The sequence below is a fragment of the Drosophila miranda genome, assembly GCF_003369915.1.
Source record: "Drosophila miranda strain MSH22 chromosome Y unlocalized genomic scaffold, D.miranda_PacBio2.1 Contig_Y11_pilon, whole genome shotgun sequence".
NCBI lineage: Eukaryota > Metazoa > Arthropoda > Insecta > Diptera > Drosophilidae > Drosophila > Drosophila miranda.
The window spans coordinates 30,163-102,251 of record NW_022881594.1 but is presented as its reverse complement, the minus strand read 5'-3'; the positions used below and the strand labels follow the sequence as shown (position 1 = coordinate 102,251).

General features: G+C 46.8%; 4 pseudogenes; 2 read left to right on the top strand and 2 right to left on the bottom strand.

Moving 5' to 3' along the window:
- The first annotated feature begins 19,067 nt into the window (after positions 1 to 19,067).
- Positions 19,068 to 21,098, top strand: LOC117189269 (annotated as a pseudogene).
- On the bottom strand, positions 20,997 to 21,396 carry LOC117189276 (annotated as a pseudogene).
- A 43,185-nt stretch (positions 21,397 to 64,581) lies between these two features.
- Positions 64,582 to 66,634, top strand: LOC117189267 (annotated as a pseudogene).
- LOC117189264 lies at positions 66,533 to 66,932 on the bottom strand (annotated as a pseudogene).
- Between the last annotated feature and the right edge of the window lie 5,157 nt (positions 66,933 to 72,089).

The window sequence follows — 72,089 nt, the reverse complement described above, 5'->3', positions numbered from 1 at the left end:
GCTAAATGGACAAAAGGAGGAACGAAAAGCGTCACAAGAGATATAGCTATTATTACTAGGGAATATTTAGATAAATAAATACGATAAGTGTAAATAGTTATAGGTGCATATACGATATTTTATAGTGCGATATAAACTAATGATTTTTCCTTAGATAGAAAGATAATACTATAGCGCAATATAGGTACACATGTCCCAGCACATCGGCTTCAGGGAGTAGTTGGACATACTATTCGTTCTACCAAGCGTATTGTAAAGGCAGAAGGCCAATCAGCTGTGACTACTTTAAAAGTGTGAGGTCAACGACCGACAAACAGCTCTAGCAAAAAAGAACGAAGCTTTTGCCACGCTCGCGGAATTTTGGGAGGCAATAAAATTTAATGTTGTTGGTATATTATAAAGCTCACTCAGTTTTTGTTTGTGTTCCCGCAGCGAAAGATCTTTCGTAGCTGGGCGTGTGGCTGTGTGTGGGTGCATTAAACTTTTACCTGCAAACCAAAAACAAAATCGTACAGCGCGTGCTGCATGGCATAAGCTCGCGGAGGGGACCCGGACGAGCGGACGCTTTTAAGCTCAAACTTTTAAGCTTTTATCAAATGCATTTTCAAACTTTCCATGTGTTGGTGGGTTTTTTTTCTGGTTTTTTTTTCTGTTACAATTAACACTAAGTATATCCAACTACACAAAAACAGACAGTTATGTACACACGTGGTGCACTATTTTTTCCCGCCCGGTAGGAACATTTAAGCGGCTTCGGGCCTACGCTGACTGCAAACACCGGTTTCCGTTTCTTGGCCCGGTTTTGAATGCGAAACGGTTACGCCACTTCGCCGCACTAAGCCCGTTCAGACGGCTGTCCTCGTCTCGCGCAGCCAAAGTTCACTGCCCGCGACTTGGTGGATCAGCTGGTTCGTAGTGCGGGGGCTTAAAGCTCGGGCTGCAGCTTTTGGATAATTCCCAAACTAAGTGCCGATTCTAATGTGGAATTTGAAAATACTGATCAGGCTACTTTTTCTAACAGTTACTCCATGCACATATTTACCCGGTTGGAACTGGCACTGCGAAAATAGGGGGATGGGGTTGAGGTGCTAATTCCTTATTTCTCCAGGTGTTTTTTTTTTTTTTGTGTTGGGGCTGCTCACCTCCAAGCGGAAACTACAGAAAAAGTCGGAAAATCTAACTTCGAGGCTCCTAGCACTGTCGAAGGCCGGTACTCACGTTTTCGATTAGAGCCCAATCTGCTTTCTTGGGTTCTTTTTTCCCGATCGAGTGCACTTTGGTTTCACACCACGGTTATTTACGGCGGTTTAATTTTATTTTTATTATTTTTTTTTTCTCACCGCGCAACTGAATGCTTGTACGGCCACGAGGAGAAAGAAAGATTTGGGCGGATCTACTGACCAACAAAAATTTTGTTCTCCGGATCTGCCTTTGCACGATCCTTCGCCATTCACCTTGAATGGTTATGGAAATGGTGGGGAGATTTTTTGTTCGTTTTTAAGCATATTCTTAATGTCAACCCTAGATGGCGCTAGCCCTCACACGACCAGGAACATTTAACATGTAACACCACAACAAGAAATTAAGCCAACCTAACTATACACTAACTATGGGGACTAAACTCAATAATTAATAAGTATCTCGGTGAGGTGTGATATATACTTGTATAAATAATACAATATATATAAATATATTTATATATATATTATATACATAAATATATAAATTGTACAAATACCATCGGGCATACTTTCAGGCGAAGAACACAAATATGCTTTCCTATCCGCCCGACAAGCGACCACTACAAATCCCCCCGGCCAAGATCACACTTTGGTGTTAATCACATCAAAGGGTGATAGACGCTTGGAGGAAAACCGTTAACCTGTATTAGGATGGTCACTGCTTTATGTCTTTAGCGTGGTATTTTCCGATAAATCTACCTTGGGGATCTTCCAACTCGTAATAACTGTGACCAAGCCTACGTTTTATTCTAGCTTTTACAAAAGTAGGAGCTAGTTTTGCGCTGAAACCTTTAACGAAATTGCTCTGCTGAAAGTTGCGTCTGTAGACCTCCTGGCCAACTTTGAACGCCACTTCACGACTTCGAAGGTTGTACTGCTGTTCGTTTCGTTGGTGTTGTTTTTGTATTGTTCGTTGGGCTGTTTTTCGAATCACATCAAACGAATCTTCCCGGCCAAAACTCACGGTACGATCTTCTAAAATCTGCAAATTTCGTAAGAGCTGATAGGTGTCTCCATTGGTGATCATGTGCTGTCCAAATGCAACCCGATAGGGGCTGTCGTTTAGGGCTGAATGCAGACTAGATCGTAAGGCACAACTAATAGAACTAAGCTGCTCATCCCAATTAGTTTGATCTGGCTTGATGTAAGCTTTAATGGCGGCAATAACGGATCTGTTAACGCGTTCCGATGCGTTGGCTTGAGGTGCGTACAAAGCCGTATAAAAATGCTGCACATTGTACTTTTTCAACAGCGAATTGAAGTGATGGGACTTAAATTGTACTCCATTGTCGGACACAACCACTTCGGGTACCCCGAAGCAATGGAATAGGTCCTCTTCCATGAATCGAGTTATCGCCTCCGCTGTAAATTTCTTTACGGGTTTTAAAAACGGTTATTTTGTAAGATGGTCCAAAACAACGAAGATACCGATATTTCCGGATTTGCTTCGTGGATACGGACCCAGGAAATCCACAAACAACTTCTGAAACACTCGTTGAGTTTCCTTCACTGGAGCTAATGGGGGTCGTAACGAACGATTCGGGTACTTGGTGCACTTGCAGACCGAACAGCTGTTTATGAACGCTCTCACATCGGTTACTAAACTTGGCCAATAATAATAACGTCGAACTCTCTCCAACGTTTTATTAATGCCGCTATGAGCTGCTAGCGACTGTTCGTGGCTCTGTTTTAGAACATCGGACACCAGCTCCGTTGGAACCCACAGCTTCCAACACAGGTCGTCAGCGATCTGATCAGCAGCCGCGTGTTCTGCTCGCCGATATATGAGATTATCGATCACCTTAATGTCTGGCATCTGTGTCTGGTTGCCTTTAATTTTTCGAATTAGTTCCAAATATTCTGCCGACTTGAAGCAATCAGACTGCAGGTCTACCAATCCATCGCAGCTGAATGCCGATAGATCTTCGGTGTGCACCCGCGACAGAGCATCTGGGACAACATTTTGGCTACCTTTGCGGTGGAAAATTTTGAAGTTGAACCCCTGCAATTCGAGAGCCCATCTTGCCAATCTAGAACTTAGGTCCGATTGTGACATTAGCCACTTCAATGATGCATGGTCGGTATGGATGGAGAACTCGTGTCCTTCCACATAAGCTCGAAACTTCTTCACACACATTATGGCTGCCAAGCACTCTTTCTCCGTGACTGAATAGTTTCGCTGACACTGATTCAGCTTGCGAGACATGAGTGCGATTGGGATGTCATTACCATCGCTATCCGTTTGCATTAACACGCCACCAACTCCGGTGTGGCTGGCATCGCAATGAAAGGCAAATGGAATGGTAAAGTCGGGGCTATGTAGGACTGGTGCCTCGCACATTTGGTCTTTTAAACTTTCAAACGCCCTTTGCGCTTCGTTGGTCCATACAAACGATCGACGTTGCTTTAGTGTATCTGATATTGGGGCAGCAATTCCGGCATAGTTTTTAATAAATTTATGGTACCATCCAGTGGTTCCCAAAAATCGTCGCACTTGCTTCACCGATCGTGGCACTGGAAACTCCCGAATAGCAGCAACTTTTTCGGGATCCGTTTGTATCATCCCATACCCTATCACGTGGCCCAGGTATTTCACTTCCTTCAGGCAAAATTTGCTCTTCTCTACGTTTATCGTCAGTCCAGCTTGAGACAGTCGGTCGGCCAGCGCTTTCAACACGGACATGTGCTTCTCGAAGGGCTCCGAAGTCACCAATAAGTCGTCGAGATAAATGAAAATCTCATTTCGCAAAGATGGTGGGATAACTTTATCCATCAGTTTGGACATGGTCTGTGGGGCATTGCATAAACCAAACGGCATCACCGTGAATTGATATAGCGGCCTCCCAGGCACAGCAAAAGCCGTCTTCTCCCGAGCCCTTGGAGTAAGCGGAATCTGCCAGTAAGCATCTTTAAGATCGATGCTTGAAATGAACTGCTCTTTTGGAAGTCTACTTAAAATGCCATCAATGAGGGGCATAGGGTAAGCATTTTTGACTGTTACTCCGTTAACTTTCCGGCAAACTATCAACTATCAAGGCAAAGGCGAACCTTACCTGGCTTACGCACAATTACTACCGGGGAAGACCACGGGCTATCTGATTCTTCAATCACCCCAAGGCCTAACATTCGGTCCAACTCTTCGTATATACATTTTTCGACTGCAGGCGACACTGCGTAGTGGCGTTGTTTTATGGGCCGAGTCTTGGAAATTTCTATGTCATGTGTAAGCCAGTTTGTCTTTCCTAATCCTTTTTCGGCAAACGAAGGGAACATCTGTACTATCGCTACTAGTTCCTTCTGCTGTAATTCCGACAAAGGTATTTGCATCGGGTTGTCAAAGTTTATAGCCGCCAAACTATTGTTATTCGCTTTGCTCATTAAGAAGAACGGCAGTAGATTAAAGCTTCTCCAAAAGTCTATTCCTAGATATAACTCCTGCGATAACGATGGTACAAGATAAAGGCATATTCGTTTGGAATTTCCACGAAAGCAAATGAGTGTGGAGATCCTACCTAGAATAACTTGCTTTTTCCCATCTGCGGTTCGCACGGCTGACTTCATCGGCTTGACCTCAGGGTTTGTTCGAGATAACTCTTCTGCAAATTTACCCCCAAGGCAGCTGATTGAGGCGCCTGTGTCCATTAATCCACTTATCGTCTTGCCAAACAGAGTGACATTGGCGTAGGGTCGTAGGTCAGTGATATTACTAATAACAGAGGCTAATAATGCTCTGCGCGCATTTTTACTCTGCGTGCGGAACAGCTTCCTACGCTTACGGTCTCGAGTTTTGCTAGGCGCAGGGGTCGTTTCCTGATCGTCGTCCTGTACTGGTATCATAGTGGTCGTTATCATGTCAGGAGGTAGGGGGAGTGAGCTTGACGTAGCCCCGGTTACTCCGTATTCGTTGCCTTCGACACTAACTTGCGTGCACTCGATATCGGTGCACGAGCCAACTCGTTTTTTGACGAGCTACATTTTCGGCACGATGGTTTATATGTGTCCCGCTTACCACATCAATAACAGAATACTTTACGCTCTGCTTCGCACTCTTGATATCGGTGGCCTTGTTTATTGCAATTCCAGCAAGAAAGCGTCATCGCGTCGATATCAAAAGCGTCAGCTTCTTCCGAATCGGCTTCTACCAGACCTTCTGTCTGGATGGACATTTCGTTCACCTGATTGCGAGGAACAAATCGTCGAGTAGCCGGGATTGGCTTAGCAGTATTTTCGATGAACCTTTCACGCTTGCGGACCACTTGTCGCAACTGCACACTGTTCGGTATGGGCACATATAAAATCTCATGTTGTATCTCATTGAGCAGATTTGCTCGCAACACCTCTAACAAGGACTGCTCGGTCATCGGCTGCACGAGCTTGTCTGCAAGCGCCACTATGGCCTCATAAAAACTGTCAAACGGTTCGTTGACTTTCTGCTTCCTCTGGGTGATCGCGGTTCTGATTTCTAAATCTGTTCTGCCGTCCGAAAACTGCGATCTCAGAGCAATACAGAGATCAATCCAGCGCACTCTTGGTACGCTTTTATGATACCTCCAGTACCATTCACCCGCGCTTCCTTCGAACAGGTAGTTTGCGTAGCGAGATAACAATTCAAAATTGCTATCTAATGTCTGGCTGGTCAGAGCTTCGACGCGATACAAAAAATCATCTATTGACATAGAGGAGCGCCCTGAGAATCTCAACTTCCAGTTCGTGATTATCTGGCTAATCCGATCCGCGCGCAACTGATGTGATTGCTGCGACTCGGGTGGGGCTGACAAGTTAGTCGGTCGCTCGGACGCTGAGTTTGGCAATGCTGCGTTTTCCCTGGCGGATAACCTAAAGAGTTGCTCAAAGGATTGATTTGACCTAACGGGAGAGGACTGCCTATGGGCTGGGTGTACTCTTTCCGTTGGAACTGGAGCTGCATTCTGGAGCGACAATCTTTGAAACCCCGCTTCAATCGCGTTAGCTAGCATTTGAGTGTGCTGTGCTAGTGCGGCTGTCACTGCGTCCGCAATGGTCTGTTGCAAGCTACCATCCGTGGCTGGCAGACCCGTTCGAGCTGCTGAAGCTGACACCACTGCTGCCGCAGAATTTGGCGGTTGGCCTCTAGGACGATCTGGAGCGGCCATTGGACCGGACACACTAGGCCCTTCGGGTTGGCTAACACTTCGGACCCCACTCTGCATATTGGCAGCGGATAATTGGTTTTGCTGTGATTTAGGTGTTTTCGAACGGGATCTGGTCACTGCAACTGCCCCTGGTTGGCTGCCTGAGGCTTGAGCTGCTTCTAGTTCTTCTGCCAAATTAAGGGTCGATTTGCTCAGCGCAGTTCTGCACACTGGACAGACTTTCTTATTTCCTGAACGTGCACTAAAGCAGGTGTGATGGAAATAATGGTTACAGCTGGTAGCTAATAGTTGGCCTGGGTATTCGACTTCTTGCGTGCATACACAGCAAAAGGTTTCGCTCTCTTTTGGCTGAATCCTATAATCCGGGCTTCGGTCTACCGGCATTGTAAAGTTATCCTATATATTAACTAGCTTTAAGCACGTTCCTATAAATCTAGTTCAGACAAATATTAACAAAAAAAAAAAACAATAATATCGGGGAAAGCAAAAAAAACGATCTTTGATAGAGAGATTTTGGGGGAAACCATGCAACCCTTTCCCTCCGAAAGGTTGCCAATAACTATGCGTGGTAGAGCGAAAAAGGGGGAAATAAAGAAAAGGTATCTTCGGCAATCGTGACCCAAGTAGTAGCTCTAGGCCCCTTCCTGTCTGCGGCGAACGCCTAAACATAGGGACGGACGACGTTGTTGCCCGCGTGCCCATACCAGGATCACGACGGTGTTCGTCAGCCGCCCATCGAGGAAACATTACCGAAGCGGTAATTCGGCGCACGAATAGACCAATCACTAGAAAGTAGAGAGAGAAACAAAAGACGGAGGCACCCTAATAACCCCGATTCGAGTTGAGCGGCAACAAAAAATAATTTTGATTCTTCTAGCTGACTCCGGCGAGAACTGAACCAAAGCTACCCAAGGTACCTGTCAATTTCCAAGGGATACGGGCGAATGTATTCACTAATATGCTTCTGTATAGCGGCAGGTCGTAGATTTACTCCACTAATAACCCTGTGTCCAGCCAACTTCCACATACCAGTGAATCCATCTAGATTTCACTGCTATGGCATATACTGCTCGGCAATAAAGCTATGGTGAAGCTATTATCGATTCCAGAGCAGCTTACCATCGAGCAAGGGTTATGGATCATACTCCGATGCGGGCTAACCGTTATCGGAAACTAATAAGCATCCACCATCACAGGATCCAATTCCAGGACAAAAGGAAGGCTTTAAGGAAGGGGGGTGGGAAACAGGGAACAAAAGTCTTAAGCCAGTGCATGACTATGCACTGCTCGCAGGTGTTATGGACTTTCTCAACAATTTTTCTGCTTCGGGGTCAAGTTTGGCTGGGGTCACACACAACCATATACGTTGATGTAACTCCGCTTTGTAACGTTTACAATTACGTCAAACCTGACCTTCAGGCCTTTCGGGCCCCACGTTGGGCGCCAAATAAAATAATTATTACTGTAACGAGTAACGAAGAGAATCTTCGCACGATGAAGCTGGTGGTCGGCTAACTGAGAAGGAGTACGCGCTCGCTTCCACGGCTGATCTCTGGTCGGAAATGGGGATGGGTTCTTTGGGGTAACCCTCCAGTTAGGTTGCTTCGCTCCTGCTGGTATTATTTTATTAAAATTCGCGTACTCTTTTTGGGAATGGGAGGGGGACAGACAAGGAAAGGATCGTTAGGGGTACGGAAAGTATAGTGGGGCAAAGATAGTGCAGAGAAGGAGTAGGGATCTACCACCGCGGCGGACATCTCTGTTTTGCTGGCACGGAGTAGTGCCACGCCCACCCTACGCTGACTGCCAGCACCGGTTTCCGTTTCTTGGCCCGGTTTTGAATGCGAAACGGTTACGCCACTTCGCCGCACTAAGCCCGTTCAGACGGCTGTCCTCGTCTCGCGCAGCCAAAGTTCACTGCCCGCGACTTGGTGGATCAGCTGGTTCGTAGTGCGGGGGCTTAAAGCTCGGGCTGCAGCTTTTGGATAATTCCCAAACTAAGTGCCGATTCCGGTTGGAACTGGCACTGCGAAAATAGGGGGATGGGGTTGAGGTGCTAATTCCTTCTTTCTCCAGGTGTTTTTTTTTTTTTTTTTTGTGTTGGGGCTGCTCACCTCCAAGCGGAAAGTTTTCGATTAGAGCCCAATCTGCTTTCTTGGGTTCTTTTTTCCCGATCGAGTGCACTTTGGTTTCACACCACGGTTATTTACGGCGGTTTAATTTTATTTTTATTATTTTTTTTTTTCACCGCGCAACTGAATGCTTGTACGCCCACGAGGAGAAAGAAAGATTTGGGCGGATCTACTGACCAACAAAAATTTTGTTCTCCGGATCTGCCTTTGCACGATCCTTCGCCATTCACTTTGAATGGTTATGGACATGGTGGGGAGATTTTTGTTCGTTTTGAAGCATATTCTTAATGTCAACCCTAGATGGCGCTAGCCCTCACACGACCAGGAACATTTAACATGTAACACCACAACAAGAAATTAAGCCAACCTAACTATACACTAACTATGGGGACTAAACTTAATAATTAATAAGTATCTCGGTGAGGTGTGATATATACCTGTATAAATAATATAATATATATAAATATATTTATATATATATTATGTACATAAATATATAAATTGTACAAATACCATCGGGCATACTTTCAGGCGAAGAACACAAATATGCTTTCCTATCCGCCCGACAAGCGACCACTACAACTACTAAAGTGCCGACGCCAACGCCTCGGGAAGCTAGCCGCTTGGGGGACCGAGCGTTCCTCAAATGTCTTCTCCCTCTGCTTCCACGCTCGCTTCTCCGATGGCTGAGCGCTTTCCAGACAGTCCCAAAGGTTTTAACGCCACTTTGTTAGGCTTGCGGCTGCTGTTGTTTGCTGGCTGGCTTCCTTGGACGATCGAATCCGCACTGATTAACTCGATATACTAAGCGCCAAGACTACAAATGGGACAACTCTTTATTCTCCTTTAGCCCTTCTCTTCTCTTCCCGCAGCACTTACCCCAACTGGACTCAGCGCTATACGGCTTCTGACGACTGAATAGCCCACTCGCCTTCAACCAAGAATCTCGCAGTCGAATCTTGGATTTAGATATTTAGATTCCCTAGAGTTTTTCTCTTCACTAAATTCTTGGTTTTTCCTTTCCGTCGGACCGATACGCAACCGACTCAATTGACTTTCACGAGGGAATAGCCGATAGGGACGCCAACGTTCTGGCGGCAAATCCTCTAACAGGTCCCAGGATGCATTTTCAACAGAGATAGCCTGACGTTTTGACCTGTTACCGTCTTTTTGGTTTTCCCTTGACCTGTCGTTCGCCTGCCACTCTGAGCACTAGATGGCGCCACAAAAAAACTCAGCATTTCCTGCTACAAGCGCTACAAAAGCACCCCCGAAAGATCAGGCTTGGGGGTCACACTCCCATGAATGATAACAGGACAGCTTGAATCAGTTGGTTTACTGACGAAGATCTTTCGCGTGAAACCGTCCTACGTAACGATCCTGCAAATCCTCTAACTCATAGTAGGCCTGCCCTATCTTCTTTTTGACCCAACTTCGCGCTGTACCCTGACTGAAAATTGCTCTGCCTGAAATTTCTTCGGAACACCTCCTGGCCGACATTGTAGGATATGTCTCTCCACCGTAAGTTATACTGCCGTTCATTCTTATCGTTCTGTTTTTTCATGACTTCTAGAGCCTTGCCTCGAACCAAGGCTAATGAATCCTCCCGCGAGAAAACTGCTGACCTGTCGTCCATCACCCGCAATGCTCTCAGAAGCTTGTATGTTGCCCCGGACGTGATGAAATGCTGTCCGAACACCATATAATATGGAGTTGCATTCAGACTTGCATGCACCGCCGAACGCAATGCGCAGCAAATGCTGCTGAGGTGCTCGTCCCAGTCGGATTGTTGCAATCACCGAGCGATTTACACGTTCGGAAGCATTAGCTTGGGGTGCGTACAGGGCCGTGAGAATGTGCGAAACTTTATATTCCCGGAGTAGCTTTTGGAATGCCTCAGACTTAAATTGTGTGCCATTGTCGGATACTATTGTCTCCGGAACCCCGAAAGCATGAAAAAGATCTTGCTGCATGTATTTGACTACCACGTCCGCGGTCAACTTCTTCACTGCCTTAAGAAACACATATTTAGAATAGTGATCGAGGACGATAAAGATGCCTATATGTCCACTTCTTGAACGGGGATATGGCCCCAGGAAATCTACATATAATTTCTGGAAGAAACGTTGTGACTCGGGCGCAATTGCAATCTTCGGTCTCTGGATTGTATTGGGGCCTTGGTAGTCTTGCAGACATCACAAGCCTGGATATACTTCTTCACATCGGCAACCAAACCAGGCCAGTAATAATACCGCCGTATCCTTTCTAGGGTTTTGTGAATGGGAAGCCAGTGGATTGTCGTGCGCGTTACGCAAAACGTCAACCACTAACTCTTGAGGAATCCAGAGTTTCCAAATCATGTAGCACCTCTCCTGTTGCGTGATCTGACCTACGATACAACAAGTTATCTACAATTTTGAGATCTGGCAACTTATCAATATTGCCCCTAACCCTTTCTCCGATCTCCACGTAATCTTCTGCCTTGAATTCTGGCGATTCCAAATCCATCAACAACCCATTGCTCGCGTCTAGAGTCGCCACTTCCTCCACATTTACGCGAGAAAGAGCATCCGGAACCACATTAAGCGTGACGATACGATGCTCGATTTTAAACGAGAAACTCTGCAGCTTTAATGCCCATCGGGCTAGACGTGAGTGTAAGTCAGTTTGTGACATGAGCCACTTTAAAAAGGCGTGATCAGTGATTACAGTAAATTCATGCCCCTCGATGTAAGCTCTGAACCTATTTATGCAAACTATTGCGGCCAGACATTCTTGTTCGGTGACCGAATAATTCTTTTGGGCTTTGTTGAGTTTTTTCGATACAAACGCAATCGGATATTCGTCCCCCTCCGGCGTCTTCTGCACCAGCACTCCCCCAACGCCTGTCTTGCTAGCGTCACAGTGAACATAGAATGGTTTGCTTAAATCAGGACTACGCAAAACTGGTGCTGAGCAAAGCATCTCCTTCAACTTTTCAAAAGCCTCCTGACCCTCTGGAGTCATTGAAAATTTCTGTCTGGGTTTGAGCAAGTTCGTGAGAGGCGCGGCTACCGATGCGAAGTTGCTTATAAACTTCCTGTACCAGCCTACCATACCTAGGAAGCGACGCAGAGACTTTAGGGATTTTGGCAAAGGAAAATCGGACATAGCCGAAATCTTATCCGGATCTGTACGAATCACCCCTTCGCCTACTATATGCCCCAAATACCGCTCTGACTTCATGCAAAACTTGCTTTTCTCCACATTCAGCGTTAACCCTGCCGCTTTTATGTAACTTGCCACTTCACTCAACACCCTCCGATGTGACTCAAAACTGTCCGACACAATCAAAAGGTCGTCCAGGTACACAAAAACTTCATTTCTTAAACTGGCCGGAATTACCTTGTCCATCAGCCTTGTCATGGTCTGCGAAGCATTAGTGAGACCAAAAGGCATTACCTTATACTGGTAGAGAGGTTTCCCCGGAACCGTGAACGCTGTTTTATCGCGTGAGCTCGGCTCTAAGGGAACTTGCCAATAGGCATCCTTAAGATCCAGGCTCGAAATAAACAACGCCTTAGGAAGACGTCCTAGAATCCCATCAATTTGTGGTAACGGATACGCGTCTTTTTTGGTCACCGCGTTAACTTTCCTACTATCTAAACATAGCCTCACCTTTCCTGGCTTCTGCACCAATACTACTGGTGATGACCACGCACTATCGGATTCCTCTATCACCCCTAAGCTGATCATCCGATCTATCTCCGCATATAACAATTTCTCTACCGCAGGAGATACAGGGAAGTGTCTCTGCTTCACGGCTTTTGCATCACCTACATCAATTGAATGCGAAAGCAGAGCCGTCTTTCCTAGACCGGAAACGGAAAACGAAGGAAATAAATTGATGGTCGCTTGCAACTGGTCCATTTCCGCTCGGCTGAGGTTCTGCGGTTCATGAACTATCTCTGCCAGCGACATGCTGGGTGGTAATAAATCGAAACTTGACCAAAAATCGATCCCTAAATACAAGTCCTGGCTGAGCGTTGGAATAATGTGCAGCTCAAGGTCCTTCACTGCACCCTTATACTGCACCGGTGTCCGCAGTCGTCCCACTACCTCTTGCCTCCGTCCATCCGCAGTGGAAGCATTTACAACTCCTCTCTTAAAAGGACTTCTGCTAACTTTCCGCCAATAACACTCATAGCTGCTCCGGTGTCCAATAGACCAAGGACCGTTTGATCCAACAGGCGAACTTCCGCATATGGACGCTTGTCCTTCTGCTTGTAACGAATGCAATTAATCGCTTTCGCCGCCTGCCGGAACGCTCTCATCCTTCTTGCACTCCTTGTGAGGGACTTATTACTGGGTTGGTCGTTGGTGAAAAGCGAATGGGATCTGGCATGGACTAGTTGTGGCCAGACTAAAGCTTGGTGTATGTCGGATTCTGATTTCTCAGACGGAAGCTGGGCGGTAGTTTTAAGTATCCCTACTGGGATTTCGCCTCTGCACTCGACTGCTTGCGCTGAACACTGACCGGCTGGCGAGGCTGGGTGTTCACTTTGCCGTTTTTTTGGCATTTGCTACACGACGGCTTATATTTATTAGGTGCTCCGCACCCAAAGCAAAAAATTTTCCTTTTGCTATCGCAATCGTGGTAGCGATGCCCCTCCTTTCGGCAGTTCCAGCAAATCAGTGCCATGGCTGCCACCTCGTCCTCTTCTTCTACATCCGAGAATTCGGAGGCCTCCTCTAATTGGGCTTCCTCTACCAATTCCGCAACCTGTTTCCGGAAAGGAATCAATTTCTGGTACCCATGACTCCGCCCAATGTCGTCGAGAAAACCCTCCCTTCTACGACAGACTTCTCTCAAACGTTCTACGGAGTCGATTTGGGCATTCAGGAGCTCATGTCTAATTTCAGGTCGCAAATTGCGCCGTAAAGTTTCCACAATCGCTTTCTCTGACATGGGAGTTTCAAATCATCCATCAGCTGTACCAGAGCGTCGTGGAAGGAATCGAAATTTTCTTTTTCTTTTTGCTTCCTGTCCCTTATCGCTTCTCTGATATCCACATCGGTTCGAGAATCCCTAAACTGATTTCTTAGGGCTTGGCATAACCGGTCCCATCTCATCGATCTGGAAGTCTTGTGGTAACGCCAATAAAAATCTCTGGCCTTTCCGTCAAAAAGCAGACTGGCGTTACTGCACAGAACTGGAAAATTTCCCTCGAGAGTCTGATGCGTCAAAGCCTCTACCCTATAGAGAAAATTATCAATGCTCAATCCTTTTTGGGTCCCATTAAAACGTAATTTCCAACTATTGAGGATATGGGCGACTTTGTCCGGTCGCTGACTCAGATCTGAGACTGCACTGCTTGAAACTGTGCTGAATACTGACTATTCAGTCCCTGTCGGAATGTTTCCTCCACTTCTCTGTCCCTATTTTGTTGGACGGGTTATCCGCTTCCCCACGTCTATTCCCTTGAGGAATGCTATTGCCAGTCTCTTGGAAATGTGCTGCTATGCTGGACTGAATGATTTGAGCCATTTTGTCCGTGAGCTGGGCTACCACCTCGTTTTGCATCGTGCTGATGGCCTGTGTAACCAAGCTACTAACTCTTTCAGCGGTTATGGCTGCTCGTTTTGCTTGGCCTGGGACCTGGTATTATGAGGAGTACTTCTATCGACGCATAGCGTCTTGCATGTGGGACAGGTAGTATGGGTCTTGACATGTGACTCAATACAAGTTTTGTGAAACTCGTGGCTGCACTTTGTTTTCAATGTAGGAGCCGAAGCCAAAGTTTTCCCACACAACTGGCATTTTGGCGCCGGAGCCGGTTCAGGCTCGTTATCGGGGTTCTCCATTGTACAAAAAAATAAATCAAACTTAATTCCTAACTGTCCTGACAAAAATATATCCCACAAAAACTACACGACAAAACCTAAACACTTACTTATCAAACGCAGACAAAACCAAAGTTAAAAATGTATTAATAGTAAAACTAAATTAAGTATTCTAGTTAAAAGTCAGATAACTTATGCTAGCAAACCTAAGATGACCTAAAAATTCAAAAATAATAAGTAATTGTACGTAAACTCAAATTGCAAAGAGAACTGATTCCTCGTGTTATAATTCATAGCTTCCTACGTTGCCAACTTAGGGTCAATGGCCCAGCAATCGCCACAGCTGTTCTCAAGTCTCGCTTCCCTTGTACAGCGAGAGAGCTAGCAAATAAACAGCCCTACCAAATAACACACATGGAATGTAAACCACAAGAATAGAACGCAAAGAATATGATACGATAAAATAAAGTCATAAAAATTTTTGCCTTACGCATAGCTAATCCCCATGCGAAACGGACCCTATGCTAATTGAGACCCCAATTCCTAAGCACAAAAGAAAATGAAAAGAATGTGTACGCGCGCAGACGCCTTGCACTTGTCGCTGTCTAATCAAAACCAACAACAACTGCATGCGCGAGCCGTGGCCAGCTGCTGCTGTGATTCGCGCCGCTGTCGTCCAAAAATCTCGGCTCGGCACTCTATACTTGAAATGAGCATGCTGCTTCTGATTTCACTCGTGGCCAACGGAATTCTATAATCAAGATTAATCCGAGTATGTCCAACGCGCTAAAACTCATCAGCAGCAATGGCTAAGCCTTCCGCACAGTCCTTCAGCCGTGGGCAGGGTTCCGTAAGTAAACGAGATTCCCTCTGCAGTCCTATGCGCCCAAAAGACCATGTTTAAGACTCCTGCCTCAGAAAAAGTAGGGTATTATTAAGATCGATGCACTTTTCGAAACGCTCCTCAGACGTGGCCAGAAGACGCTCCAGAAGTCAAAACTTCTACTTCCGTTTTCCGAATCGTCTGACGGACCCTCTACTTGGTGTTGAGAAAAGAAGATATTCTTGAGCAATGACCACTTCCAGAGAAACAATTTTGGTCAATGCCGTCTATGCTGAATCGGGAAGTTTTAAAAACAACAAAAAGGATGTCACAGTGTTGATGGTGTCACACCTGAATAGGTGTGGCCCCACGTTGGGCGCCAATTTTTAGTTATAATACTATATCTATGATTCATAAATGTAACGTGTCACCTACGCACGTCTGTGTATATGAATCCTGCCAGGCTAGCTGTTATTCAGCGAAGGGAAGCACACGCTTTGGGTTTCCGGCCTCTGCTCGTCGGCTATTGGAGTGATGTTCTTGCCCCCCTCCTGCTGGTGGCCTATACGCATTATACCGCGAATGAAGTAGCGTGTCACGACGAAAATGCTTAACCGGGAGACACTGTTTATCCCTGAATAGAATGGTGGATGTGTGCTGGAAAGGTATCTCAACTCCGCCTCTGGTGTTGTCGAGGTCGTGTCGCGCACCCTACCATGGCCATTCCAAACCGTTCGATTTAATGACGGAATGGCCCCTTTGTCCGGGGCGTCCTACATGGGGAATTTGCCAGCGAAAGCAAAGCGCTAGATTAATACATTATAAAGTTTATTCACTTACTGGCTAAAACAATAACATTACCCGCAAATACCATAATATAATCACCCACATTAAAAGAATAGCTAAATGAAATATATGTATAAAAGTCCTACAAATACTTGGCTATGTGCCATACAAATGATATACAAAACACGTCCGAAATGGACAAACTAACTTGCTTGCTGATTCCGTAATGTTACGAAACCAATGCGAGTGGGCTCTTCTCCCTCTCACTCACCGACCGGCCCTAGTTTCCTTGTTTCAAGTTGTAATTTATTAATAACAGAATTTAAGTCCACTCATACCTTTTCTCCAGTTTATGGCTCCATCGGCGAAAGCGCTTTCCTCGATGAATACCTAAAACTGCTGTGGCGGAAGAACACTTAAATGGGCACAAGGTTGTGGGAAATCATATTTGCAGATCGGCGAGAGTCACGAGAAGTCACTACCGGAATCAAATCTAACTCTCTCCTAATTAACTCCGCACAGAAATCATAATTAATTACACATTTACAAACACGAATACAATTACTCCGTCAATCCGTTGCTTCCTCTTTTAAACCCGATACTCAAAATGAGTATTGGGGTATATTAGATTTGTGGTAAAAGTGGATGTGTGTAACGTCCAGAAGGAATCGTTTACGACCCCATAAAGTATATATATTCTTGATCAGCATCAATAGCCGAGTCGATTGGGCCCTGTCTGTCTGTCTGTCTGTCCGTCTGTCCGTCTGTCCGTCTGTCCGTCCGTCTGTCCGTCCCCTTCAGCGCCTAGTGCTCAAAGACTATAAGAGCTAGAGCAACGATGTTTTGGACCCAGACTTCTGTGATATGTCCACTTCCGCCCCCACAAAGGGCGAAAATCTGTGGCATCTACAATTTCGACGATACGAGAAAACTAAAAAGAAGAAGCGTAGAAGATGACTATATCTTCTAGAGTGCAAAATCTGAACCAGATCGTATAATTATTATAGCCAGCATCAAGAAAACAATTTAATTTTTTCTCGCCCTGTCCCTCTCTAACACACACGTAGCATAGGCGGCTTTGCTTAGAGTAAAACATTAGCGCCTAGATCTCAGAGACTACAAAAGCTAGAGCAACCAAATTTGGTATCCACACTCCTAATATATCGGACCGAGACGAGTTTGTTTCAAAATTTCGCCACACCCCCTTCCGCCCCCGCAAAGGACGAAAATCTGGGGATATTCAAAAATCTCAGAGACTATTAAGGCTAGAGTAACCAAATCTAGTATCCGCACTCCTGTTAGATCTTACTATAAAACGTGTATCTTAAAATTTCGCCCCACCCCCTTCCGCCCACACAAAGGACGAAAATCTGTTGCATCCACAATATTGCACATTCGAGAAAACTAAAAACGCAGAATCATAGATAATGACCATATCTATCAGATTGCTGAATCTGGATCAGATCAGATCATTTTTATAGCCAATAGGAACAAATCAATTTGCAGTGGCTACGCAGCGCCCGACGTCACGCTCAGACTGATTTTCTGTCTCTCTCGCACGCACTCTTTGTCGTGTCGTTCAATATTAGCGGCGTCTGCCGGAGGAGAGCCATACTGACTAAGTATCGGGTATTACTGTAGAGTTGCGGTGTCCGCAGCAACTCACAACGTTCCCCCTCGTGTTTTCTATTCTCTTTCTCCCGACTGTTATCTATGTTTCCTTTCCACCTCCTGAGCGAAAGGGAACAGCACAAATTCTTTTCCCCTGCTTCTGCAGGTGAAAGGTACGCGAAAGCAAAGAAAAGGCCAAACGGCCAATCTCCGACGGTGCTAGATCGACACTTTCTCTCCGCCGATCTGCTCGCGACCAAGGGACGGGCCCTCCTTATCTGCCGCGTCGCGCTCGACTACTAAAGTGCCGACGCCAACGCCTCGGGAAGCTAGCCGCTTGGGGGGACCAAGCGCTCCTCAAATGTCTTCTCCCTCTGCTTCCACGCTCGCTTCTCCGATGGCTGAGCGCTTTCCTGACAATCCCAAAGGTTTAAACGCCACTTTGTTAGGCTTGCGGCTGCTGTTGTTTGCTGGCTGGCTTCCTTGGACGATCGAATCCGCACTGCTTAACTCGATTTACTAAGCGCCAAGACTACAAATTCTCTTCTCTTCCCGCAGCACTTACCCCAACCGGACTCAGCGCTATACGGCTTCTGCCGACTGAATAGCCCACTCGCCTTCAACCAAGAATCTCGCAGTCGAATCTTGGATTTAGATATTTAGATTCCCTAGAGTTTTTCTCTTCACTAAATTCTTGGTTTTTCCTTTTCGTCGGACCGATACGCAACCGACGCAATGGACTTTCACGAGGGAATAGCCGATAGGGACGCCAACGTTCTGGCGGTAAATCGTCTAACAGGTCCCTGGATGCATTTTCAACAGAGATAGCCTGACGTTTTGACCTGTTACCGTCTTTTTGGTTTTCCCTTGACCTGTCGTTCGCCTGCCACTCTGAGCACTAGATGGCGCCACAAAAACTCAGCATTCCCTGCTACAAGCGCTACACCCCGTAGATGTTGTGCCGCTGCTGGCGAGGCTGTGCCGCAATCTGCTGCTGGCGGCGATTGCGTCCTCCACTGCTGCGGTAGCCAAACTCCCTATCATCGTAGCCGCCGCCGACGCCCCGCCCCATGATGCGCAGCTCCGGATCGGAATGGGCATGCCCCATGGAGGGACCGAACCCGGAGTCATTGCCCGATCGCTGTGTCATCTTCATGGATCGCCGGAACGAGGGTGGCGGCTGGGAGCGGGCATACCGCTGTCCCCTCACCGACCGCTACCTGGAGCGGGCATTCCTCGGCCGCTTGGCCGTCCGCGTGCACACATAGCAGCAGATGCGCCAGTAGAGAAAACTATGAAAGAGAGAAGTGGTGTGGAGTGGAGTCATTAGCGGCGGAGTCACGCAGCTGTGGAAATGTCAGCGCGCAGAGGCTCACCGGAATGACGTGGCCATCACATCCCCAATGTTGGACAGGCATCAGCGGGATGCCGACGATGGCATAGAAATCGTTGTCACCTTGCCCCAGTCGGATTTTAAGGTCTTTTAAGGCTTTATTTAGCTGTCACAAAGTTGAAAAGAGTAAACGTGTACATTTCCAAGTGCTGGAAACAAAAGTTTCACACCATATTTTGGGTGGCATCATTTTTACGCGCTAAAAAGTGAATTTTGAGTTTTGTGCTGTAAAATGGACACATCGAACAACGTACGCCTGCAACTTCAGCAGCAGCAGGCACGCAAATCGAATCAAAACATTCAGGTCTATGTGCGCGTTAGGTGAGTGCCCCATCTACGGGTAGTAGATCGCCCAATAAGTACGATTTCCATCCCTGCAGGCCGCTGAATGCACGCAAGCGATGCATACGCTCCGCAGAGGTTGTGGATGTGCTCAATCCACGCGAGATCCTCAGACGCCACACCCTCGACTCGAAGTTGACGAAGAAGTTTACGTTTGATCGGAGCTTCGGCCCCGAGTCCAAGCAATGCGATGTCTATGCGGTGGTGGTGTCGCCCCTGATCGAAGAGGTGCTAAGCGGCTACAATTGCACGGTGTTCGCGTACGGACAGACGGGTACTGGCAAGACGCACACGATGGTGGGGAATGAGACCGCGGAGTTGAAGTCCTCTTGGGAAGATGTGAGTAGAGGGGAACCAGTTTTCTAATTCCTAGAATCGGACGAGGGAGGCGGTTCAAACGTTAATTGCTGCTCTACCTGTCTTTTGTCTTTGGCCCTTTTGTAGGACTCTGATGTGGGCATCATACCGCGTGCCTTGAGTCACCTTTTCGACGAACTCCGCATGATCGAAGTTGAGTTTACGATGCGCATCTCCTACGTGGAGCTGTACAACGAGGAGCTGTGCGACCTCCTCTCCACCGATGACTCCACAAAGATACGCATCTTCGACGACAGCACAAAGAAGGGTTCGGTGATCATCCAGGGCCTCGAGGAGATCACTGTCCAGAGCAAGGACGCGACCACCCTGATGAACGCGCAGTCCTCGCGCAGCCACACCGTCTTCTCCATAGTGGTGCACATTCGTGAGAACGGCATCGATGGCGAGGATATGCTGAAGATCGGAAAACTCAATCTGGTGGATCTGGCGGGCAGCGAGAACGTCTCCAAGGCGGGCAACGAGAAGGGGTTCCGCGTGCGCGAGACGGTCAAAATCACCCAGAGCCTCCTGACGCTGGGCCGTGTGATTACCGCTCTGGTGGATCGGGCCCCCCATGTCCCGTACCGCGAATCGAAGCTGACGCGCCTGCTGCAGGAGTCGCTGGGCGGCCGGACAAAGACCTCGATCAATGCCACAATGCCTCGCCAGGGCACAAGGACATTGACGAGACACTCAGCACGCTGGAGTACGCGCATCGGGCGAAGAATATTCAGAATAAGCCAGAAGTCAATCAGAAGCTAACCAAGAAAACGGTCCTCAAGGAGTACACCGAGGAGATTGACAAACTGAAGCGAGATCTCCTCGCAGCGCGAGACAAGAATGGCATCTATCTGGCGGAGGAGACCTACGGGGAGATGACCATGAAAATGGACTCGCAGAATCGAGAGCTCAACGAGAAGATGTTGCTGCTGAAGGCCCTCAAAGATGAGCTGCAGTCGAAGGAGAAGACCTTCAACGAGGTGAGCCTGAGTCTCGTGGAGAAGACCCAGGAGCTGAAGAAAACGGAGCAGCACCTAACCGACACCAAGGGGAGTCTACTACAAGGAGAAGAAACAGCTGGTGGCCTCGCACATGAAAACGGAGGAGACGCTCACGACGCAGGCGCACAAAATCCTGACCGTGGCAGATTTGGCCACCAATGAAACGGAGCAGCTTCATGGCACCATCGAACGGCGAAGGGACACCGATGAAAAGATACGCAGTGCCTGCGATCAGTTCAAGGATCGCATGCAGGACAATCTGGAGCAGCAATCTCCAAGCAGCATCTGAGCCAGGAATTGGGTGAGCCACGACCAAAAGCTCTCCCTGTGCCAGTTTTAACCTTATATCTGTTCTGTTCTGTTCAGTACCCGTCTGTCCGTACGCGAACACCGTGCAATTGTAGCCGCTTAGCACCTCTTCGATCAGGGGCGACACCACCACCGCATAGACATCGCATTGCTTGGACTCGGGGCCGAAGCTCCGATCAAACGTAAACTTCTTCGTCAACTTCGAGTCGAGGGTGTGGCGTGTGAGGATCTCGCGTGGATTGAGCACATCCACAACCTCTGCGGAGCGTATGCATCGCTTGCGTGAAATCGTACTTATTGGGCGATCTACTACCCGTAGATGGGGCACTCACCTAACGCGCACATAGACCTGAATGTTTTGATTCGATTTGCGTGCCTGCTGCTGCTGAAGTTGCAGGCGTACGTTGTTCGATGTGTCCATTTTACAGCACAAAACTCAAAATTCACTTTTTAGCGCGTAAAAATGATGCCACCCAAAATATGGTGTGAAACTTTTGTTTCCAGCACTTGGAAATGTACACGTTTACTCTTTTCAACTTTGTGACAGCTAAATAAAGCCTTAAAAGACCTTAAAATCCGACTGGGGCAAGGTGACAACGATTTCTATGCCATCGTCGGCATCCCGCTGATGCCTGTCCAACATTGGGGATGTGAGGGCCACGTCATTCCGGTGAGCCTCTGCGCGCCGACATTTCCACAGCTGCGTGACTCCGCCGCTAATGACTCCACTCCACACCACTTCTCTCTTTCATAGTTTTCTCTACTGGCGCATCTGCTGCTATGTGTGCACGCGGACGGCCAAGCGGCCGAGGAATGCCCGCTCCAGGTAGCGGTCGGTGAGGGGACAGCGGTATGCCCGCTCCCAGCCGCCACCCTCGTTCCGGCGATCCATGAAGATGACACAGCGATCGGGCAATGACTCCGGGTTCGGTCCCTCCATGGGGCATGCCCATTCCGATCCGGAGCTGCGCATCATGGGGCGGGGCGTCGGCGGCGGCTACGATGATAGGGAGTTTGGCTACCGCAGCAGTGGAGGACGCAATCGCCGCCAGCAGCAGATTGCGGCACAGCCTCGCCAGCAGCGGCACAACATCTACGGGGTGTAGCGCTTGTAGCAGGGAATGCTGAGTTTTTGTGGCGCCATCTAGTGCTCAGAGTGGCAGGCGAACGACAGGTCAAGGGAAAACCAAAAAGACGGTAACAGGTCAAAACGTCAGGCTATCTCTGTTGAAAATGCATCCAGGGACCTGTTAGACGATTTACCGCCAGAACGTTGGCGTCCCTATCGGCTATTCCCTAGTGAAAGTCCATTGAGTCGGTTGCGTATCGGTCCGACGAAAAGGAAAAACCAAGAATTTAGTGAAGAGAAAAACTCTAGGGAATCTAAATATCTAAATCCAAGATTCGACTGCGAGATTCATGGTTGAAGGCGAGTGGGCTATTCAGTCGTCAGAAGCCGTATAGCGCTGAGTCCGGTTGGGGTAAGTGCTGCGGGAAGAGAAGAGAAGGGCTAAAGGAGAATAAAGAGTTGTCCCATTTGTAGTCTTGGCGCTTAGTAAATCGAGTTAAGCAGTGCGGATTCGATCGTCCAAGGAAGCCAGCCAGCAAACAACAGCAGCCGCAAGCCTAACAAAGTGGCGTTTAAACCTTTGGGATTGTCAGGAAAGCGCTCAGCCATCGGAGAAGCGAGCGTGGAAGCAGAGGGAGAAGACATTTGAGGAGCGCTTGGTCCCCCCAAGCGGCTAGCTTCCCGAGGCGTTGGCGTCGGCACTTTAGTAGTCGAGCGCGACGCGGCAGATAAGGAGGGCCCGTCCCTTGGTCGCGAGCAGATCGGCGGAGAGAAAGTGTCGATCTAGCACCGTCGGAGATTGGCCGTTTGGCCTTTTCTTTGCTTTCGCGTACCTTTCACCTGCAGAAGCAGGGGAAAAGAATTTGTGCTGTTCCCTTTCGCTCAGGAGGTGGAAAGGAAACATAGATAACAGTCGGGAGAAAGAGAATAGAAAAAACGAGGGGAACGCTGTGAGTGGCTGCGGACACCGCAACTCTACAGTAATACCCGATACTTAGTCAGTATGGCTCTCCTCCGGCAGACGCCGCTAATATTGAACGACACGACAAAGAGTGCGTGCGAGAGAGACAGAAAATCAGTCTGAGCGTGACGTCGGGCGCTGCGAAGCCACTGCAAATTGATTTCTTGCTTTTGGCTACAAAAATTATCCGATCTGATCCAGATTCAGCAATCTGATAGATATGGTCATTATCTATGATTCTGCGTTTTTTGTTTTCTCGAATGTGCAATATTGTGGATGCAACAGATTTTCGTCCTTTGTGTGGGCGGAAGGGGGTGGGGCGAAATTTTGAGATACACGTTTTATAGTGAGATCTAACAGAAGTGCGGATACCAAATTTGGTTACTCTAGCCTTAATAGTCTCTGAGATTTTTGAATATCCCCAGATTTTCGTCCTTTGCGGGGGCGGAAGGGGGTGTGGCGAAATTTTGAAACAAACTCGTCTCGGTCCGATATATTAGGAGTGTGGATACCAAATTTGGTTGCTCTAGCTTTTGTAGTCTCTGAGATCTAGGCGCTAATGTTTTACTCTAAGCAAGGCCGCCTATGCTACGTGTGTGTTAGAGAGAGACAGGGCGAGAAAAAATTAAATTGTTTTCTTGATGCTGGCTATAATAATTATACGATCTGGTTCAGATTTTGCTCTCTAGAAGATATAGTCATCTTCTACGATTCTGCGTTTTTAGTTTTCTCATATCGTCGAAATTGTGGATGCCACAGATTTTCGCCCTTTGTGGGGGAGGAAGTGGGCGGGGCAAAATTTTGAAATATTTTTGTAGCAGTGACATATCACAGAAGTCTGGGTCCCAAACATCGTTGCTCTAGCTCTTATAGTCTTTGAGCACTAGGCGCTGAAGGGGACGGACAGACGGACGGACAGACGGACAGACGGACAGACAGACAGACAGACAGGGCCCAATCGACTCGGCTATTGATGCTGGTCAAGAATATATATACTTTATGGGGTCGGAAACGATTCCTTCTGGACGTTACACACATCCACTTTTACCACAAATCTAATATACCCCAATACTCATTTTGAGTATCGGGTATAAAAAGAGGAAGCAACGGATTGACGGAGTAATTGTATTCGTGTTTGTAAATGTGTAATTAATTATGATTTCTGTGCGGAGTTAATTAGGAGAGAGTTAGATTTGATTCCGGTAGTGGCTTCTCGTGACTCTCGCCGATCTGCAAATATGATTTCCCACAACCTTGTGCCCATTTAAGTGTTCTTCCGCCACAGCAGCTTTAGGTATTCATCGAGGAAAGCGCTTTCGCCGATGGAGCCATAAACTGGAGAAAAGGTATGAGTGGACTTAAATTCTGTTATTGATAAATTACAACTTGAAACAAGGGAACTAGGGCCGGTCGGTGAGTGAGAGGGAGAAGTGCCCACTCGAATTGGTTTCGTAACATTACGGAGTCAGCAAGCAAGTTAGTTTGTCCATTTCGGACTTGTTTAGTGTATCGTTTGTATGACACATAGCCAAGTATTTGTAGGAATTTTATACATATATTTCATTTAGCTATTCTTTTAATGTGGGTGATTATATTATGGTATTTGCGGGTAATGTTATTGTTTTAGCCAGTAAGTGAATAAACTTTATAATGTATTAATCTAGCGCTTTGCTTTCGCTGGCAAATTCCCCATGTAGGACGCCCCGGACAAAGGGGCCATTCCGTCATTAAATCGAACGGTTTGGAATGGCCATGGTAGGGTGCGCGACACGACCTCGACAACACCAGAGGCGGAGTTGAGATACCTTTCCAGCACACATCCACCATTCTATTCAGGGATAAACAGTGTCTCCCGGTTAAGCATTTTCGTCGTGACACGCTACTTCATTCGCGGTATAATGCGTATAGACCACCAGCAGGAGGGGGGCAAGAACATCACTCCAATAGCCGACGAGCAGAGGGCGGAAACCCAAAGCGTGGTGCTTCCCTTCGCTGAATAACAGCTAGCCTGGCAGGATTTATATACACAGACGTGCATAGGTGACACGTTACATTTATGAATCATAGATATAGTATTATAACTAAAAATTGGCGCCCAACGTGGGGCCACACCTATTCAGGTGTGACACCATCAACACTGTGACATCCTTTTTGTTGTTTTTAAAACTTCCCGATTCAGCATAGACGGCATTGACCAAAATTGTTTCTCTGGAAGTGGTCATTGCTCAAGAATATCTTCTTTTCTCAACACCAAGTAGAGGGTCCGTCAGACGATTCGGAAAACGGAAGTAGAAGTTTTGACTTCTGGAGCGTCTTCTGGCCACGTCTGAGGAGCGTTTCGAAAAGTGCATCGATCTTAATAATACCCTACTTTTTCTGAGGCAGGAGTCTTAAACATGGTCTTTTGGGCGCATAGGACTGCAGAGGGAATCTCGTTTACTTACGGAACCCTGCCCACGGCTGAAGGACTGTGCGGAAGGCTTAGCCATTGCTGCTGATGAGTTTTAGCGCGTTGGACATACTCGGATTAATCTTGATTATAGAATTCCGTTGGCCACGAGTGAAATCAGAAGCAGCATGCTCATTTCAAGTATAGAGTCCCGAGCCGAGATTTTTGGACGACAGCGGCGCGAATCACAGCAGCAGCTGGCCACGGCTCGCGCATGCAGTTGTTGTTGGTTTTGATTAGACAGCGACAAGTGCAAGGCGTCTGCGCGCGTACACATTCTTTTCATTTTCTTTTGTGCTTAGGAATTGGGGTCTCAATTAGCATAGGGTCCGTTTCGCATGGGGATTAGCTATGCGTAAGGCAAAAATTTTTATGACTTTATTTTATCGTATCATATTCTTTGCGTTCTATTCTTGTGGTTTACATTCCATGTGTGTTATTTGGTAGGGCTGTTGATTTGCTAGCTCTCTCGCTGTACAAGGGAAGCGAGACTTGAGAACAGCTGTGGCGGTTGCTGGGCCACTGACCCTAAGTTGGCAACGTAGGAAGCTATGAATTATAACACGAGGAATCAGTTCTCTTTGCAATTTGAGTTTACGTACAATTACTTATTATTTTTGAATTTTTAGGTCATCTTAGGTTTGCTAGCATAAGTTATCTGACTTTTAACTAGAATACTTAATTTAGTTTTACTATTAATACATTTTTAACTTTGGTTTTGTCTGCGTTTGATAAGTAAGTGTTTAGGTTTTGTCGTGTAGTTTTTGTGGGATATATTTTTGTCAGGACAGTTAGGAATTAAGTTTGATTTATTTTTTTGTACAATGGAGAACCCCGATAACGAGCCTGAACCGGCTCCGGCGCCAAAATGCCAGTTGTGTGGGAAAACTTTGGCTTCGGCTCCTACATTGAAAACAAAGTGCAGCCACGAGTTTCACAAAACTTGTATGTCAAGACCCATACTACCTGTCCCACATGCAAGACGCTATGCGTCGATAGAAGTACTCCTCATAATACCAGGTCCCAGGCCAAGCAAAACGAGCAGCCATAACCGCTGAAAGAGTTAGTAGCATGGTTACACAGGCCATCAGCACGATGCAAAACGAGGTGGTAGCCCAGCTCACGGACAAAATGGCTCAAATCATTCAGTCCAGCATAGCAGCACATTTCCAAGAGACTGGCAATAGCATTCCTCAAGGGAATAGACGTGGGGAAGCGGATAACCCGTCCAACAAAATAGGGACAGAGAAGTGGAGGAAACATTCCGACAGGGACTGAATAGTCAGTATTCAGCACAGTTTCCGAGCTACGACCGTCCAAGCAGTGCAGTCTCAGATCTGAGTCAGCGACCGGACAAAGTCGCCCATATCCTCAATAGTTGGAAATTACGTTTCAATGGGACCCAAGAAGGATTGAGCATTGATAATTTTCTCTATAGGGTAGAGGCTTTGACGCATCAGACTCTCGAGGGAAATTTTCCAGTTCTGTGCAGTAACGCCAGTCTGCTTTTTGACGGAAAGGCCAGAGATTTTTATTGGCGTTACCACAAGACTTCCGGATCGATGAGATGGGACCGGTTATGCCAAGCCCTAAGAAAGCAGTTTAGGGATTCTCGAACCGATGTGGATATCAGAGAAGCGATAAGGGACAGGAAGCAAAAAGAAAAAGAAAATTTCGATTCCTTCCACGACGCCCTGGTACAGCTGATGGATGATTTGAAACTCCCATGTCAGAGAAAGCGATTGTGGAAACTTTACGGCGCAATTTGCGACCTGAAATTAGACATGAGCTCCTGAATGCCCAAATCGACTCCGTAGAACGTTTGAGAGAAGTCTGTCGTAGAAGGGAGGGTTTTCTCGACGACATTGGGCGGAGTCATGGGTACCAGAAATTGATTCCTTTCCGGAAACAGGTTGCGGAATTGGTAGAGGAAGCCCAATTAGAGGAGGCCTCCGAATTCTCGGATGTAGAAGAAGAGGACGAGGTGGCAGCCATGGCACTGATTTGCTGGAACTGCCGAAAGGAGGGGCATCGCTACCACGATTGCGATAGCAAAAGGAAAATTTTTTGCTTTGGGTGCGGAGCACCTAATAAATATAAGCCGTCGTGTAGCAAATGCCAAAAAAACGGCAAAGTGAACACCCAGCCTCGCCAGCCGGTCAGTGTTCAGCGCAAGCAGTCGAGTGCAGAGGCGAAATCCCAGTAGGGATACTTAAAACTACCGCCCAGCTTCCGTCTGAGAAATCAGAATCCGACATACACCAAGCTTTAGTCTGGCCACAACTAGTCCATGCCAGATCCCATTCGCTTTTCACCAACGACCAACCCAGTAATAAGTCCCTCACAAGGAGTGCAAGAAGGATGAGAGCGTTCCGGCAGGCGGCGAAAGCGATTAATTGCATTCGTTACAAGCAGAAGGACAAGCGTCCATATGCGGAAGTTCGCCTGTTGGATCAAACGGTCCTTGGTCTATTGGACACCGGAGCAGCTATGAGTGTTATTGGCGGAAAGTTAGCAGAACGCGTAATCCAAAGCCGAATTCCTTTTAAGAGAGGAGTTGTAAATGCTTCCACTGCGGATGGACGGAGGCAAGAGGTAGTGGGACGACTGCGGATACCGGTGCAGTATAAGGGTGCAGTGAAGGACCTTGAGCTGCACATTATTCCAACGCTCAGCCAGGACTTGTATTTAGGGATCGATTTTTGGTCAAGTTTCGATTTATTACCACCCAGCATGTCGCTGGCAGAGATAGTTCATGAACCGCAGAACCTCAGCCGAGCGGAAATGGACCAGTTGCAAGCGACCATCAATTTATTTCCTTCGTTTTCCGTTTCCGGTCTAGGAAAGACGGCTCTGCTTTCGCATTCAATTGATGTAGGTGATGCAAAAGCCGTGAAGCAGAGACACTTCCCTGTATCTCCTGCGGTAGAGAAATTGTTATATGCGGAGATAGATCGGATGCTCAGCTTAGGGGTGATAGAGGAATCCGATAGTGCGTGGTCATCACCAGTAGTATTGGTGCAGAAGCCAGGAAAGGTGAGGCTATGTTTAGATAGTAGGAAAGTTAACGCGGTGACCAAAAAAGACGCGTATCCGTTACCACAAATTGATGGGATTCTAGGACGTCTTCCTAAGGCGTTGTTTCTGTCGAGCCTGGATCTTAAGGATGCCTATTGGCAAATTCCCTTAGAGCCGAGCTCACGCGATAAAACAGCGTTCACGGTTCCGGGGAAACCTCTCTACCAGTATAAGGTAATGCCTTTTGGCCTCACTAATGCTTCGCAGACCATGACAAGGCTGATGGACAAGGTAATTCCGGCCAGTTTAAGAAATGAAGTTTTTGTGTACCTGGACGACCTTTTGATTGTGTCGGACAGTTTTGAGTCACATCGGAGGGTGTTGAGTGAAGTGGCAAGTTACATAAAAGCGGCAGGGTTAACGCTGAATGTGGAGAAAAGCAAGTTTTGCATGAAGTCAGAGCGGTATTTGGGGCATATAGTAGGCGAAGGGGTGATTCGTACAGATCCGGATAAGATTTCGGCTATGTCCGATTTTCCTTTGCCAAAATCCCTAAAGTCTCTGCGTCGCTTCCTAGGTATGGTAGGCTGGTACAGGAAGTTTATAAGCAACTTCGCATCGGTAGCCGCGCCTCTCACGAACTTGCTCAAACCCAGACAGAAATTTTCAATGACTCCAGAGGGTCAGGAGGCTTTTGAAAAGTTGAAGGAGATGCTTTGCTCAGCACCAGTTTTGCGTAGTCCTGATTTTAGCAAACCATTCTATGTTCACTGTGACGCTAGCATGACAAGCGTTGGGGAGTGCTGGTGCAGAAGACGCCGGAGGGGGACGAATATCCGATTGCGTTTGTATCGAAAAAACTCAACAAAGCCCAAAAGAACTATTCGGTCACCGAACAAGAATGTCTGGCCGCAATAGTTTGCATAAATAGGTTCAGAGCTTACATCGAGGGGCATGAATTTACTGTAATCACTGATCACGCCTTTTTAAAGTGGCTCATGTCACAAACTGACTTACACTCACGTCTAGCCCGATGGGCATTAAAGCTGCAGAGTTTCTCGTTTAAAATCGAGCATCGTAGCGGCAGGCTTAATGTGGTTCCGGATGCTCTTTCTCGCGTAAATGAGGAGGAAGTGGCGACTCTAGACGCGAGCAATGGGTTGTTGGTGGATTTGGAATCGCCAGAATTCAAGGCAGAAGATTACGTGGAGATCGGAGAAAGGGTTAGGGGCAATATTGATAAGTTGCCAGATCTCAAAATTGTAGATAACTTGTTGTATCGTAGGTCAGATCACGCAACAGGAGAGGTGCTACATGATTTGGAAACTCTGGATTCCTCAAGAGTTAGTGGTTGACGTTTTGCGTAACGCGCACGACAATCCACTGGCTTCCCATGGAGGCATTCACAAAACCCTAGAAAGGATACGGCGGTATTATTACTGGCCTGGTTTGGTTGCCGATGTGAAGAAGTATATCCAGGCTTGTGATGTCTGCAAGACTACCAAGGCCCCAATACAATCCAGAGACCGAAGATTGGAATTGCGCCCGAGTCACAACGTTTCTTCCAGAAATTATATGTAGATTTCCTGGGGCCATATCCCCGTTCAAGAAGTGGACATATAGGCATCTTTATCGTCCTCGATCACTATTCTAAATATGTGTTTCTTAAGGCAGTGAAGAAGTTGACCGCGGACGTGGTAGTCAAATACATGCAGCAAGATCTTTTTCATGCTTTCGGGGTTCCGGAGACAATAGTATCCGACAATGGCACACAATTTAAGTCTGAGGCATTCCAAAAGCTACTCCGGGAATATAAAGTTTCGCACATTCTCACGGCCCTGTACGCACCCCAAGCTAATGCTTCCGAACGCGTAAATCGCTCGGCGATTGCAACAATCCGACTGGGACGAGAACCTCAGCAGCATTTGCTGCGCATTGCGTTCGGCGGTGCATGCAAGTCTGAATGCAACTCCTTATTATATGGTGTTCGGACAGCATTTCATCACGTCCGGGGCAACATACAAGCTTCTGAGAGCATTGCGGGTGATGGACGACAGGTCAGCAGTTTTCTCGCGGGAGGATTCATTAGACTTGGTTCGAAGCAAGGCTCTAGAAGTCATGAAAAAACAGAACGATAAGAATGAACGGCAGTATAACTTACGGTCGAGAGACATATCCTACAATGTCGGCCAGGAGGTGTTCCGAAGAAATTTCAGGCAGAGCAATTTTCAGTCAGGGTACAGCGCGAAGTTGGGTCCGGCCTTTCTGAAGCCCAGGGTCAAAAAGAAGATAGGGCAGGCCTACTATGAGTTAGGGGATTTGCAGGATCGTTACGTAGGACGGTTTCACGCGAAAGATCTTCGTCAGTAAACCAACTGATTCAAGCTGTCCTGTTATCATTCTTGGGAGTGTGACCCCCAAGCCTGATCTTTCGGGGGTGCTTTTGTAGCGCTTGTAGCAGGAAATGCTGAGTTTTTTTGTGGCGCCATCTAGTGCTCAGAGTGGCAGGCGAACGACAGGTCAAGGGAAAACCAAAAAGACGGTAACAGGTCAAAACGTCAGGCTATCTCTGTTGAAAATGCATCCTGGGACCTGTTAGAGGATTTGCCGCCAGAACGTTGGCGTCCCTATCGGCTATTCCCTCGTGAAAGTCAATTGAGTCGGTTGCGTATCGGTCCGACGGAAAGGAAAAACCAAGAATTTAGTGAAGAGAAAAACTCTAGGGAATCTAAATATCTAAATCCAAGATTCGACTGCGAGATTCTTGGTTGAAGGCGAGTGGGCTCTTCAGTCGTCAGAAGCCGTATAGCGCTGAGTCCGGTTGGGGTGAGTGCTGCGGGAAGAGAAGGGCTAAAGGAGAATAAAGAGTTCTCCCATTTGTAGTCTTGGCGCTTAGTATATCGAGTTAATCAGTGCGGATTCGATCGTCCAAGGAAGCCAGCCAGCAAACAACAGCAGCCGCAAGCCTAACAAAGTGGCGTTTAAACCTTTGGGACTGTCTGGAAAGCGCTCAGCCATCGGAGAAGCGATCGTGGAAGCAGAGGGAGAAGACATTTGAGGAACGCTCGGTCCCCCAAGCGGCTATCTTCCCGAGGCGTTGGCGTCGGCACTTTAGTAGTCGAGCGTGACGCGGCAGATAAGGAGGGCCCGTCCCTTGGTCGCGAGCAGATCGGCGGAGAGAAAGTGTTAATCTAGCACCGTCGGAGATTGGCCGTTTGGCCTTCTCTTTGCTTTCGCGTACCCTGCAGAAGCAGGGGAAAGAATTTGTGCTGTTCCCTTTCGCTCAGGAGGTGGAAAGGAAACATAGATAACAGTCGGGAGAAAGAGAATAGAAAAAACGAGGGGGAACGCTGTGAGTTGCTGCGGACACCGCAACTCTACAGTAATACCCGATACTTAGTCAGTATGGCTCTCCTCCGGCAGACGCCGCTAATATTGAACGACACGACAAAGAGTGCGTGCGAGAGAGACAGAAAATCAGTCTGAGCGTGACGTCGGGCGCTGCGTAGCCACTGCAAATTGATTTGTTCCTATTGGCTATAAAAATGATCTGATCTGATCCAGATTCAGCAATCTGATAGATATGGTCATTATCTATGATTCTGCGTTTTTAGTTTTCTCGAATGTGCAATATTGTGGATGCAACAGATTTTCGTCCTTTGTGTGGGCGGAAGGGGGGGGGGCGAAATTTTAAGATACACGTTTTATAGTAAGATCTAACAGGAGTGCGGATACTAGATTTGGTTACTCTAGCCTTAATAGTCTCTGAGATTTTTGAATATCCCAGATTTTCGTCCTTTGCGGGGGCGGAAGGGGGTGTGGCGAAATTTTGAAACAAACTCGTCTCGGTCCGATATATTAGGAGTGTGGATACCAAATTTGGTTGCTCTAGCTTTTATAGTCTCTGAGATCTAGGCGCTAATGTTTTACTCTAAGCAAGGCCGCCTATGCTACGTGTGTGTTAGAGAGAGACAGGGCGAGAAAAAATTAAATTGTTTTCTTGATGCTGGCTATAATAATTATACGATCTGGTTCAGATTTTGCTCACTAGAAGATATAGTCATCTTCTACGATTCTGCGTTTTTAGTTTTTCTAAATTGTGGATGCCACAGATTTTCGCCCTTTGTGGGGGCGGAAGTGGGCGGGGCAAAATTTTGAAATATTTTTGTAGCAGTGACATATCACAGAAGTCTGGGTCCCAAACATCGTTGCTCTAGCTCTTATAGTCTTTGAGCACTAGGCGCTGAAGGGACGGACAGACGGACGGACAGACGGACAGACAGACAGACAGACAGGGCCCAATCGACTCGGCTATTGATGCTGATCAAGAATATATATACTTTATGGGGTCGGAAACGATTCCTTCTGGACGTTACACACATCCACTTTTACCACAAATCTAATATACCCCAATACTCATTTTGAGTATCGGGTATAAAAAGAGGAAGCAACGGATTGACGGAGTAATTGTATTCGTGTTTGTAAATGTGTAATTAATTATGATTTCTGTGCGGAGTTAATTAGGAGAGAGTTAGATTTGATTCCGGTAGTGGCTTCTCGTGACTCTCGCCGATCTGCAAATATGATTTCCCACAACCTTGTGCCCATTTAAGTGTTCTTCCGCCACAGCAGCTTTAGGTATTCATCGAGGAAAGCGCTTTCGCCGATGGAGCCATAAACTGGAGAAAAGGTATGAGTGGACTTAAATTCTGTTATTGATAAATTACAACTTGAAACAAGGGAACTAGGGCCGGTCGGTGAGTGAGAGGAAGAAGTGCCCACTCTAATTGGTTTCGTAACATTACGGAGTCAGCAAGCAAGTTAGTTTGTCCATTTCGGACTTGTTTAGTGTATCGTTTGTATGACACATAGCCAAGTATTTGTAGGAATTTTATACATATATTTCATTTAGCTATTCTTTTAATGTGGGTGATTATATTATAGTATTTGCGGGTAATGTTATTGTTTTAGCCAGTAAGTGAATAAACTTTATAATGTATTAATCTAGCGCTTTGCTTTCGCTGGCAAATTCCCCATGTAGGACGCCCCGGACAAAGGGGCCATTCCGTCATTAAATCGAACGGTTTGGAATGGCCATGGTAGGGTGGGCGACACGACCTCGACAACACCAGAGGCGGAGTTGAGATACCTTTCCAGCACACATCCACAATTCTATTCAGGGATAAACAGTGTCTCTCGGTTAAGCATTTTCGTCGTGGCACGCTACTTCATTCGCGGTATAATGCGTATAGGCCACCAGCAGGAGGGGGGCAAGAACATCACTCCAATAGCCGACGAGCAGAGGCCGGAAACCCAAAGCGTGTGCTTCCCTTCGCTGAATAACAGCTAGCCTGGCAGGATTTATATACACAGACGTGCGTAGGTGACACGTTACACATTAAAGCTGGGATCCTATGCCAGAGCAGAACGCAATACTTTTCATATCCCACCTTGGGTTTCCTTAACCAATCCCATAACTTTCGACATTGACAATGAGGCTTCATCAGCATTCGTTCGCTCACAGTCTTTATCATAATGATGATGATAATGATAATAATGTGCATGTGTGTGGTGTGTGACTCTCGTATAGGACCAGAACTCAAAAGTGCAATGCACGGCAGAAAAATCAACACGAGCTGATTCAAGGGGTAAAGATATGTATCTTTGGCACACCGAAGTGCCGACACTCTTTCAATTCAAGCTTGTTCACAGCCCAGCGATTCGCAAATGCGGCCAATGAGTATGTGTTGTGAGTATATAACAGCCCATCCGATCCGATCAGTGAAGATTTTCTCTCCTTTCGCTTTTCTGCTTAGTGGGGTCCCAAGTGTGGGAAAAGCCACGAGGGCGTGAAACTCAAGAAAAGCATGAAGAAAATTACGATTAAACCGGTGACTAGCTCATGGTCTTCCTCGAGCGAACCGACTGCCTTTGTTCAACTGGGACGATAAGGTCTGAGCGTGTCCATCTCGGCCAGTGAGAACTTGCTCGTAGCGGGTCAGCAGATTGGTGCGGACAATGGCGCCGTTCAGTTCCGCCTGGGCCTTGATGGCCTGTGGGAAAAGAGAGGAGAGAAAACAGTTGGATAAAGCCGAGGAAGAAAAGGAAATATAAACCCACCTGAGTATCGCTGACAGACCAGACCATTCAGGAGATTGAACAGCACAATGGTCATGAAGAACACAAAGAGCAGGAAGATCAGGTAAGTGTAGACGCTGTCAAACTTTATGTCACCGGCATCAAATTCTCCCGTGAGCATCACAATCGTCTTGATGAGCGCCTCGATGGGCACGGAGAATGTGTTGAAGTGACCATCATCTTCTCCCTCCTTTGCTAGCTCTGGCGTGCTGTCCTTCGTAGAGGAGGAATCCACCTGGGGCTTGCCAAATAGTATGTAGAAGCACAGACTAAACGTAAGCACAAAGATCGAGTAGAGAGCAAAGCTCTTGATAAAGCTGCTGGAGACGGCGCGCAGCATGAGCATGTGCGTCGAAATTGAGAGTACTGGCAGGGAGCCAACCAGCAGGCAGAACTCCACGGACACCAGCAGAATGGTGAAGACGGCCAGTATGCGCTGCGTCTCCTTGTCGTAGCTGGCTTCCATGCAGGTTAGGATCGACAAGACAATGAAAGCCACCTCCATCAGGTTCGTGATGGACCTGAAGTACAGCAGCGGCGACATGGCAAGTTGTATGACCTCTCGGATCATGAGATACACAATCCCTATCCAAGAGAACAGGCCGAAGAGGGCAGTCAGGCCCGTGTGGTCGCTTTCGTGGAACTTAAGGAGCGTATGCGTGATAATGGAGGCAGTAAAGAGAGAGTAAAGTAGAAAGTTCAGATAGAAGATCACCGAGAGGCGGTGCCACTTGAGGAAGAGGAAACTCGAGATTAGCGGGTGCTGCAGCAGGTAACGCAGCTCCTTGGAATCGGCGATGTATGCGATTTGAGTCATCTCGTCCTCCAATTGGTGAGGATGGCCAATGCTCCGCTTGTCCGACTGCCCGGGCTCTCGCTGGCGTCTCATCAGATTCTTGTAGTTGATGATGATCTCGAAACTCTGGTCAACGGGCTTCTCCCCGTTGGTGGTGATGCAGGAATCGAAGTGCTCCTCCAGCACTTTCGGGTCCATCTCCTGTATGGGAAGATCTCCGAACGCGCTTCTCGCCCCGATGTTCGCTCCCTGCCGTAGAAGCTCCTGTGCCACCTTTGTGTTGCGATACTTGACGGCATAGGAGAGTGGCACCAGGCCAGCCTTGTCCGCCTCATTGATGTCCACACGATCGCTCTCGAGCAGCAGCTGGAAGCAGCGCTGGTGGTCACAGAAGTCGTCCAGCGGCTGCTCACCCAGGCGACTGATAATCGCGTTCAGCAGCTTGGAATTCGATGTCAGCCTCAGCTGCGGATGCTTCAACAGCTTCTCTAGCTCCCTGTGGTTGCCCCAGATTACGGCCAACTCCACGGGGCTGATGTCGCTCAATTTTGAAGGATTAATTTTGATGCCCGTCTCGAGGATGGCCTCAAAGGCTCGCTGCTTGCCCCGCTTGATACTCTCCGCCAGCAGGGACTGATACTCCTCCTGGTTGGCATTGCATTGGTTGTCTGCGTTTTCGCTGACGTTCTGGTGGTACTCCGCGAGCTGTTGCTCGAACTGGTTCTCGTCTCCGTCCCGCAGCGTGCGGAGGAGTCGCTCGCAGTCGATCTCTGCTCCGGCCTCGCGCAGCTCCGGCAACGGCAGTTCCGGATACTGATCCCTCAGCATCTGGCGTACCTGCCCGTTCCGATAGCTGTCAATGTGTCTGACCCAACAGACGGTTTCTGTACAGACCTTGAAATGGCCGAAACAAAAGCATGAGAGTGGACCGACCCCCGCAACAAACGGTATTTGACAACGCTTCATGCTACGATGATTTTCACACAAATGACTGTCTGTCCATGGAGCTGGCCAGCAGCTGGAGGCAGAGCCACAGTCAGAGCCACAGTCACAGCCACATGCGCAGCCGAAAGCTACCCCACAGGTTTCTCGAAAATTAAAAACCAAATCTTCGTTTTGGGGGCAATTAAAGAAAGCGTCTTTAAGTGGTTTTTGTGGTACCCGAACTACAGACTTAATTTGCCCTCCCGTGTAGTTATTAAATTATAACAATCCAACTGAAGACAAGGTAAGATAAGGCCTGAGAAGTACTCAGGGAGTGGCTTGATTGTTCAAAGTGATCTACAAATTTGAATCAAGTTTGGTGTTCGATCTCGCTCGCCTTTTGGTATATCAAAATTTAACGATCATAAAGAATAATCATAAAATAATCGACACATCAATGTCAATTATCAATCAATTGGTTACGCTTTATGCTTCGAATACTGTTCCGAATGGAGCTTTAGATAAAGCCCTGGGCAGTGCTGAAATATTGCGATTTATAGGCGGCTCTTTTCGTAAATTTCAAGGCGGCTTCTTTTGTGGGATCTGATCCCTCCAGCCGTCAGCTCAACGTCTTCTCCGCTCTGTTGTGTTCTGTTCTGTTCTGTTCCGTTCTGTCTGCAGTCTGCTGTCTGCTTTGATGCTTGAAATGTGTGAGACATCGGCTAATCACACATGAGACCTGGCTAATTTGAATATTCCCCCACTGATTGTTTATCAATAGCCTACGAATCTTCTCTTTTGTAGGTAGCTCTTCGGCTAATGTTGCTTTAGTATGCAAACAAATTGAGGATTGTAAATGACGCCCCTGGGGTCAAAATTTGTCGTTGATAAGATAAACAGAATCGCACAATCACCTTCCTTAATTGGCCCTTTATTTGATATTTTCTTGTCTCCCATCTTAACCTCTTCCCCATTCTGGTATTTGTTTTTCCACCTGAGTACGAGTATTTGCCCAAGCAATTGACAAACAACTTCATTGTTTGTTCAAGCTGAAGCTCGACCCAAAGTCTTACTAAGACATCGGTTAACAGAAAACTTAACAGCAAACGATTTCAAAAGTGAGCAACTCCTCTCTCAGTCGCATCTGACCCTAGCAATTAAGAGCACTACTTTCAGAAATATTGATGTAATCAAGGTAATCTATACTTATTGCGAAAAGCTTCGGAAAACACAAATTTCCCTTAAACTCTTAAACATTTGCTTCATCTACGGAAACCAGTCGAAATCACAGAGTATACGGAGTCTGGAGTGGAATTTTATTCCCCTTCTCTTGGAGCTCACATATGTATATACTATAACACTGGTAAAAAAAAAAAAAAGTACTCGTATCACTCTGGAATTTGGGAATAAAGTGTGTCACAAAGGAAAGGGAGTCCAACGACATTATTACTAGTTTTAAAAGAAAAATAATAATGAGATTATCTTCATTCGCGATTCGAAAACTGTTTCGACTACTCATTTTTTCTTTGAGTGAATTTATATTTATAAACCTTTCAGCCCTGTTCTTCTTTCTGTCTGTGGGAACATCTGGAATTTGGAGACTGAGAGAGCTGGAGCCTAGGAAATTGCCCAACAAAATTGGATCTGAGCTGCACACCGAATCCTCTACTAATGTTCTTTGTGTTGGTGCAGCTGCAAAAGTGAAATCAGCAAATGACAACACTTCGGAAAGAGTAAGTAGAAGAGGGACAGACGTGATTAATGTAAAGTTTTTAACGCGATAAACTGAATATGTATATGTCCAGCTGCACAGGATCAGCCGCGTTTTTCCGATCGTCTGTCAATAATTTATACTATATACGTACTGTCTTACACTGCTATAACATTCTCACATGATATTTTACCATACCCTTCCCGAATACGTGATGTGATCAGATCGAAAGACCCTCTAGCTGCGTGGGAGGAGGAGAGCAGAGTAAACACTAAACTAAATTGCTTGTCCATAAAGTCTGTTCTTTGGCAAACTGTGCTTGGATTGTTTATCCAATTTATGGCATTATTATACCCGATACTCAAAATGAGTATTGGGGTATATTAGATTTGTGGTAAAAGTGGATGTGTGTAACGTCCAGAAGGAATCGTTTCCGACCCCATAAAGTATATATTCTTGATCAGCATCAATAGCCGAGTCGATTGAGCCCTGTCTGTCTGTCCGTCCGTCCGTCTGTCCGTCCCCTTCAGCGCCTAATGCTCAAAGACTATAGGAGCTAGCGCAACGATGGTTTGGATCCAGACTTCTGTGATATGTCACTGCTACAAGAATATTTCAAAACTTCGCCCCGCCCACTTCCGCCCCCACAAAGGACGAAAATCTGTGGCATCCACAATTTTAAAGATACGAGAAAACCAAAAAGAGGACCAGAATCGTAGATGATGACTATATGTTCTAGAGTGCAAACCTGAACCAGATCGTATAATTATTATAGCCAGAATCAAGAAAACAATTTCATTCTTTCTCGCTCTGTCTCTCTCTAACACACAGGTTTGTTTATCAATAGCCTACGAATTGGGAATCAGGAAACATCGTCTTCTCTTTTGTAGGTAGCTCTTCGGCTAATGTTGCTTTAGTATGCAAACAAATTGAGGATTGTAAATGACGCCCCTGGGGTCAAAATTTGTCGTTGATAAGATAAACAGAATCGCACAATCACCTTCCTTAATTGGCCCTTTATTTGATATTTTCTTGTCTCCCATCTTAACCTCTTCCCCATTCTGGTATTTGTTTTTCCACCTGAGTACGAGTATTTGCCCAAGCAATTGACAAACAACTTCATTGTTTGTCCAAGCTGAAGCTCGACCCAAAGTCTTACTAAGACATCGGTTGACAGAATGGCGTAATATCACAATAATTAACAGAAAACTTAACAGCAAAAGATTTCAAAAGTGAGCAACTCCTCTCTCAGTCGCATCTGACCCTAGCAATTAAGAGCACTACTTTCAGAAATATTGATGTAGTCAAGGTAATCTATACTTATTGCGAAAAGCTTCGGAAAACACAAATTTCCCTTAAACTCTTAAACATTTGCTTCATCTACGGAAACCAGTCGAAATCACAGAGTATACGGAGTCTGGAGTGGAATTTTATTCCCCCTTCTCTTGGAGCTCACATATGTATGTAGGAAACGAAGGAAAGAGAGAGACACGAAGCGGTCGTGTTTTCGTCGTGTCGTCGGGATAGAGCAGTAATCGGCTCTGAGAGAGCCGATAGCAAGGGAGAGAGATCAGTCAGTTGTCAGTTCAGCCACGCATCAGACGTACACGCATATAATTATTCACAAACATACTTGTAAAACTTGGAGCTGTTATAATTTTAAGTCCAACATACTTATCAAATAAATGTTACTCGTTGCCATCAAGCAACTTAAACTACTACTACATGTATATACTGTACTCGTATCACTCTGGAATTTGGGAATAAAGTGTGCAACAGATTGATGCAACAGATTTTCGTCCTTTGTGGGGGCGGAAGGGGGTGGGGCGAAATTCTGAGATATACGTTTTATAGTGAGATCTAACAGAAGTGCGGATACCAAATTTGGTTACTCTAGCCTAAAAGGTCTCTGAGATTTGTGGATGCCCCAGTTTTTCGTTCTTTGCGGGGGCGGAAGGGGGTGTGGCGAAATTTGGACACAAAACGGTCAAGGTCCGATATCACAGGAGTGTGGATACCAAATTTGGTTGCTCTAGCTTTTATGGGTTCTGAGATCCTTGAACTCATATTTTGCAATTGGCCAAACCGACCATGAAACCTGTGTGTTAGAGAGAGACAGAGCGAGAAAGAATGAAATTGTTTTCTTGATTCTGGCTATAATAATTATACGATCTGGTTGAGATCTTACATTCTAAGACATATAGCCATCTTCTACGATTCTGCGTTTTTAGTTTTATCGTATCTTTAAAAATGTGGATGCCACAGATTTTCGTCCTTTGTGGGGGCGGAATAGGGCGGGGCGAAGTTTTGAAATATTTTTGTAGCAGTGACATATCACAGAAGTCTGGATCCAAAACATCGTTGCTCTAGCTCTTATAGTCTTTGAGCACTAGGCGCTGAAGGGGACGTACAGACGGACGGACGGACAGACGGACAGACAGACAGGGCTCAATCGACTCGGCTATTGATGCTGATCAAGAATATATATACTTTATGGGGTCGGAAACGATTCCTTCTGGACGTTACACACATCCACTTTTACCACAAATCTAATATACCCCAATACTCATTTTGAGTATCGGGTATAAAAAAACCCATACATGAGCCCGGTCGCCCGTATTCTTTGATTTTTCCCTAAATTATGTTGGAGCTTTTTTTTGTTGTAAAGAGGCCTTAAGCCCACGAAAAGCTCAAGAGCTTTGGAAGCTTTAAGCTTTAGCGCAGATCAGCGGCAGCAGGTGCTTCACACCTATGCGACGGTGATTAGTTACCCTTACTTTTGCATTAATACGAAAATAAAGAAAATGAAGAAATCTTAAATTACAAAAGTTCCTAGTTAAATATTCATGAAATTATTCCCAGTCCCCTACCATCTGTTTTTGAGATCATATATTTTATTCCTATTATTTAAAATTATTATTCCTATAGTTTTAATTCTCTTATTGCCCTAGCTTATACTCAACCCATAACTATATATCATTTTCTTTCTACCCATGTATTTAGCTTTAGGCACAATCGTTAAAAATAAATATTGTTAATGATTTGGAAATGATTTGTTAGAAGATTTTTGTTTAGGAGCCATGCAGGGATCGATGAGGGAGAGTGAGGTAAGACCCCCGGCGAGAAAAGCGATCATCCATAAGCCATATTTTCTTCGGAATTAGGATGATCAAGGTTGGGAGGGCCATGGCTGTTGCATCCAACACCAGCACAGCTACCCGTCGGTTCGGATATGCAACGCGGAAGCCCACTTCCCTGTCCCCTTAATTCCTTTGTCCCTTCTAATTCCCCCAGCCTCCTCATCCTCCTTCCCCAACCCCCTAACACTAGTCATACGGTCATACGCAGGGTATTGCACGCGAACAAAAATAATAAGATAAGGCATCGACGCGAGCACGTATAGGAAAGGACCAGTATAGGAACCCCCCCCCATACTACCGATCATACAGCCGGAGCCAGCGCGTGCACCAGTCCTGCCCGATACACCCCCGACCAGCTCGAGTGGCACCGCCACACACAACAATCGTTGCATGTGATATGCTACATTTATCTTATTTTGGCGCCCAACGTGGGGCCAGATCCGGCTTGCCCCATTTAAAGAAATAACTTGGTCAAAAGTAACACCTGATTTTTATCCTTGCTAGACCGTTTTTTTTTTTGCAACTTATCCAGTGGATACTGTGGATCCGTTTAAGCTCATCATGGCCTACAGGGCCTAGTATCGTGCAGGGTATATTGGCGTGCATTAGGTCCGATACACTGGAAGTGTTATAACTTATATTGGGTATAACTCCGTGGGTCGAGCTTAGCCTATCAACTAGTCGAAGATTGTTATAGGAGCTAAGCGAGAACACTACTGCAGGAAAGAAGAGCGCATTCCAAATCGTTTAGGATGAAATTCTACGAAGATTGCCCCTAATTAACTGGGTTTTGGCTGTCCCGAGGAACCCCTGAGAAGATTACTGAGGTTGCAAGCCTCGGTAAGCCTAGGTGACATCGGACTCCCATACTACCTGATGATTAGTGGAACTAATCCAGCACCTTTCTCAGCCCCAATACTTCTGATCTGACCTTTTAGATTTCGCTGGATGAGGGATTATTTATCCTGCCACGGACCTAACTTGTGAGGCAGATTTCAGTTATAAGTAGATTACCCCATTCCTCTCCCTTCCCTACCCGAAAACAATGCAATCCGCTTTACTCTATTCCTACCCAAAAAACGATTGGGCTCCTAAACTGTTTTGATATCTACATATATATCTATATCTATTGACTGTGACTTTTTTTGTATTATTTTTTTTGCATTTGCTATATATATCTAATATATTCATACTTGGTGGTGCCCAAACCGAAATGGTGGTGTCTCGTAGTACGGAGAATTTAGCCCTCTCAGAAGATACGGGGAAACATTGCCAAATTTGCTCCGAAGTAATCGTTTACCAGGTACAACTATTGTCGGCCAGTTGTGGGCACACCTTCCACAGAGTGTGCTTCACCGCTAAAAGTGGTAACAAACGGAAGTGTCGCACTTGTCAGCAAGACCTGAACATCACATCGGCCTCGGCTGAGAATCTTAGTCCCATTGGTCCGTCTACGTCTAGAGCACGAATGCCATCTGTTACTCAGTCCCTTCAGACTAGAAGTCAAAGCAAAAGAGTTAAAGCGTTAAGCCCTCTTGAGATGGCTAACTCAGAGAATGCCAACAGGTCTCCAATCTCCGTCGACGCTCAACAGAATCAGGCCACTATGGCGAAAACTATACAGCAGTCCATAGTGGACGCGATTAGAGTAGCTATGGTAGAGCAAACCCGAATTTTGGCGACCAGCATGGCTGATCAAACTAACCGGCTAGTTCGAGCCATTTCCGATGGACTTCAAAGTACGGCATCTGTACCCTCCCCGAACATAAATGCAGCTCGGATGCAACCGGTAGCAGAACTAGAACAACAAACGATCGAGCAACTTTTTCGGCTGTCCACTAGTGAACAGGTAGCTGTGCCGGGGATTAATCAATCGGGAAATAGTTCGTCACCCTCGAATTTGGGGCAAACCCGTAATGTTGGCTCAGGAGTTTCCACAGGTTCCTCCGCTTCATCCCTTCGGGCAGATCGTGTTAGCCAGATAATGTCTAATTGGAAACTGCGGTTTACGGGAAAGGCTGGTATGTCGATTGAGGACTTCATTTCGTCCTTCATTTTCGTCCTTTGTGGGGGCGGAAGGGGTGAGGCGAAATTCTGAGATATACGTTTTATAGTGAGATCTAACAGGAGTGCGGATACTAAATTTGGTTACTCTAGCGTTAATATTCTCTGAGATTTTTGAACATCCCCAGATTTTCGTCCTTTGCGGGGGCGGAAGGGAGTGTGGCGAAATTTTGAAACAAACTCGTCTCGGTCCGATATATTAGGAGTGTGGATACCAAATTTGGTTGCTCTAGCTTTTATAGTCTCTGAGATCTAGGCGCTAATGTTTTACTCTAAGCAAGGCCGCCTATGCTACGTGTGTGTTAGAGAGAGACAGGGCGAGAAAAAATGAAATTGTTTTCTTGATGCTGGCTATAATAATTATACGATCTGGTTCAGATTTCGCACTCTAAAAGATATAATCATCTTCTACGATTCTGCGTTTTTAGTTTTCTTGTATCGTCGAAATTGTGGATGCCACAGATTTTCGCCCTTTGTGGGGCGGAAGTGGGCGGGGCAAAGTTTTGAAATATTCTTGTAGCAGTGACATATCACAGAAGTCTGGATACAAAACATCGTTGCTCTAGCTCTTATAGTCTTTGAGCACTAGGCGCTGAAGGGGACGGACAGACGGACGGACGGACAGACGGACAGACGGACAGACGGACGGACGGACAGACGGACAGACGGACAGACAGACATGGCTCAATCGACTCGGCTATTGATGCTGATCAAGAATATATATACTTTATGGGGTCGGAAACGATTCCTTCTGGACGTTACACACATCCACTTTTACCACAAATCTAATATACCCCAATACTCATTTTGAGTATCGGGTATAAAAATCAAAAATCTTTTTTGTTTTAATGCATCCTTGGCCTTTTTGCAACGTTTTAAAGTCAGCTGTTTGATAAGCTGCAATCGATAGTAAAAAACGCGGGAAACTGTTTGTTTACTTTGAGAGCTTACCAAATTGAAACTAAGTTCAAAAACTGAAATCAAAGTAATGGAAAAGAAAGGCCAGGGTATGTAGAGTTATTATATTAAACAAATTTGTGCTCATGTTTTTGAATATGTTTTTGTGTGTATTAATTTGTGTCGTCCAAAGGTAGAGAAAAAGACTGTTACTTCGAAGCTCGCGAATCCGGGCTCAGTGAAATCCGCGGAGGATATAGAGAAGTCCCTAAAGACCCTATCCAACGAGTTACTGAACGCCTACCATGCATCGTGCAAACCCTCGAGAACGAAGAGGAGGTCCAAGCCACTCTGGTGGAACCGAGATCTCTCTCTCCAAAGGAACAACCTCAAGGAATTCTTCAAGATCGCAAAACAAGCGAACGAAGAGATTGTCAATGAGGAATATAAAATCCTACTTAGGAGCTACAAGAAGGAAATACGTAAGGCACAAAGGAACCCGTGGAGAAACTTCTGCTCCAACATTGAGAAAGTGCCCGAAACCGCTAGGCTCCGGAAGCTGCTCTCAAAGCAGCCCACAGTACAGAGCCAACTAAAACTAGACAACGGACAGTGGACAGAGGGCAGTAAAGAAGCCCTAACAGCACTAATGGAGGCGCACTTCCCTGGATGCACCGAGGTCACTGACGCCAAGGAGCATCAGGAACTAGCAACTGAGGAACAGCACCCCCCAATAGGTCTGTTAACCACTAAGAGAATCCACTGGGCCATAGACTCCTTCGCGGCCATAAAAGCACCAGGACTGGACGGGATATTCCCAGCCATGATGAAGTTGACCAAAGAGGTTATTACCCCATGGCTCTTCTCAATATACTCAGCATGCCTAAGTACAGGCTATATCCCCATCCAATGGAGAACCTCGAGGCTTGTCTTCCTCCCTAAGGCAGGAAAGTGCAGCCACGTGAGTCCCAAGGATTACAGACCGATAAGCCTTACCTCCTTTCTACTAAAAACACTAGAAAAGCTGTTGGATTTACACATCAGGAATGAGGTAGGGGAACTGATGTCAATAAACCAACACGCCTACACTAAGGGGAAATCAGTGGAGACGGCACTACACTCGCTAGTAGCCACCATCGAGAGCGCCCTTCACAACAAAAAGTATGCTTTGGGAGCATTTGTGGACATCTCAGGAGCATTCAACAACGTGGCAACAACCGCAATAACAAGTCGCCTAGAAGCGAATAACATACACCCTGCAATCAACGTCTGGATCAAAAACCTCCTAAGTTGTAGACGGGTGCAATCGGAGTGGGGCACCGCTTCCATGGTAAAGGGGGCACACAGAGGCACACCTCAGGGTGGAGTCCTGTCGCCACTACTGTGGAATTTGGTGGTCGACGACCTCATTAAGAGATTTGAAAGGAAGGCCCCAAAAATAACAGCCTATGCAGATGATATAAGCATACTTATTACGGGTGTATGTCCATCGACCCTCAGCTCCATAATGGAACGTACACTCAGGGAGATACGTGAGTGGGCGGAAGAGGTAGGACTCAGTATCAACGCGGACAAGACGGACCTCATCCTCTTTACCAAGAGGTACAAGGTACCGATATGGACCCCCCCCCGAAAATTTACCAAACTAGGCTGACTCCAAAATCACAGGTGAAATACCTAGGCACAGTACTGGACAGCAAGCTGGCATGGAGGCCCAATGTAGTGGAAAGGGTGAAGAAGGCTACCATTGCGCTTTATGCATCCAAGAAGATGCTCAGCAGCACATGGGGCCTGTCACCTGCTCTAATGCACTGGATCTACATCTCGGTGGTGCGACCAACTCTGCTGTATGGAGCCTTAGTGTGGTGGCAGGCTATTGAAAAGAAGACATACCATAAGCTTATGGAAAAGACTCAGCGACAGGCTCTGCTCTGTATTACAGGGGCGCTGAGGTCAACCCCAACAAAAGCACTCGAAACTATATTCGGAATCGACCCCCTGGACATTCACGCTCGCCTGATTGCGGGAAAGGCAGCACAACGCCTTATAGCATCAGGAAACCTATCCATACAAGGATACGGGCACAGTTCAATTGGCAGGGACATGACCAGATCAACTGATTACATGACCCCCCAAACTTGCCTTGACGTCAAAACAACCACATCTTTGGGACCTGAAGACTGGAAAATTGGAAGGGACCAAACTGAGCACCTCAACATATACACAGACGGCTCCAAGACCCTGTACAGACCCTGAGATAAGGCTGTCGTATAAGCTACCGGACCAATGCAGCATATTCCAGGCAGAAGTTTTTGCCATCGGGAAGGCAGCGGAGGTCGCTCTCCTAACAGAACGAGCACACGATGCGGTCAACGTATTCGTCGACAGCCAAGCGGCGATAAGATCCATGCAGTCGTCCGCGGTCAGTTCCAGAAGTGTCTTGGCGAGCAGGGAGGCATTAGACATCCTAAGCACGACAAAGACAGTGCGGATCTATTGGGTTCCCAGCCACCAGGGCATCGAAGGAAACGAAGCGGCGGACGTACTAGCTAAGGAAGGCGTCGGGCTGGAGAATAGGAGAACCGAGAACGTGCCTGTCTCCCTCAGAACGCTGCAAGGCGATCTAGAGAAGCAGGCTAGAGACCAGACTGATAGCAGGTGGAGGAGTACCACCACCTGCAGAACCTCGAAGATAATGGAACATCTCGTCTGCAACTGTCCGGCTCTCTCAAGGGCAAGGAGGAGATACCTGGGCGCCCCAGTGTTGGCATCACTGGAAGATGCCTCCAAAAGGACGCCACAGGAACTGCTGGCCTATGCTAAAAACACCTCGATTCTCGGGGACTTTTTAAAAGCACATTAACACTCCCGCGACGGTTCATACACACCCCCATCCGGATAACTAAGGGCCATATTGGCCTATGCGTGGCCCCGCTGAGGGCCGTCCGGGTTAACCTAACCTAACCTAAAGGTAGAGAATACTTAACCAATGTGCCCGTCTCTTATGGTCAATAACTAATTTTGTGCGCGATTGTGCGAGAAAGTAATTATGTAATATTGTAGTGCAAGCTGTGTATAAAATAATCCTGAAACTTGTTTTTGCGCCATTTTGCGCCGGTGTGCGCATTTTAATTTATTTGTAGGTGAGGTGGAGTTCACTTATGAAAAGCTGCTCAGTATTTACATTGAGAATAATCGAAACGCCGCAGCACTTTCGAGTTGGATTTTCGAAGAACTGAAGGCATACAAAATAAGCACGGAGAAAAACTTTTTTGTCAGCGATCTAATGGTTTTTGACCAATCCCTTTTCGCGACAACAATGGTTCCTCTCAAATTAATGGATGATATTGGAAATATATTGTGGCTAAATCGTACTCCTCAGTCTATTAGATTTTGTAGGCCAATCAAACTTGAATTTGTTAAAGAGACTAAAGACCATATTATCGTAGAAAAAAAAAATTTGGACGATCAAATTAAAGATTTATCTTCATATGTCTGCACATTTATAAATGGAAGAAACATAACAGTAAAATATAATCTGCATATGACACTTTTAGACGGGAAAGTTTTGAACATTTTGGCTGAAACTAAATCTTGCCAATTATGTCCCATCTGTAGAGCAAGTCCAAAAGATTTCATGGAAAGTGGAAATATGGATTCACCGAAATTAAAGCCTAGACATGGAACATTACAATGTGGCATGAGTCCACTTCACGCATGGATTCGATTTTTTGAGTTTGTTCTTAAAATTGCTTATAGAACTGGACTCGAAAAATGGCAAGTTAGAGATGAAAATGGAAAAAAAGAAATGGCGAAAAAGTAAAAGCTCATACAGGAGAAGATGTGGAGGAATATGGCTCTACATGTCGACAAGCCTAAACAAAATGGAAGTGGAAACACCAAGGACGGCAACACAGCAAGAAAAGCCTTTTAAAAAGCTAAGCTATTCGCTCAAATCTTAGGTATTGATGAGTCTCTCATCACATATTTTCAAAACATTTTAATTGCGATTTCCTGCCAGCTGTCAATTGATGCAAAACTATTTAAAAAATATTGTCAAGAAATAGTTACACTATATATGTCCTTGTACTCATGGTTTCCGATGTCGGCAACAGTTCATAAAGTTTTAATTCACGGTTTCGAAATAATAGAAGCATCAGTACTGCCAGTAGGTGTTCTTGGAGAAAACGCTTCGGAAGCACGCAATAAATACTATAAGAGTGACAGACGATTACATGCTCGAAAGGATTCACGACGCAACAATATGACAGATGTTTTCCAAAGAGCAATGGATTCCTCTGATCCTCTTGTATCGAGCATCTATCTGACAAAAAGATTGGGTGGAAATAAAAAGGATCCATTGCCGAAAGCTGTTATTGAACTTTTAGAAACACCATGTTTTGAAAATATTTTTTATAACAATAATGCTTCCCTAGAAACTGATACTTATTCTGGTATGTGTGAAAGTGACGAATCGGATTCCGATAATGAAAATTCATTTTCAATAGAAATAGATGTAGAAGAAGATTAATAATAAATTCGTTGTACTTTGAAAAACTTCAACATTCATCACCCTCTAAGTATTAAGTTTAAGTGTAAAAATATAAATTTTTAAGAATTTTAATAACATATTCTATCATAATGGACTACGTGTTAAAAATCAATATTAGCGAATCTTTTCTTTTATGGGCGTTTGGTGTGGGCGTGGTCGGATCGGTCTAAAATTAAGATATATATATATACAGGCTTGGGGGTCACACTCCCAAGAATGATAACAGGACAGCTTGAATCAGTTGGTTTACTGACGAAGATCTTTCGCGTGAAACCGTCCTACGTAACGATCCTGCAAATCCTCTAACTCATAGTAGGCCTGCCCTATCTTCTTTTTGACCCTGGCCTTCAGAAAGGCCGGACCCAACTTCGCGCTGTACCCTGACTGAAAATTGCTCTGCCTGAAATTTCTTCGGAACACCTCCTGGCCGACATTGTAGGATATGTCTCTCGACCGTAAGTTATACTGCCGTTCATTCTTATCGTTCTGTTTTTTCATGACTTCTAGAGCCTTGCTTCGAACCAAGTCTAATGAATCCTCCCGCGAGAAAACTGCTGACCTGTCGTCCATCACCCGCAATGCTCTCAGAAGCTTGTATGTTGCCCCGGACGTGATGAAATGCTGTCCGAACACCAAATAATAAGGAGTTGCATTCAGACTTGCATGCACCGCCGAACGCAATGCGCAGCAAATGCTGCTGAGGTGCTCGTCCCAGTCGGATTGTTGCAATCACCGAGCGATTTACACGTTCGGAAGCATTAGCTTGGGGTGCGTACAGGGCCGTGAGAATGTGCGAAACTTTATATTCCCGGAGTAGCTTTTGGAATGCCTCAGACTTAAATTGTGTGCCATTGTCGGATACTATTGTCTCCGGAACCCCGAAAGCATGAAAAAGATCTTGCTGCATGTATTTGACTACCACGTCCGCGGTCAACTTCTTCACTGCCTTAAGAAACACATATTTAGAATAGTGATCGAGGACGATAAAGATGCCTATATGTCCACTTCTTGAACGGGGATATGGCCCCAGGAAATCTACATATAATTTCTGGAAGAAACGTTGTGACTCGGGCGCAATTCCAATCTTCGGTCTCTGGATTGTATTGGGGCCTTGGTAGTCTTGCAGACATCACAAGCCTGGATATACTTCTTCACATCGGCAACCAAACCAGGCCAGTAATAATACCGCCGTATCCTTTCTAGGGTTTTGTGAATGCCTCCATGGGAAGCCAGTGGATTGTCGTGCGCGTTACGCAAAACGTCAACCACTAACTCTTGAGGAATCCAGAGTTTCCAAATCATGTAGCACCTCTCCTGTTGCGTGATCTGACCTACGATACAACAAGTTATCTACAATTTTGAGATCTGGCAACTTATCAATATTGCCCCTAACCCTTTCTCCGATCTCCACGTAATCTTCTGCCTTGAATTCTGGCGATTCCAAATCCACCAACAACCCATTGCTCGCGTCTAGAGTCGCCACTTCCTCCTCATTTACGCGAGAAAGAGCATCCGGAACCACATTAAGCCTGCCGCTACGATGCTCGATTTTAAACGAGAAACTCTGCAGCTTTAATGCCCATCGGGCTAGACGTGAGTGTAAGTCAGTTTGTGACATGAGCCACTTTAAAAAGGCGTGATCAGTGATTACAGTAAATTCATGCCCCTCGATGTAAGCTCTGAACCTATTTATGCAAACTATTGCGGCCAGACATTCTTGTTCGGTGACCGAATAGTTCTTTTGGGCTTTGTTGAGTTTTTTCGATACAAACGCAATCGGATATTCGTCCCCTCCGGCGTCTTCTGCACCAGCACTCCCCCAACGCTTGTCATGCTAGCGTCACAGTGAACATAGAATGGTTTGCTAAAATCAGGACTACGCAAAACTGGTGCTGAGCAAAAGGCTTTTCAAAAGCCTCCTGACCCTCTGGAGTCATTGAAAATTTCTGTCTGGGTTTGAGCAAGTTCGTGAGAGGCGCGGCTACCGATGCGAAGTTGCTTATAAACTTCCTGTACCAGCCTACCATACCTAGGAAACGACGCAGAGACTTTAGGGATTTTGGCAAAGGAAAATCGGACATAGCCGAAATCTTATCCGGATCTGTACGAATCACCCCTTCGCCTACTATATGCCCCAAATACCGCTCTGACTTCATGCAAAACTTGCTTTTCTCCACATTCAGCGTTAACCCTGCCGCTTTTATGTAACTTGCCACTTCACTCAACACCCTCCGATGTGACTCAAAACTGTCCGACACAATCAAAAGGTCGTCCAGGTACACAAAAACTTCATTTCTTAAACTGGCCGGAATTACCTTGTCCATCAGCCTTGTCATGGTCTGCGAAGCATTAGTGAGGCCAAAAGGCATTACCTTATACTGGTAGAGAGGTTTCCCCGGAACCGTGAACGCTGTTTTATCGCGTGAGCTCGGCTCTAAGGGAATTTGCCAATAGGCATCCTTAAGATCCAGGCTCGAAATAAACAACGCCTTAGGAAGACGTCCTAGAATCCCATCAATTTGTGGTAACGGATACGCGTCTTTTTTGGTCACCGCGTTAACTTTCCTACTATCTAAACATAGCCTCACCTTTCCTGGCTTCTGCACCAATACTACTGGTGATGACCACGCACTATCGGATTCCTCTATCACCCCTAAGCTGAGCATCCGATCTATCTCCGCATATAACAATTTCTCTACCGCAGGAGATACAGGGAAGTGTCTCTGCTTCACGGCTTTTGCATCACCTACATCAATTGAATGCGAAAGCAGAGCCGTCTTTCCTAGACCGGAAACGGAAAACGAAGGAAATAAATTGATGGTCGCTTGCAACTGGTCCATTTCCGCTCGGCTGAGGTTCTGCGGTTCATGAACTATCTCTGCCAGCGATATGCTGGGTTGTAATAAATCGAAACTTGACCAAAAATCGATCCCTAAATACAAGTCCTGGCTGAGCGTTGGAATAATGTGCAGCTCAAGGTCCTTCACTGCACCCTTATACTGCACCGGTGTCCGCAGTCGTCCCACTACCTCTTGCCTCCGTCCATCCGCAGTGGAAGCATTTACAACTCCTCTCTTAAAAGGAATTCGGCTTTGGATTACGCGTTCTGCTAACTTTCCGCCTATAACACTCATAGCTGCTCCGGTGTCCAATAGACCAAGGACCGTTTGATCCAACAGGCGAACTTCCGCATATGGACGCTTGTCCTTCTGCTTGTAACGAATGCAATTAATCGCTTTCGCCGCCTGCCGGAACGCTCTCATCCTTCTTGCACTCCTTGTGAGGGACTTATTACTGGGTTGGTCGTTGGTGAAAAGCGAATGGGATCTGGCATGGACTAGTTGTGGCCAGACTAAAGCTTGGTGTATGTCGGATTCTGATTTCTCAGACGGAAGCTGGGCGGTAGTTTTAAGTATCCCTACTGGGATTTCGCCTCTGCACTCGACTGCTTGCGCTGAACACTGACCGGCTGGCGAGGCTGGGTGTTCACTTTGCCGTTTTTTTGGCATTTGCTACACGACGGCTTATATTTATTAGGTGCTCCGCACCCAAAGCAAAAAATTTTCCTTTTGCTATCGCAATCGTGGTAGCGATGCCCCTCCTTTCGGCAGTTCCAGCAAATCAGTGCCATGGCTGCCACCTCGTCCTCTTCTTCTACATCCGAGAATTCGGAGGCCTCCTCTAATTGGGCTTCCTCTACCAATTCCGCAACCTGTTTCCGGAAAGGAATCAATTTCTGGTACCCATGACTCCGCCCAATGTCGTCGAGAAAACCCTCCCTTCTACGACAGACTTCTCTCAAACGTTCTACGGAGTCGATTTGGGCATTCAGGAGCTCATGTCTAATTTCAGGTCGCAAATTGCGCCGTAAAGTTTCCACAATCGCTTTCTCTGACATGGGAGTTTCAAATCATCCATCAGCTGTACCAGGGCGTCGTGGAAGGAATCGAAATTTTCTTTTTCTTTTTGCTTCCTGTCCCTTATCGCTTCTCTGATATCCACATCGGTTCGAGAATCCCTAAACTGCTTTCTTAGGGCTTGGCATAACCGGTCCCATCTCATCGATCCGGAAGTCTTGTGGTAACGCCAATAAAAATCTCTGGCCTTTCCGTCAAAAAGCAGACTGGCGTTACTGCACAGAACTGGAAAATTTCCCTCGAGAGTCTGATGCGTCAAAGCCTCTACCCTATAGAGAAAATTATCAATGCTCAATCCTTCTTGGGTCCCATTGAAACGTAATTTCCAACTATTGAGGATATGGGCGACTTTGTCCGGTCGCTGACTCAGATCTGAGACTGCACTGCTTGGACGGTCGTAGCTCGGAAACTGTGCTGAATACTGACTATTCAGTCCCTGTCGGAATGTTTCCTCCACTTCTCTGTCCCTATTTTGTTGGACGGGTTATCCGCTTCCCCACGTCTATTCCCTTGAGGAATGCTATTGCCAGTCTCTTGGAAATGTGCTGCTATGCTGGACTGAATGATTTGAGCCATTTTGTCCGTGAGCTGGGCTACCACCTCGTTTTGCATCGTGCTGATGGCCTGTGTAACCATGCTACTAACTCTTTCAGCGGTTATGGCTGCTCGTTTTGCTTGGCCTGGGACCTGGTATTATGAGGAGTACTTCTATCGACGCATAGCGTCTTGCATGTGGGACAGGTAGTATGGGTCTTGACATACAAGTTTTGTGAAACTCGTGGCTGCACTTTGTTTTCAATGTAGGAGCCGAAGCCAAAGTTTTCCCACACAACTGGCATTTTGGCGCCGGAGCCGGTTCAGGCTCGTTATCGGGGTTCTCCATTGTACAAAAAAATAAATCAAACTTAATTCCTAACTGTCCTGACAAAAATATATCCCACAAAAACTACACGACAAAACCTAAACACTTACTTATCAAACGCAGACAAAACCAAAGTTAAAAATGTATTAATAGTAAAACTAAATTAAGTATTCTAGTTAAAAGTCAGATAACTTATGCTAGCAAACCTAAGATGACCTAAAAATTCAAAAATAATAAGTAATTGTACGTGAACTCAAATTGCAAAGAGAACTGATTCCTCGTGTTATAATTCATAGCTTCCTACGTTGCCAACTTAGGGTCAGTGGCCCAGCAACCGCCACAGCTGTTCTCAAGTCTCGCTTCCCTTGTACAGCGAGAGAGCTAGCAAATCAACAGCCCTACCAAATAACACACATGGAATGTAAACCACAAGAATAGAACGCAAAGAATATGATACGATAAAATAAAGTCATAAAAATTTTTGCCTTACGCATAGCTAATCCCCATGCGAAACGGACCCTATGCTAATTGAGACCCCAATTCCTAAGCACAAAAGAAAATGAAAAGAATGTGTACGCGCGCAGACGCCTTGCACTTGTCGCTGTCTTATCAAAACCAACAACAACTGCATGCGCGAGCCGTGGCCAGCTGCTGCTTTGATTCGCGCCGCTGTCGTCCAAAAATCTCGGCTCGGCACTCTATACTTGAAATGAGCATGCTGCTTCTGATTTCACTCGTGGCCAACGGAATTCTATAATCAAGATTAATCCGAGTATGTCCAACGCGCTAAAACTCATCAGCAGCAATGGCTAAGCCTTCCGCACAGCCCTTCAGCCGTGGACAGGGTTCCGTAAGTAAACGAGATTCCCTCTGCAGTCCTATGCGCCCGAAAGACCATGTTTAAGACTCCTGCCTCAGAAAAAGTAGGGTATTATTAAGATCGATGCACTTTTCGAAACGCTCCTCAGACGTGGCCAGAAGACGCTCCAGAAGTCAAAACTTCTACTTCCGTTTTCCGAATCGTCTGACGGACCCTCTACTTGGTTGTGAGAAAAGAAGATATTCTTGAGCAATGACCACTTCCAGAGAAACAATTTTGGTCAATGCCGTCTATGCTGAATCGGGAAGGTTTAAAAACAACAAAAAGGATGTCACAGGGTTGATGGTGTCACACCTGAATAGGTGTGGCCCCACGTTGGGCGCCAATTTTTAGTTATAATACTATATCTATGATTCATAAATGTAACGTGTCACCTACGCACGTCTGTGTATATAAATCCTGCCAGGCTAGCTGTTATTCAGCGAAGGGAAGCACACGCTTTGGGTTTCCGGCCTCTGCTCGTCGGCTATTGGAGTGATGTTCTTGCCCCCCTCCTGCTGGTGGTCTATACGCATTATACCGCGAATGAAGTAGCGTGTCACGACGAAAATGCTTAACCGGGAGACACTGTTTATCCCTGAATAGAATGGTGGATGTGTGCTGGAAAGGTATCTCAACTCCACCTCTGGTGTTGTCGAGGTCGTGTCGCGCACCCTACCATGGCCATTCCAAACCGTTCGATTTAATGACGGAATGGCCCCTTTGTCCGGGGCGTCCTACATGGGGAATTTGCCAGCAAAAGCAAAGCGCTAGATTAATACATTATAAAGTTTATTTACTTACTGGCTAAAACAATAACATTACCCGCAAATACCATAATATAATCACCCACATTAAAAGAATAGCTAAATGAAATATATGTATAAAAGTCCTACAAATACTTGGCTATGCGCCATACAAATGATATACAAAACACGTCCGAAATGGACAAACTAACTTGCTTGCTGATTCCGTAATGTTACGAAACCAATGCGAGTGGGCTCTTCTCCCTCTCACTCACCGACCGGCCCTAGTTCCCTTGTTTCAAGTTGTAATTTATTAATAACAGAATTTAAGTCCACTCATACTGTGGAGATAATGTTTTTTATCCCCAATCGGCCGACTAATTATTTCGAATTAAACAAAACTCGGCGCAGAAATAAAATTACGATATGTTCTTTAATGCGTGACATCCAAATTGCAAGTGTGGCTTGCCTGCCCTTTACATTGCCGCTCCGATCGCTAAGCGCAGCTTCGCTCGGCCGACGTCGGTAGGCAGACGCAAAGCGGAGATAGCGAAGAGCGAGCTGGCAGAGAGCGTTTAGCAGGGCAAGCAAGCGCAGAGCTTTAACAAACAAATGAGTGACATAGACATAAGTAACAAACAAAATAAGCGGCTGAGGGCCAAGAATTAGGTGCTATTTGGCAAGCAGCTAATCGGCTGGGTTCTGCTCCGAACATTCACCCCCCGTTGGAAGGCAAAGGCTTTCAACAGATCCATCCTGAAGGGGCAGAACCGCTATTTTTCCAACGGCCCTCTTGAAAAGGCCTTTTTGAGTGCGGATGACGGCTACTCTGATGGTTCCATCTTTTCCTGGGATGACGCTCTCAATGCGGCCAAGCGGCCACCTTAATGGTGGCAGCGTTTCCTCCTTGATCATGACGAGCGCTCCTAGCTTGATGTTTGGAGACGATGCCCGCCACTTGCTCCGCTCCTGAAGAATCGAAAGATACGCCGTGCTCCATTTTCTCCAAAACGCCTGCTTCATTTGACACAGCCGCTGCCATCGACTAAGTAGGTTGACCCGGAGATGCGCCACATCTGGCTCGTCGAATGCAGCTTTCGGGGCTCCATTGAGAAAGTGGTTTGGCGTGAGCACATCTAGATCATCGGGACTTTCTGTAATTGCATAAAGCGGACGGGAATTTAACAAAGCAGAGATTTCACAAGCCAAGGTCTGAATTTCATCAAGAGTAAAAATGTAGGTCCCGACGATGCGATGAAAATGATATTTAGCTGCTTTAACAGCCGCCTCCCACAAACCCCCAAAATGAGGTGAGCGAGGGGGGATGAATTTCCAGTCGATTCCACTAGAAACGCAGAGATGTGACACAGCCGACGTATGAGGATCGCTGAGGAACATTTGCCGAAGCTCCAAAAGCTCATTTTTTGCTCCTACAAAATTTGTAGCGTTGTCTGACCAGATGATTCGAGGTTTGGGACGTAGACTTATAAAACGCCTTAATGCTGCCAGAAAGGATTCTGTAGATAGATCCCGAACGACTTCCAAATGAGTTGCTTTGGTGCTAAAGCATACGAAGACAGCGATGTAACATTTGATAGGAGGCCTGCTTCTGACTTCCGACTTGTGATAAAAGGGTCCGCAAAAATCAACGCCCGTTGTGTGGAATGCTGGATTAGTCCTTACGCGATCCGCAGGCAAGTTTCCCATGATATGTTCCCTCAGCACTGGCTTCAAACGAAAGCATCTAACGCATTTGCGAATGATTCCCGCAACATATTTGCGTCCGCCAATAGGCCAGAATTTTTGCCGAAGCAGTCCGAGCAATCCTTGAGCTCCTGCGTGGAGAAACCTTTCGTGAAAGAAGATAATAATAGAGACAGTGACAGGATGTCCCTTAGGAAGCAGGATCGGGTGCTTCGCGTCGTAGTCCAATTCGGCATTTTGGAGGCGGCCTCCAACACGCAGCAATCCAAAGCTATCCAGAAATGGATTCAGTGAGGCCATCGTGCTTTTTGGGGGTAGGGCCTGTTTGCTGGCGAGGGCCCTTATCTCTTCCGAAAATTGTTGCTGCTGTATTGCCCTTATGAGCAAATGCGTACCATTTTTGATGTCGATTACGGTAAGTTGACCCTTCGACCGCGCTATGCCTTTGTCCTTGAGAATGTAGAATCGATATATGTAAGCAAAGACGCGCTGCATGGATCCGAATGAGTTTTGAAATTTGCAATCGTACGATACATCCCTTTCGTTTGAAACAACCAATGCTGCATGACGACGTTCTGGTACATCGGTCGGCAATTGCAAGCCTGCAGGCCACTCTGAGCTCTCAAGACGCAAGAATGGTGGTCCAGAGATCCAAAGGCTGCTATCCATTAGTTCAGCGGGCGTGGCTCCACGTGATATGATGTCGGCAGGATTCAACTTTGTGGGCACGTGATGCCAAGTCATTCCAGCGGTGAGCTCCTGAATCCGCTGAACTCGATTAGAAACAAATATATTAAAATTCAATGGTGATTCTCGAATCCAGGCAAGGGCTATGGACGAATCCGACCAGCAATGTATTTGGCATGGAGCTGATAATCCCTTAACTATGGTGGACACTAGTTCGGCTAATACGAGGGCAGCGGACAGCTCAAGCTTGGGGATAGTCATACTTTTCAAGGGCGCGACTCTGGATTTAGAGCATAAGAGATGACTTTGCACAATGCCAAGAGCTTCCGAACGCATGTATACACAGGCGCCATATGCTGCTTGGCTCGCATCACAAAACGCGTGCATTTCTAATCTGGCTTGCTGCCGAAGCACGTAACGTGGAAACTTAAAGTTTTTAACCATCGACAACTGCGAAGTCAGCTCAATCCAAGTCGTATGTAGATCCTGGGGCAGGCTTTCGTCCCAATTCAATTTTAGGCTTTCGTTCCATAGCGACTGCATAAATATTTTAGCTTTTGTGATGATGGGAGAGATGAGCCCTAGAGGATCGTAGAACCTAGCTAGTGTAGACAGGACCGAACGCTTCGATATTGGGCCTGCAGCGGTTCCGACGTGAGCGAAGCTAAACAGAAGATTGTCCGTGGTGGGATCCCAAACTAGACCAAGCGCCTTGGTTACTTCAGTCCCGTCATGAAAGGTAAGGAACTTTTCGCGATCCGCCTCCGATACGCCTTCCAAAGCAGCGGGTTCATTGGAACACCATTTACGTATGGGAAAACATCCTTTCGAAAGTAGCTCCTTTACCTGCTGACGAATTTTGATGACAGAATCAATGCTGTCCCCTCCAGATATGAGATCATCGACATAGAAATCTCTTCGAACAACATCAGCGCCAAGCGGAAAACGCAACTCTTCATCATTTGCCAATTGATGCATAGCACGAATTGCTAAGAAAGCGGCAGGTTTGGTTCCGTAAGTAACAGTCTCCAACTTGAACACCTGAATCTCCTCCTTCGGGTCATTGCGCCATAGGATGCACTGCACGTGCGTATCGGGATGGGAAACGCGTACACAGCGGTACATTTTGCAGATATCGCCACACAAGGCGACTTTAAAAAAGCGGAAACGAAGCAGAGTTATCAGAATTTTAGGTTGGATGGTGGGTCCAGCCATAAGCGCATCATTCAGTGATACTCCAGACGCTGTTTTGGCAGATCCATCGAACACTACGCGTAATTTGGTGGTTGTACTATCCTGCTTGTGGACGCAATGGTGAGGCAAGAAGTACTGCGGGAGGTCTGACTGCCGCGAAGCTGGCGACATGTGTCCTAAATCACGATACTCCTGAAGAAACTCCATATATTTTGCCTTAAGCTGTGCATTTTTTGCTAGCTTCCTCTCCAAATTGAGAAATCTACGTAGCGCCTGCTGATACGATTCTCCTAATTCCTCTAGACTGAATTTGGTTGGCAAACGCACGGAGTAAGCTCCGGACTCTAGGCGAATGCAGTTTGTGACGAAATGCTGTTCGCAATGAACATCTTCCTCCGAAATTGATGAGGGCGAATAATCTCCATCGACTTCCCAAAACCGCCTTACAATATCGCACAAATTAGTCTCGCAAGCGGAGATGACAGGGGGATCTTCAACGGCTGCTAGCGCCGCACGGGCTTTCTCAGAGTTTTTAATACTTCCTGACACTATCCAGCCAAGTTTCGTCTTCTGCAATGTTGGCAATTGGTCTGACAGTCGAATCTGTCCAACGCACATTAATTCGAAAAACAAACCAGCACCTATCAACAGATCGACACGCTGGGGCTTGGCGAAATTAGGATCAGCTAGTTTTAGGTTATTTGGCATTGGCCAATCCTTTGCGTCTAGGCCGAAGTTAGGCTGCATTCCTGTGATTGAGGCAGTGATAATTGCAGAGAGGAAACCGCGATAGCTTTCGTCTTGAGATTGCAGGACGATGTCCACAGCCTTGCTGGATGGTAGAATTGACTCTCCAATACCGGCGATTTTAACGTGAGACGGGTGAGGATCTAACTGCAGCTGATTGGCGAGTCTCGATGTTATAAAGTTAACCTGAGAAGCGGAATCTAAAATGGCACGACATGGAATAAGCGATCCAAAACGGCCCCTGACATATACGATTGCAGTAGCTAGCAGCACGTTTTGGCTAGGCAGAGATTTTTGACTCGAGGGGGGAGGGCTAATATATTTGCTTGCTACTAGGGCACTTGCAGGATCATGCTGGGTCGATTCCGTGCTCGGCGACGGCAACTCAGCGTCAGCGCCCGACTGCATGTGGAGCAGTGTGTGATGCTTGGCTTGGCAATTTCTACATGCCCCTGACTTGCAGCGTTGCAATGAATGGCCTTTGTTGAGGCAGCTTAGACATAAATGGCGCTTCTTCACCTCCTTGTATCGAGAAAAAACAGGGAGATCTATAAATGCCTGGCATCGGGATATGTAGTGATCGGAGGATTTGCAATACTTGCATGTTGAGCTATTATGATCGTTAATGGAGGTGATTAGGGTGCTAGGTTTACTTTCTCCCACCTGCTGGCTAGGAATTGTTACCATAGCCGATCCCAAATTTTCCAGCATCCGACATCTTGCTTCCAAGAATGAGGCCATGCTTGACCACCGAGGCAATCCTGACGTCGGCAAGTTCTCTTCCCATTTCTCCTTGGTCTTGTGGTCCAATTTCGTGCCTATGATGAAGATCAGCAACCCATCGGAAATCTCCTGCGGGGTCGCCAAGGTCTGAAGTGCACGCAAGTGCGAATTGATTTTATCGCTGAGCGCGCGCAAGCCGATAGCCGAGCCCTTCTCCACCCCTTGCAGCCCGAAAATAGCCTTGACGTGTGCCTGAAAATGTAACAGTTTATTATCGAATCGCAACATTAGTAAATTCAACGCCTTGTCGTAATTCTCCTCAGAAAGTTCCAAGGAACGAATCGTATCCAGCGCAGCACCATCTAGACATCCACGAAGATATTGGAATTTTTCGATGATTGGTATACGATGGTCTTTGTGCACCATTGTCGAAAACATCGCGTGGAATTCTGGCCAATCCATGTAGCTCCCACTGAATCGCGGAAGCTGCAACTCGGGCATTCGAGAACGGCCTGTACTATTATAGGCGAACAACGACGAATTCCCCTCGAGAGTATGACGAGCCGTTGAATTGGCAACATTTACCGTGCGAGCAGCCATCAACTCCCGCGACAGCCTGGACCTAACCTTGACATAAACATTCGAAAAGTCCAGCCGGGCATCATGGGCTAACTGCAGGAAATCCAGCCTTTCAAGGCTCGTTTGAGCGGCATCGAAATCCGCATTCATTCGCTCGATTTGCTCTAAGCGAGCTTGAAGTTCTGCCTCATCTAACTCGGCAAGCTCTTCCTTGGTAAGAAAGCGATCCATGGCCTTTAGTTGGCGCGCGATGGACTCGGCCTTGTGCTTGTAGAAATCTACATCACTCGGCATTGCTGCGTTCGCGACATTGGTAGGCTCAGGTGCTGCCATGTTGAGGTTTTAAAAGAGTCACTCAGCACGACCGAAAAAGACACCCTGTATACGTATAAACGTGCCTTTAGCTGTGCGGCTGTGCGAGCTGTCCGATTCCGCTTTGTACTCCGCTTGTGTGTATTAGTGAGTTCGCTGCACTGCCTACCGCACTGCACTGACCGAATTGTCGCGACAGAGAAATTAATAGCCAGCAATGCGTGTATGTAGGTGTATGTAAGTGTGTTTTAGCACCGAATTGTGCTTAACCGCCGAAAATTTGCTAGGGCTAACGAATGTCGATCGCGAATGATTATTAATTGACACTGCAACTCTTCGATCACGTCGGGGTCACCAAATTTTATGTGGAGATAATGTTTTTTATCCCCAATCGGCCGACTAATTATTTCGAATTAAACAAAACTCGGCGCAGAAATAAAATTACGATATGTTCTTTAATGCGTGACATCCAAATTGCAAGTGTGGCTTGCCTGCCCTTTACATTGCCGCTCCGATCGCTAAGCGCAGCTTCGCTCGGCCGACGTCGGTAGGCAGACGCAAAGCGGAGATAGCGAAGAGCGAGCTGGCAGAGAGCGTTTAGCAGGGCAAGCAAGCGCAGAGCTTTAACAAACAAATGAGTGACATAGACATAAGTAACAAACAAAATAAGCGGCTGAGGGCCAAGAATTAGGTGCTATTTGGCAAGCAGCTAATCGGCTGGGTTCTGCTCCGAACACATACCTTTTCTCCAGTTTATGGCTCCATCGGCGAAAGCGCTTTCCTCGATGAATACCTAAAGCTGCTGTGGCGGAAGAACACTTAAATGGGCACAAGGTTGTGGGAAATCATATTTGCAGATCGGCGAGAGTCACGAGAAGCCACTACCGGAATCAAATCTAACTCTCTCCTAATTAACTCCGCACAGAAATCATAATTAATTACACATTTACAAACACGAATACAATTACTCCGTCAATCCGTTGCTTCCTCTTTTTATACCCGATACTCAAAATGAGTATTGGGGTATATTAGATTTGTGGTAAAAGTGGATGTGTGTAACGTCCAGAAGGAATCGTTTCCGACCCCATAAAGTATATATATTCTTGATCAGCATCAATAGCCGAGTCGATTGGGCCCTGTCTGTCTGTCTGTCTGTCCGTCTGTCCGTCCGTCTGTCCGTCCCCTTCAGCGCCTAGTGCTCAAAGACTATAAGAGCTAGAGCAACGATGTTTGGGACCCAGACTTCTGTGATATGTCACTGCTACAAAAATATTTCAAAATTTTGCCCCGCCCACTTCCGCCCCCACAAAGGGCGAAAATCTGTGGCATCCACAATTTCGACGATACGAGAAAACTAAAAACGCAGAATCGTAGAAGATGACTATATCTTCTAGAGAGCAAAATCTGAACCAGATCGTATAATTATTACAGCCAGCATCAAGAAAACAATTTAATTTTTTCTCGCCCTGTCTCTCTCTAACACACACGTAGCATAGGCGGCCTTGCTTAGAGTAAAACATTAGCGCCTAGATCTCAGAGACTATAAAAGCTAGAGCAACCAAATTTGGTATCCACACTCCTAATATATCGGACCGAGACGAGTTTGTTTCAAAATTTCGCCACACCCCCTTCCGCCCCCGCAAAGGACGAAAATCTGGGGATATTCAAAAATCTCAGAGACTATTAAGGCTAGAGTAACCAAATTTGGTATCCGCACTTCTGTTAGATCTTACTATAAAATGTGTATCTCAAAATTTCGCCCCACCCCCTTCCGCCCACACAAAGGACGAAAATCTGTTGCATCCAAAATATTGCACATTCGAGAAAACTAAAAACGCAGAATCATAGATAATGACAATATCTATCAGATTGCTGAATCTGGATCAGATCGGATAATTTTTGTAGCCAAAAGCAAGAAAACAATTTGCAGTGGCTTCGCAGCGCCCGACGTCACGCTCAGACTGATTTTCTGTCTCTCTCGCACGCACTCTTTGTCGTGTCGTTCAATATTAGCGGCGTCTGCTGGAGGAGAGCCATACTGACTAAGTATCGGGTATTACTGTAGAGTTGCGGTGTCCGCAGCAACTCACAGCGTTCCCCCTCGTTTTTTCTATTCTCTTTCTCCCGACTGTTATCTATGTTTCCTTTCCACCTCCTGAGCGAAAGGGAACAGCACAAATTCTTTTCCCCTGCTTCTGCAGGTGAAAGGTACGCGAAAGCAAAGAAAAGGCCAAACGGCCAATCTCCGACGGTGCTAGATCGACACTTTCTCTCCGCCGATCTGCTCGCGACCAAGGGACGGGCCCTCCTTATCTGCCGCGTCGCGCTCGACTACTAAAGTGCCGACGCCAACGCCTCGGGAAGCTAGCCGCTTGGGGGACCAAGCGCTCCTCAAATGTCTTCTCCCTCTGCTTCCACGCTCGCTTCTCCGATGGCTGAGCGCTTTCCTGACAATCCCAAAGGTTTAAACGCCACTTTGTTAGGCTTGCGGCTGCTGTTGTTTGCTGGCTGGCTTCCTTTGACGACCGAATCCGCACTGCTTAACTCGATTTACTAAGCGCCAAGACTACAAATGGGACAACTCTTTATTCTCCTTTAGCCCTTCTCTTCTCTTCCCGCAGCACTTACCCCAACCGGACTCAGCGCTATACGGCTTCTGACGACTGAATAGCCCACTCGCCTTCAACCAAGAATCTCGCAGTCGAATCTTGGATTTAGATATTTAGATTCCCTAGAGTTTTTCTCTTCACTAAATTCTTGGTTTTTCCTTTTCGTCGGACCGATACGCAACCGACTCAATGGACTTTCACGAGGGAATAGCCGATAGGGACGCCAACGTTCTGGCGGTAAATCGTCTAACAGGTCCCTGGATGCATTTTCAACAGAGATAGCCTGACGTTTTGACCTGTTACCGTCTTTTTGGTTTTCCCTTGACCTGTCGTTCGCCTGCCACTCTGAGCACTAGATGGCGCCACAAAAACTCAGCATTCCCTGCTACAAGCGCTACACCCCGTAGATGTTGTGCCGCTGCTGGCGAGGCTGTGCCGCAATCTGCTGCTGGCGGCGATTGCGTCCTCCACTGCTGCGGTAGCCAAACTCCCTATCATCGTAGCCGCCGCCGACGCCCCGCCCCATGATGCGCAGCTCCGGATCGGAATGGGCATGCCCCATGGAGGGACCGAACCCGGAGTCATTGCCCGATCGCTGTGTCATCTTCATGGATCGCCGGAACGAGGGTGGCGGCTGGGAGCGGGCATACCGCTGTCCCCTCACCGACCGCTACCTGGAGCGGGCATTCCTCGGCCGCTTGGCCGTCCGCGTGCACACATAGCAGCAGATGCGCCAGTAGAGAAAACTATGAAAGAGAGAAGTGGTGTGGAGTGGAGTCATTAGCGGCGGAGTCACGCAGCTGTGGAAATGTCAGCGCGCAGAGGCTCACCGGAATGACGTGGCCATCACATCCCCAATGTTGGACAGGCATCAGCGGGATGCCGATGATGGCATAGAAATCGTTGTCACCTTGCCCCAGTCGGATTTTAAGGTCTTTTAAGGCTTTATTTAGCTGTCACAAAGTTGAAAAGAGTAAACGTGTACATTTCCAAGTGCTGGAAACAAAAGTTTCACACCATATTTTGGGTGGCATCATTTTTACGCGCTAAAAAGTGAATTTTGAGTTTTGTGCTGTAAAATGGACACATCGAACAACGTACGCCTGCAACTTCAGCAGCAGCAGGCACGCAAATCGAATCAAAACATTCAGGTCTATGTGCGCGTTAGGTGAGTGCCCCATCTACAGGTAGTAGATCGCCCAATAAGTACGATTTCACGCAAGCGATGCATACGCTCCGCAGAGGTTGTGGATGTGCTCAATCCACGCGAGATCCTCACACGCCACACCCTCGACTCGAAGTTGACGAAGAAGTTTACGTTTGATCGGAGCTTCGGCCCCGAGTCCAAGCAATGCGATGTCTATGCGGTGGTGGTGTCGCCCCTGATCGAAGAGGTGCTAAGCGGCTACAATTGCACGGTGTTCGCGTACGGACAGACGGGTACTGGCAAGACGCACACGATGGTGGGGAATGAGACCGCGGAGTTGAAGTCCTCTTGGGAAGATGTGAGTAGAGGGGAACCAGTTTTCTAATTCCTAGAATCGGACGAGGGAGGCGGTTCAAACGTTAATTGCTGCTCTACCTGTCTTTTGTCTTTGGCCCTTTTGTAGGACTCTGATGTGGGCATCATACCGCGTGCCTTGAGTCACCTTTTCGACGAACTCCGCATGATGGAAGTTGAGTTTACGATGCGCATTTCCTACCTGGAGCTGTACAACGAGGAGCTGTGCGACCTCCTCTCCACCGATGACTCCACAAAGATACGCATCTTCGACGACAGCACAAAGAAGTGTTCGGTGATCATCCAGGGCCTCGAGGAGATCACTGTCCAGAGCAAGGACGATGTCTACAAGCTCCTGGAGAAGGGCAAGGAGCGACGCAAGACCGCGACCACCCTGATGAACGCGCAGTCCTCGCGCAGCCACACCGTCTTCTCCATAGTGGTGCACATTCGTGAGAACGGCATCGATGGCGAGGATATGCTGAAGATCGGAAAACTCAATCTGGTGGATCTGGCGGGCAGCGAGAACGTCTCCAAGGCGGGCAACGAGAAGGGGATACGCGTGCGCGAGACGGTCAAAATCAACCAGAGCCTCCTGACGCTGGGCCGTGTGATTACCGCTCTGGTGGATCGGGCCCCCCATGTCCCGTACCGCGAATCGAAGCTGACGCGCCTGCTGCAGGAGTCGCTGGGCGGCCGGACAAAGACCTCGATCAATGCCACAATGCCTCGCCAGGGCACAAGGACATTGACGAGACACTCAGCACGCTGGAGTACGCGCATCGGGCGAAGAATATTCAGAATAAGCCAGAAGTCAATCAGAAGCTAACCAAGAAAACGGTCCTCAAGGAGTACACCGAGGAGATTGACAAACTGAAGCGAGATCTCCTCGCAGCGCGAGACAAGAATGGCATCTATCTGGCGGAGGAGACCTACGGGGAGATGACCATGAAAATGGACTCGCAGAATCGAGAGCTCAACGAGAAGATGTTGCTGCTGAAGGCCCTCAAAGATGAGCTGCAGTCGAAGGAGAAGACCTTCAACGAGGTGAGCCTGAGTCTCGTGGAGAAGACCCAGGAGCTGAAGAAAACGGAGCAGCACCTAACCGACACCAAGGGGAGTCTACTACAAGGAGAAGAAACAGCTGGTGGCCTCGCACATGAAAACGGAGGAGACGCTCACGACGCAGGCGCACAAAATCCTGACCGTGGCAGATTTGGCCACCAATGAAACGGAGCAGCTTCATGGCACCATCGAACGGCGAAGGGACACCGATGAAAAGATACGCAGTGCCTGCGATCAGTTCAAGGATCGCATGCAGGACAATCTGGAGCAGCAATCTCCAAGCAGCATCTGAGCCAGGAATTGGGTGAGCCACGACCAAAAGCTCTCCCTGTGCCAGTTTTAGCCTTATTTCTGTTCTGTTCTGTTCAGTACCCGTCTGTCCGTACGCGAACACCGTGCAATTGTAGCCGCTTAGCACCTCTTCGATCAGGGGCGACACCACCACCGCATAGACATCGCATTGCTTGGACTCGGGGCCGAAGCTCCGATCAAACGTAAACTTCTTCGTCAACTTCGAGTCGAGGGTGTGGCGTGTGAGGATCTCGCGTGGATTGAGCACATCCACAACCTCTGCGGAGCGTATGCATCGCTTGCGTGAAATCGTACTTATTGGGCGATCTACTACCCGTAGATGGGGCACTCACCTAACGCGCACATAGACCTGAATGTTTTGATTCGATTTGCGTGCCTGCTGCTGCTGAAGTTGCAGGCGTACGTTGTTCGATGTGTCCATTTTACAGCACAAAACTCAAAATTCACTTTTTAGCGCGTAAAAATGATGCCACCCAAAATATGGTGTGAAACTTTTGTTTCCAGCACTTGGAAATGTACACGTTTACTCTTTTCAACTTTGTGACAGCTAAATAAAGCCTTAAAAGACCTTAAAATCCGACTGGGGCAAGGTGACAACGATTTCTATGCCATCGTCGGCATCCCGCTGATGCCTGTCCAACATTGGGGATGTGATGGCCACGTCATTCCGGTGAGCCTCTGCGCGCTGACATTTCCACAGCTGCGTGACTCCGCCGCTAATGACTCCACTCCACACCACTTCTCTCTTTCATAGTTTTCTCTACTGGCGCATCTGCTGCTATGTGTGCACGCGGACGGCCAAGCGGCCGAGGAATGCCCGCTCCAGGTAGCGGTCGGTGAGGGGACAGCGGTATGCCCGCTCCCAGCCGCCACCCTCGTTCCGGCGATCCATGAAGATGACACAGCGATCGGGCAATGACTCCGGGTTCGGTCCCTCCATGGGGCATGCCCATTCCGATCCGGAGCTGCGCATCATGGGGCGGGGCGTCGGCGGCGGCTACGATGATAGGGAGTTTGGCTACCGCAGCAGTGGAGGACGCAATCGCCGCCAGCAGCAGATTGCGGCACAGCCTCGCCAGCAGCGGCACAACATCTACGGGGTGTAGCGCTTGTAGCAGGGAATGCTGAGTTTTTGTGGCGCCATCTAGTGCTCAGAGTGGCAGGCGAACGACAGGTCAAGGGAAAACCAAAAAGACGGTAACAGGTCAAAACGTCAGGCTATCTCTGTTGAAAATGCATCCAGGGACCTGTTAGACGATTTACCGCCAGAACGTTGGCGTCCCTATCGGCTATTCCCTCGTGAAAGTCCATTGAGTCGGTTGCGTATCGGTCCGACGAAAAGGAAAAACCAAGAATTTAGTGAAGAGAAAAACTCTAGGGAATCTAAATATCTAAATCCAAGATTCGACTGCGAGATTCTTGGTTGAAGGCGAGTGGGCTATTCAGTCGTCAGAAGCCGTATAGCGCTGAGTCCGGTTGGGGTAAGTGCTGCGGGAAGAGAAGAGAAGGGCTAAAGGAGAATAAAGAGTTGTCCCATTTGTAGTCTTGGCGCTTAGTAAATCGAGTTAAGCAGTGCGGATTCGATCGTCCAAGGAAGCCAGCCAGCAAACAACAGCAGCCGCAAGCCTAACAAAGTGGCGTTTAAACCTTTGGGATTGTCAGGAAAGCGCTCAGCCATCGGAGAAGCGAGCGTGGAAGCAGAGGGAGAAGACATTTGAGGAGCGCTTGGTCCCCCAAGCGGCTAGCTTCCCGAGGCGTTGGCGTCGGCACTTTAGTAGTCGAGCGCGACGCGGCAGATAAGGAGGGCCCGTCCCTTGGTCGCGAGCAGATCGGCGGAGAGAAAGTGTCGATCTAGCACCATCGGAGATTGGCCGTTTGGCCTTTTCTTTGCTTTCGCGTACCTTTCACCTGCAGAAGCAGGGGAAAAGAATTTGTGCTGTTCCCTTTCGCTCAGGAGGTGGAAAGGAAACATAGATAACAGTCGGTAGAAAGAGAATAGAAAAAACGAGGGGGAACGCTGTGAGTTGCTGCGGACACCGCAACTCTACAGTAATACCCGATACTTAGTCAGTATGGCTCTCCTCCGGCAGACGCCGCTAATATTGAACGACACGACAAAGAGTGCGTGCGAGAGAGACAGAAAATCAGTCTGAGCGTGACGTCGGGCGCTGCGAAGCCACTGCAAATTGATTTCTTGCTTTTGGCTACAAAAACTATCCGATCTGATCCAGATTCAGCAATCTGATAGATATGGTCATTATCTATGATTCTGCGTTTTTAGTTTTCTCGAATGTGCAATATTGTGGATGCAACAGATTTTCGTCCTTTGTGTGGGCGGAAGGGGGTGGGGCGAAATTTTGAGATACACATTTTATAGTAAGATCTAACAGAAGTGCGGATACCAAATTTGGTTACTCTAGCCTTAATAGTCTCTGAGATTTTTGAATATCCCCAGATTTTCGTCCTTTGCGGGGGCGGAAGGGGGTGTGGCGAAATTTTGAAACAAACTCGTCTCGGTCCGATATATTAGGAGTGTGGATACCAAATTTGGTTGCTCTAGCTTTTATAGTCTCTGAGATCTAGGCGCTAATGTTTTACTCTAAGCAAGGCCGCCTATGCTACGTGTGTGTTAGAGAGAGACAGGGCGAGAAAAAATTAAATTGTTTTCTTGATGCTGGCTATAATAATTATACGATCTGGTTCAGATTTTGCTCACTAGAAGATATAGTCATCTTCTACGATTCTGCGTTTTTAGTTTTCTCGTATCGTCGAAATTGTGGATGCCACAGATTTTCGCCCTTTGTGGGGGCGGAAGTGGGCGGGGCAAAATTTTGAAATATTTTTGTAGCAGTGACATATCACAGAAGTCTGGGTCCCAAACATCGTTGCTCTAGCTCTTATAGTCTTTGAGCACTAGGCGCTGAAGGGGACGGACAGACGGACGGACAGACGGACAGACGGACAGACAGACAGACAGACAGGGCCCAATCGACTCGGCTATTGATGCTGATCAAGAATATATATACTTTATGGGGTCGGAAACGATTCCTTCTGGACGTTACACACATCCACTTTTACCACAAATCTAATATACCCCAATACTCATTTTGAGTATCGGGTATAAAAAGAGGAAGCAACGGATTGACGGAGTAATTGTATTCGTGTTTGTAAATGTGTAATTAATTATGATTTCTGTGCGGAGTTAATTAGGAGAGAGTTAGATTTGATTCCGGTAGTGGCTTCTCGTGACTCTCGCCGATCTGCAAATATGATTTCCCACAACCTTGTGCCCATTTAAGTGTTCTTCCGCCACAGCAGCTTTAGGTATTCATCGAGGAAAGCGCTTTCGCCGATGGAGCCATAAACTGGAGAAAAGGTATGAGTGGACTTAAATTCTGTTATTAATAAATTACAACTTGAAACAAGGGAACTAGGGCCGGTCGGTGAGTGAGAGGGAGAAGAGCCCACTCGCATTGGTTTCGTAACATTACGGAATCAGCAAGCAAGTTAGTTTGTCCATTTCGGACGTGTTTTGTATATCATTTGATTGGCACATAGCCAAGTATTTGTAGGACTTTTATACATATATTTCATTTAGCTATTCTTTTAATGTGGGTGATTATATTATGGTATTTGCGGGTAATGTTATTGTTTTAGCCAGTAAGTGAATAAACTTTATAATGTATTAATCTAGCGCTTTGCTTTCGCTGGCAAATTCCCCATGTAGGACGCCCCGGACAAAGGGGCCATTCCGTCATTAAATCGAACGGTTTGGAATGGCCATGGTAGGGTGCGCGACACGACCTCGACAACACCAGAGGCGGAGTTGAGATACCTTTCCAGCACACATCCACCATTCTATTCAGGGATAAACAGTGTCTCCCGGTTAAGCATTTTCGTCGTGACACGCTACTTCATTCGCGGTATAATGCGTATAGACCACCAGCAGGAGGGGGCAAGAACATCACTCCAATAGCCGACGAGCAGAGGCCGGAAACCCAAAGCGTGTGCTTCCCTTCGCTGAATAACAGCTAGCCTGGCAGGATTTATATACACAGACGTGCGTAGGTGACACGTTACATTTATGAATCATAGATATAGTATTATAACTAAAAATTGGCGCCCAACGTGGGGCCACACCTATTCAGGTGTGACACCATCAACACTGTGACATCCTTTTTGTTGATTTTAAAACTTCCCGATTCAGCATAGACGGCATTGACCAAAATTGTTTCTCTGGAAGTGGTCATTGCTCAAGAATATCTTCTTTTCTCAACACCAAGTAGAGGGTCCGTCAGACGATTCGGAAAACGGAAGTAGAAGTTTTGACTTCTGGAGCGTCTTCTGGCCACGTCTGAGGAGCGTTTCGAAAAGTGCATCGATCTTAATAATACCCTACTTTTTCTGAGGCAGGAGTCTTAAACATGGTCTTTCGGGCGCATAGGACTGCAGAGGGAATCTCGTTTACTTACGGAACCCTGCCCACGGCTGAAGGACTGTGCGGAAGGCTTAGCCATTGCTGCTGATGAGTTTTAGCGCGTTGGACATACTCGGATTAATCTTGATTATAGAATTCCGTTGGCCACGAGTGAAATCAGAAGCAGCATGCTCATTTCAAGTATAGAGTGCCGAGCCGAGATTTTTGGACGACAGCGGCGCGAATCACAGCAGCAGCTGGCCACGGCTCGCGCATGCAGTTGTTGTTGGTTTTGATAAGACAGCGACAAGTGCAAGGCGTCTGCGCGCGTACACATTCTTTTCATTTTCTTTTGTGCTTAGGAATTGGGGTCTCAATTAGCATAGGGTCCGTTTCGCATGGGGATTAGCTATGCGTAAGGCAAAAATTTTTATGACTTTATTTTATCGTATCATATTCTTCGCGTTCTATTCTTGTGGTTTACATTCCATGTGTGTTATTTGGTAGGGCTGTTGATTTGCTAGCTCTCTCGCTGTACAAGGGAAGCGAGACTTGAGAACAGCTGTGGCGGTTGCTGGGCCACTGACCCTAAGTTGGCAACGTAGGAAGCTATGAATTATAACACGAGGAATCAGTTCTCTTTGCAATTTGAGTTCACGTACAATTACTTATTATTTTTGAATTTTTAGGTCATCTTAGGTTTGCTAGCATAAGTTATCTGACTTTTAACTAGAATACTTAATTTAGTTTTACTATTAATACATTTTTAACTTTGGTTTTGTCTGCGTTTGATAAGTAAGTGTTTAGGTTTTGTCGTGTAGTTTTTGTGGGATATATTTTTGTCAGGACAGTTAGGAATTAAGTTTGATTTATTTTTTTGTACAATGGAGAACCCCGATAACGAGCCTGAACCGGCTCCGGCGCCAAGATGCCAGTTGTGTGGGAAAACTTTGGCTTCGGCTCCTACATTGAAAACAAAGTGCAGCCACGAGTTTCACAAAACTTGTATTGAGTCACATGTCAAGACCCATACTACCTGTCCCACATGCAAGACGCTATGCGTCGATAGAAGTACTCCTCATAATACCAGGTCCCAGGCCAAGCAAAACGAGCAGCCATAACCGCTGAAAGAGTTAGTAGCATGGTTACACAGGCCATCAGCACGATGCAAAACGAGGTGGTAGCC